The sequence below is a fragment of the Panicum virgatum genome, chromosome 5N (genome assembly GCF_016808335.1).
Source record: "Panicum virgatum strain AP13 chromosome 5N, P.virgatum_v5, whole genome shotgun sequence".
Classification (NCBI taxonomy): domain Eukaryota; kingdom Viridiplantae; phylum Streptophyta; class Magnoliopsida; order Poales; family Poaceae; genus Panicum; species Panicum virgatum.
The window spans coordinates 48503832-48575920 of record NC_053149.1 but is presented as its reverse complement, the minus strand read 5'-3'; the positions used below and the strand labels follow the sequence as shown (position 1 = coordinate 48575920).

General features: G+C 44.4%; 2 protein-coding genes and 1 pseudogene across 2 annotated transcripts; 1 reads left to right on the top strand and 2 right to left on the bottom strand.

Moving 5' to 3' along the window:
- The first annotated feature begins 24462 nt into the window (after positions 1-24462).
- Positions 24463-27245, top strand: LOC120673870 (single-stranded DNA-binding protein, mitochondrial-like). Its single transcript, XM_039954912.1, has 4 exons — positions 24463-24808; positions 24914-25140; positions 25636-25736; positions 26786-27245. The coding sequence occupies exons 1-4, from the start codon at positions 24545-24547 to the stop codon at positions 26857-26859; spliced, it is 666 nt and encodes a 221-aa protein (XP_039810846.1). The 5' UTR covers positions 24463-24544; the 3' UTR covers positions 26860-27245.
- A 528-nt stretch (positions 27246-27773) lies between these two features.
- LOC120673869 lies at positions 27774-32430 on the bottom strand (annotated as a pseudogene).
- Positions 32431-33097: 667 nt separating this feature from the next.
- Positions 33098-54444, bottom strand: LOC120676213 (G-type lectin S-receptor-like serine/threonine-protein kinase At2g19130). Its single transcript, XM_039957447.1, has 2 exons — positions 54229-54444; positions 33098-35552 (listed from the first exon to the last, which is right to left on the bottom strand). The coding sequence occupies exons 1-2, from the start codon at positions 54413-54415 to the stop codon at positions 33340-33342; spliced, it is 2400 nt and encodes a 799-aa protein (XP_039813381.1). The 5' UTR covers positions 54416-54444; the 3' UTR covers positions 33098-33339.
- Between the last annotated feature and the right edge of the window lie 17645 nt (positions 54445-72089).

Genomic DNA, 72089 nt, shown 5'->3' with positions numbered 1-72089 from the left:
TGTCGGTGTTTACCGCCAAGCCTGCTCAGGGATACCCTTAGCAGTAGGGTTTGTAGGTAGGGATCGACTACTCTAGAACTCGATGGTACAAGGAACACAAAGATTTAGAAAAGTTCGGGCCGTGAGTTTGCGTAATATCCTACGTCCTGTGTGGTTTGTATTGCATTAGGTGTTGATGATTATTGTTTGGTGGGGGTCCCTGCCCGCCCTTATATATCTAGGGGGACAAGGTTACATGAAAAGTCCTAGCTGAGTACAGTTGGAATCCTATTATAACACAATCGGGTAGTTTCCTTTGTACTACAGCTAGTTCTACGCCTATTCGAGTAGTTACAGAAGAGGTAAGGTACATCCATGAGCTATCCCTTACTCTAGAACATTCTATGCCTATGAGCAGTACCGCTGTCCTGGGTCTGACAAGTGCAGTGGTGCCTCCTTTTACCTATATCTTTCTTTGTCAGTGATGTGGCCGCATGGCAAGCGCAGAACCCTAATCCTGTCACGACTGACTATCTCCTCTATCTTAGCTACTACCATTCGATGTAGTAGTAGTAGTAACATGTTTCTTATCTGCTAGCCATTGCAGTAATGCTACCCACTGCTCAGTTCAACTGCATGTTTCTTTACTTTATGATCCTTTTGGTCGTCTGTTTCTACTATGTTTAATTCTGTCGTCTATTTGCATGGCGCCATGCCTCCATGGCCTAGTTTCTGTTGAGGAATAATCGATCCAAGTTTCTTGCTTTCAGGAAGCCAACAAATCTCTATAGTGCAGAGCACAAGATTCCATTCAGAATTTCAGCAACCTATGTTCATGTTCAAGCCTGATAAGCTTATTATACTAATCATGGCCTGACCGATATTGTCCTGGTTCCTGATCTACTTGTGGTGTTAATTGTGAGGTGCGGTAGTCTTGTAGCAATGTCAGCAACAAATCTTTGGAGTAATGTCAAGGACCCTCCCTCGGCAAGGATATAGAGATAAGAGGATTGCGAAAAGGGTTAGGTTGGACGTGCAGTGCCCTTGTGCTTGATTGAGCCTACGGACATGCACGTTTAGACATCACCAGTAGGTAGTAGGTGATGGACAGTCTCCGGACTCCACGGAGGATGAAGAAACTTGCGGTGCGGCGCTTACTCTTGCTCTTACCCTCCAACTCTGGGATCCACATCGCTGGCCCAACTTTGGCCACCCTCTCATCATGATCACTGTAGTCCAGGTTGTAGTCTAATATAGTGCAAAGCCTACAATTATCTTGTTTATTTTGATTAATAATAATATAATCGTGAAGGTGCATTTGGGATTTTGGTAATATAATAAGATATATGTGTGGTAAAACATGTTAATTGCTTGTGTAGCTGTTATCCTATAGGTATGCACGATATGTAGTTTGATATGCAAAACAATGGATAAATTTACATTTATAAATAGAAATATATTTTAATGGCACTGGTAGGTAATTTCAAATGATTAATGTGGGGAATTTCAACATGTATATGGGTATTTTAGTCTAATATTTTCGTAATGGCAGTGGTGGATAATTTTAATTTTTTTCGATTAACGTGAGAATTTCTATATCTTGAGAGTGAACGTGGAGGCTCAGTTTGTTGGCCAAATAATAAGATAAAGATTTTTTTAACAATATCGTTATGTTGTTGCCATTGGTCTCAAATGCTTTGTGCTTTTGTCTAAAATCCGGTCAAACTTTTCAAACTTTGTCCGCCAATGGTTTCAAAATGACTTTGGGAATATATAATCGCATGGACAATTTTTTCTCCAAAAAATCATTTGAAGCATCGTACTTATTAATTTTTATAACTCTATTTTAATTAAAAAAACAGAGATAAAAGTGAAGTTGAAGACCACAAAATCCAACAGCGTCTATCCCTCCAGCTAGGAAAACTTGTTTCTGTACAAACAAACAGGCAGCTGCTTGGATGACAATGACGGTGCATGCTCCGTTCCCATAACCTTGAAGCGGACCAAAAATGGAGAATGAAGAAACAATATACATTTGGCGTGCGCTGTCTCCAGGTCTTTTAGTCAATTTCTTACGTACTGCTGCGAAACGTTTAGCTGACGATGATCCAATGGCTGTGTTTAGTTCTCCTCAACTCCTCCAAACTTTTCAAATTTTCCATCACATCGAAATATTAAATATAGGAAATGATCCATACATGGAGTACTAAATATAGGTAAATAAAAAAACTAATTGCATAGTTTTGATGTACGTTGCGAGACGAATCTTTTGAGCCTAGTTAGCCTATAATAATATAATGTTTACCACATATAAATAAAAAGTGTTACGGTGCTTTTCACAAACACTTTTTTGCATCTTTTTGCAACTACACACAGTCACAGTCAACGTGGGAAAGCAGTATGGGTGTCACATTCAGGTTTCATCGTCACCCCTGTCACTCTGTCAGTCCAGCTGATAGCTCAGTCGAAGTTGCACGCAGAGTCGCAGAGTTATCGATCAGAGTGTCCAGCCGCCCTGCATTCTGATGTTTATCAAAATGTCAAATTTTTTGTCATTTTTTTATTATGGATAAATAAGATATAAAATTTACTATATAAATTCATAGTCTTATATTTAATATTGATTTTATAAAAATTCATAAAAACTAATCTTAAATTTATCATATATATTCTCAAATAATAGATATAAAAATTTGAATACGGATCCGATACGAATTCGAATATTTTTTCATCTTTTTTATTGTAGGGAGCAAATAATACATAAGAAATCTATACAAAATTTTATTCTTATGTGTAATAATATGTTTGATAATATAAAAAAAGATTATCATAAAATTTTAAATATATCTATTTTAAAATATTAAATTTGTTCTAAGAATTCGGATGTCTAGATCCATCCTTACCTGTGCTACGACCACAATTTGCATTAAGGCCCTGTTTAGTCCCACCCCGTAAACGCAAAAACACACAAACATAAAATTTGGCGAAAGAATCTTGCTGATTTGAAGTACTGAATGAAGTCTATTTACAAAACTTTTTGCATGGATGTGCTGTAAATCGCGAGACGAATCTAATGAGCCTACTTAATCCATGATTTGCAACAATGATGCTACAGTACCATCCGCTAATTTTTAATTAATCCTGGATTAATTAGCATCATTAGATTCGTCTCGCGATTTACAACTCATCTGTGCAAAAAATTTTGTAAATAGACTTCATTTAGTACTTCAAATTGGTAAGATTCTTTTGTAAAATTTTTTTGCAAAAAGAACTAAACACGGCCTAGCCTAACCATGATAGTTACTGGAGCAGACCAGCGCACGACCGTGACACTGGTGGCTCGCGAAGTCGCGATGGGTTACCAGACAACCAGTTGCACTTGTAATGTATCAGCTCTCACTGAATGCATGGCCCGGAGACATGCCAGTGAGGCAGCGACCTCCAGTTCTCGCGCCGTCACGTCCACATCCAGGGCGATTCAGATTGACACTCTGCTTACTGGCAACCCAGTCCGGCATGTCATCAGTCTCTGAAGTCTGAATAAGCTCTCGGGTTCGGCGTTCTCCGCTTCACAATCTTCTCGCTCACTGATCCCTGCTCTCAAGTGATCAGTCGAGTGAAGTGATCAAGAGGAAGAACCGTGCAGGTTGGTAGCCAAGCCAGGTATGGGCGCATGACAGAAGGCCGGGGCTGGTTGGCCGGCGGCGGGGGACCAAAATCCACCGCATGACAGGAGCCCCGGGCGCGCCCGTGCATGCGCGGCGTGGTCCGTCCGGCCGGCCGGCGAGGCCGCGGGCGTGGATCGTGAGCGGGGAAACAAGCAGAAAAAGGTGCGGGTGATTTGTCGCCCGAGGATCTCCCGGTCACATGGCGTGCTGCGCTGTGCCCTCCGTCGTCTCCGATCGCCCTAGCGAGTCCCACGCGGGCGCAGGCCCACCCGATCTGGCGGGGCGCGCCCGCCGTGGCGTCGTGACGCTCTCCTGTGGTCTCCCCTCGGCTCTCGCTCGCTGATCGATCTGATCTTCCTCTCTTCGGAGCAGGAGCGCAGCAGCAGTAGGGCCATGCATGGACGACCATGAACGGCATCTGGGCCTCTGGCTTGGCAATGCGCGATCCATCATGCAGACAGTGTCGCCTGCGGCCGGCTTAGTTGAAATGTGCTCAAGCTCAACAGAGAAGCTAGATTCATGTGGTGTCCCTGGACCATGCGCGACATCATAGTGTCGCCCGGATGCACCGCACCGTCGGCGTCGCCCCAGCTTCTACATACCAAGAAGCGTTGCATGCATGTACTTGAAACATGGCATCCGTGCCCCACCGGGCCACTAGACCCAGACCGTATCCACACAAGTACGGCCTACTACGTACTGCATCAGCCGCAGCTGCCGTCGCCGCCCGTTGTACGTCCCGAGTCCCGCCGCCGGCGGCGGCGGCGGCGGTGGAGGACGTGCGCGAGACAATGGCACGAGAGGCGGTTGGCGAGGCAGATGTTCCCGGATCATTGATGGACGCAACGTTAACGAGCGTACATAGGAGGTGCATGTATTGTTAGTGCGCCAATAATCAGGGTTGCAAATGCAAAGCAAGCGTACAATGCAACACCCCATGCGCCATATGTTTTCCATAAGGAATTTCATCAAGACAAATTCGTCCGTGTTAGTGGCGAACTGCTGCAATGCAGAACAGTCCACAACGTCCTGCGACGCCTACCATAATGTTCTCGAAGTACCATGCGGTAGGGTGTTGTAACAGCCAAAAATTCACTAAACTAAAACACGCGCTAAAAATAATTCTCAAAATTTTTCATCGTTGAGCTCAGACTTTTCCCGCCCGACCTCCCGATCGCCCGAAAAACAGGTCCCGACATCCGAATCCATCGCCGTCCCGTTTCCCTGTCCTCATTGGCGGAGCCACCACTAGGGCGAGCCAGGGCGGCCGTCCTAGGTCCCTCTAAGTGAAGTCTAGAGTATATTTGTTAACAGTAGAGGTAGCAGAAAAAGAAAAGAAGGATGGATCTGAAAAACATAGGAAGAACATAAGAAAACAGGAAATTGGCTTCCGCAGAATAGATTACTTGAGAAAGGAGTAAGAGTTCAAACAAGTTGTTCGATACCATTCCTCCTCACACGCACTCAGTATTTAACTAGCGACTCTCTTGCGTTTACATGGGTTTGGCCTGATACGTGCGCGCAGGCACATCTAGCGAACCCATTCGCGCCAAGACAGACACTAGGCTTCCTGGTGCGGCGGCCCATAGTAGGAGATGCTTTCTCTGGTTCGTGGGTGCTGACAATATCCCCGTTCTCAACTCCAGCAGGGGCTCATGGCGGTGCGGCGGCGCCCCCCGAACGCGAGGTCGAGTGGGCTGCGGCCTCTTAAGTGGTTCAACCTAGCGCCCCAGCCCAGCACTGCATCTTGCCACCAGATGCCGCTGCCAATTTCGGCAGTTCACCATCTACCCCCCCCTGCAGTCCCGCTCAGGCGCTCACGCTGGCATGTCGATGCCGTTGCGCGACGACACTCCATGCCCGTCCGTTCAGCAGCCCCATCTCGGCGCCCGTCGGTGGCGACAGCAGATCCCGTGCGCCGCCGGCGCAGGCGCCTGCAGTCGGGCAGCAAGTCTCGGCGTCTCGCTCTGGTCGTGCAAAAATTTTATCGTAAAAGTCCGCCCTAGGTCATTTTCTGGGCTGGCTTCGCCACTGCCTGTCCTCCTCGTCCCACGCGTCACGCCCGACCGGCGCGCGTGCGCGTCCAGTCGCGGTCGCCGCCGTAATTCCCGCCGCCTCTCTCTCTTTTCCTTTTCTTTTCCCCATTTTTCTTTTTCATTTTCCTTTTTTCTTTTCCGTCCCTCTCTCTCTTTCCTCCCCCTCCTCTACCGCGCTACGCTGCAGAGCAGCTCGGTCGCCGCGCCATCCCTCCCCCACGCGCGCACACCCCCTGGCCCCTGCTCCCAACCGCTCCCACGCGCTACGCGTGCCGCGACACGCACGCACACGCACCACCGCTACCTCCCTCTGCTCGCGCCGCGCAAGACACTGCTGCACACGCACGCGCTTGCCGCACCCCGGCGCACCGAGCCGCGCACGCCGCCACGCCACGGCTGCCTGCCCACGCACCGCCCACGCATTCCACGCGGCCGCGTCACTCGCCGTGCCGCCTGGTGCACCGCCACCGCCTTCCTGTGCCGCCTCGCCTCTCGCGTCATCGCACTGCAGCGCACAGCGCCCTGCCTCGCCGCTCGAGCCGCGCAACCCGACGCCGAGCCGAGCAGCCGGCCCCTCCACATGCTCGTCCTCCTCGGCATGCCGCTCGCCGGTGCCTGAGCCATCCCGTCACCTGTACCGCCACCGCGAATCGCGCCGCCGCTCCACGACGCCGCGACGACTCCAAGCGCCATTAATGGCCGTCCTCGGAGCTCGCTAGCCGGCCACCTGCCCCGCCCTCTCCACCGCCTCTCCCGGCCTATAAGTAGCACCTTCGCGCAGCTCTCGGCCACCACCACCGCCTCCGCCACCGCGTGCCTTACTTCCCAGCCCACAGCGCCGCCGCGGTCGCCTCTGCTGCACGCCACCCGCAGCCGTGGGCCGACCTCCTCGCTACATCCCAGCCCAAGGTGAGGAGGGCAGCAGGGTGCCCTCGCTCCCCTCGCCATTTCCCCTAGCCCTAGCCAGCGCCGCCGCCGCACCGGCCAGGGCCGGCCGCCGCCCGCCGCCGTGACGCCGCCTCTACGGGCTGCCACCCCTCAAATCGAGGAGGGGAATTAATCCCCCACGCCGCCCTGGCCCTTTCCCCCTCCTACCCGGCCGCCGCCGAGCCCCCAGGGCCGCCGCCGCCCCTCACTCGCCCTCCCCTGTTTCCTGGTCGGGAGGAAGAAGAGAAAGGCAAATATGCCCATACCCCCCTGCACTCTCTCATTTTTAATAAAGAGCCCTTCCACCCTTTTGCCTTTTTGCATAAGAATCCCTACCATTTATTATATTCACAAATAAACCCTCCACTGTATAAATATAATTTTTATTATGCCCCTGCCCTTTTCAGAGTAACCCGATACTTTCTGAAAATTACAATCAAGCCCTTGCCCTCTCATAAATAATTACAAATAGACCCTTGATCCCGGTTTGACTCCTAAAACCTCTATGTAACCTATCATTTCATACGCTAAACGATCTCCGAGTGATCTGAAACTTTACCACGCCATTCCTAACATAGTTTTGGCCATGTCATTAGGAAACCGCCCAAAAATATTACTCCTATCCTCATATCTTACTTGTTTCCGAATCGAGCTCAGCGATAAAACTTTTATTTCTTTTTCTTGATTGTGTGCTTGTTTGTGTGCGTCGTAGATCATGGTGTGAACGAGGGAGGACCCGTCGATGAGCAGTACTGCGAGCAAGTGAACGAGGACCAGTTCCGCGACCCCGAACCCAAAGGACAGTACCTCAATCAGGACTTCCCAGAAGGCTTTGAAGACGGCAAGTTCAATCCCCCCTTTGATGCATGTTTTGTCCTAGTTTTTATAAACACAACCTATTGGCCTGTTTTATAAAATTGCATATGTTTTGCCTACTGAAAACATGGTTGGATAGCCACCCCTTGATTTGTTATAACCATTCCTTGACCACCTAGATTAATGTCTGAATGTGATTGGTTTGGGTGTTAATCGCTGCTAGAACGCTTAGGACCTTAAACACGATACAACTTGTTTTATAAAAGGAAAATGTGTGAGCGTGTGGGAAGGGAAAAATGTGGAATTTTCGAAAGATGAGTTTAGATGGGATGGATGGCACTTCTGTGTGATTTGCCGAATGGTGTGCTCGAACCTGTGTGGTTGAGCAAGGAGGGGAGATATCCATCTTGTCACAATTAAGGACCGAGTTGGTGTGTCATCTTGCCTAACTCCACTATCGTGCAAACCACTCGACCGTTGTATGGGCAACGGCTTAGCATAAACCCCACTAGTTAGTCTGATAGCCATCAGGAGAGTTGAGAGCAACGGGTGACCAAGGAGAAGGGATAAGCTCAGTGTGACTGATGCCCCGATTAAACCTCGGTGATAGGTCGATGACCTCTTGGTGGATCCCATGGTGGCTAGTCAGGTCTAGCTAAGGTGGGTAATGGCTTTGTTGGGATCTGCACCGACACTAAGGTGATCGTGCTGTGGTACCCCGCTTGTGGGTAAAGTTGCACACCTATTTAGAGTTAAAATTTATTCGAATAGCCGTGCCCACGGTACTGGGCGAGTTACGGTTTGGTCACACAACTAGTGTTTCTTCTGGGAATGGATGGGTTGGCGTGAGTTGTTTTGTGAAAGTGTCCGACAGCTGTGCCGTGTGCTACGGTGGATAAGGAGTCCGGTAGCAACTTAAAATTGGGATCCTGTGCGGATCAACCCTATGTGTTACTCAGTGCAAGATAATGGCTTTTGAAAACTCCTTTCTTTCAAATAAACCCTAGCATAAAAATTAGCTTTCCGCAAATTAAACCCTAGCCCTATCCTTGGTTTATCCTGTGCATTATATTCTGTTTATACCCCCCTTCGTGGGTGTGGTTGGACTTGCTGAGTATGTTTGTACTCACCCCATTCTTAATTTTTATAGAGGAAGATCTAGACTTTGTTCCCGATGACGTTGAGTAGAGGTTCCGTCCTGCACCCAATATTGCCTGTGGATAGGGTCACCCGCAGGAAGTTTCGTATGGCGCAAGACTCTGATGACCCCCTCTTCGTAGTTAATATCGTTGTGTGGGTGTTAGTTATTATCCTCGCGATAGTGGCGCTTCACTGCCCACTTCCGCATAGAGTTGTATGGTGATGTACCATCTGATGTAATAAAAGTGTTATCAGCCTCTTGGGACTAATATTGTATCACTTTTAAGTCTTCTCTTATGAGGGACGCTTCAGGTGTACACCGTACCTGTAGGCCATGGCGAAGGTTCACTGAAATAGGGAGGCAGCGGGGAGGAGGGAAGAGGAGAACCAAGACCATCGAGACTGTTGCGTTTTGTCTGCACGTACGCCTACATAATTCTCGCCACTGTTGGGCGAGGAGCGAGCCATGCATTCTATGTTCAGCTGTCCTCTCCAACAGAGCAGAAAGGTATAGGCGGCACATGGAGCCAACATGCAGGTCACTCTGGTGGTGGTTTGGGCTGAGCCCGATTTTAGTGGGCTAATTTTGCTATTTGGGCTCAATTTGTTTGGTGTCTAGTGGGTCGACACGTCTAGTGGGCTGATTTGGTTTGGTTTTTCCTTTTTACTAATTTGATGCCGCCGTGCGTTTCTGTCGAAGCCTAATCATCTAATCGGCCACTCTCATCGCTGTGGCCGGAGGGCTCGTGTGCCGCCGGGGCTGCCGCTTCCCCACCGTTGGGGCCGCCCCTTCTGGCGCTACAGCCGGAGGGCTTGTGCGCCCGCATCGATCTCTTGGGGTTAGGGCGCAATATTCTTTAGGAAAAAAATTGCGTGAAAATCAACCATAGCTATGGGAGCCTCTTTTTCGATTTCATTTTCATTACAAGAAAGTCCTTGTATTCCCCTAAAAAAAGTCATTGTAACTCAATCATAGCTTATTTTGCTTTTTTTTTGCGATAAAGAGATAGCTTTATTGATTACTCAGACACAAAGTTACAATCATGAGCAACTAATTGCTCAACACAGGTCGAAGCACGGTTGTGCCATACCGCACTATGAAACAACCGTTTAGCGAGCTGTGCAAGCTCATGTGCTACTACATTCTGCTCTCTCTTTACATGAAGGAGGCGGAGCAAAGGGATACCCCGTGCCAAATTGCAGATCTCTTTTATTAGAAACATCGATGGAGATCGCTGCTCTCATGGCTTTCTTAGCAGTTGTATTGTAGATAAACAATCTGACTCCAAGATGGCAGGCATAGGAGTCCATTCCGCCGCCAATGCGATCCCTTCCCGACAAGCCATCAACTCTACCTCTTCAGCACTCGCAGCGTGGGAGAGTACTCGCCAGGCTGAAAGCAGGACAATTCCTTCTGAATTCCTGATCACCACACCAAGGCTGGCATCACCATTATTCATGAAAGCGCCATCTACATTTATTTTGATCAGGCCATCTTCTAGTGGTATCCACCGAAGGCTCTTTTTTCTCTTTTACAGGCTTCATCTTGTTATGTTGGTTTCCAATCACCTGCTTCCCCTTTCTATCAGGCACTTCTTCTTGTCGGATATTGCATAGAGTTTCCCAGTAGCCGGAACCCTATTGGAATGTGTTAGTTCATTACGAACAAACCAACTTCTCCAGAGGATTAGGATAAGGTGCCACATTATCTCAGCCTCATTGTTATCAATCAGTTGTAATAGCCACTCAAAACCTGCATAAGACAACTTGTCCTCCGATGGTAGTTTCCAGAACTTCCTCATTGCCGAACGCAAAGTTCTTGCATGCAGACACATAAGCACAGCATGGTGTCCATCCTCTACTCCCCCACATATCACACATGTGCTTTGATTCACCATTCTACGATTTGATTGTGTAGCTAAACTATTATGTGCAAGCTTCCAGGCAAAGACCTTCACCTTTGGTGGCAGCTGCAGAGCCCACAGCTTCTTCCAAACCATTCGCTCTCCATTGGTATTAGAGCTCGAGGTTGCTATCATTCTGTTCTTTTTCCAATCCATGCCTAACCTGTAAGCACTTTTGACTGAGAAGCAGCCTGTCTTCTCATAGTGCCATGCAACCTCGTCTTCATTATGTCCTCTCTGTATTTTAATTTTAAGGATTTCATCAATATCATTCTTATGGAAGAACTTCTCCAATATCTTTTCGTTCCATTCCTTGGATCCATCACGGATCAATTGTGAAACCCACTTAAGTCGACATGGTCTTTTGCTGCCAATTGGACTCAATGACCAAGCTCTTGGTATCCAATGATGCCTCCTAATCTTGATTCTTGTTCCATCTGCTACTCACCATATCACACCTTTTTTTCAGCAGTTCTAAACCATGCATAATTGCCTTCCATGTTGGAGAAGTTTGGGAGGGAAAAGCTGTATATAGTAGATCACCATTCGGGAAATATTTTGCTTTCATCAGTTTTGCACAAAGGCTATCGGGGAACTCGATAAGCCTCCATGCTTGTTTGGCCAGTAAAGCTTGATTAAACACCTGAAAATCACAGAAACCCAATCCACCTCTACCTTTGCACCGGGTAAACTTTTCCCATGCAATCCAATGGGTTCTTCGGCTGTCAGTGTCATCTCCCCACCAATACCTCCGCACACCACGAGCGAGTTCTTCACAGAAGCTTGCTGACAGGTGGAAAATACTCATCGTATATGTCAGAATAGCCTGCGCCACAGCTTTATAAGCACCTCTTTTGCAGCAGCTGATAGGTGTTTTTCTGACCACAGTGCCATGCATTTCCCTATGCGTTCCTGCAGTGGTTGGAATCGATCTCTCTTCTATCTGCCCTCTGGGGTTGGCGGCCCCAAGTATTTTGCTTCAAACTCGAGCTTTTCAACTCCCAGAATAGCACGAATGTCTTCTTTTCGCCCAACATCCAATGAATTCCGAGCTAACAGTGAGCATTTTGCTGGGCTCAGCTTCTGGCCCGTGCACCTTTCAAATATTGATATGAGGTTTCTAACTCTGCTTGCTTGCTTAGCATTAGCTCTGAAAAAAGTAGAGCACCATCTGCAAATAGGAGGTGTGAAATACCAGGTGCATGCCTCGAGATTTTGAGCTCTTCAATAACATTGTCCTGCACATCTTTTTGTAGAATAGAGGAGAGGGCATCAGCAACAAAAAGGAATAGATATGGCGAGAGAGGATCACCTTGGCATAATCCACGGGATGGTTGGAAGGATTCCATCGAAACCCCGTTGAGGCACACCAAGTAGCGAATAGTGGTAACACAAGACATCACCACTGCACCCATGTACTCTGAAAGCCTAGCCTCAACAAAACTTTTTCTAAGAAATCCCAATCAACCCGATCATACGCTCTTGAGAGATCCAATTTATACGCACAAAAGTTATTTCTTTTAGTCACCCCCTGCTGGATTGCATGCAAGCATTCAAAAGCTATAATGGCATTATCTGTAATCAAGCGCCCCAGGATAAAGGCACTTTGGTGTGGAGAAATCAGCTCATTTAGTAGAGGTTGTAATCTGTTTACCAAACACTTGGAGACAATCTTATAAATCACGTTGCACAAACTTATTGGACGGAATTCAGACAAGTATTCTGGATGTGCTACTTAGGAATCAAAACAATGGTTGTATCATTGACTTGGCATAACTCCGGATAGGAAGAATTGCTAGGCAGCGAGCATCACCTCCCTTCGCAATGTATTCCAATTCCTTTGGAAAAAACGTGCCAGAAAACCGTCCGGTCCCGATGCCTTTAACGGGCCAATCTAGAACAGTGTGTCTCCTATCTCCTCCTCCGTGAACTCCTTGCACAAAAGATCATTCATGTCCTGTGTAACACGCTTCTCACAAAGGAGCATCAGTAAATCATAATCAACTTCTTTATCTTTGGTAAAGAGATTCTGGAAGAAATCCCTTGTCAGAGTGTCGATGTGCCGATCTACTATATATATCGTCCATAGCCCATGTATGATGCATGATGCATTGCAGCTAATACCTACGCCTATAATATATATGTAACTTAAGACGTGATAGTGTGCATGAAACAATCCTTTTGTTTTGATGAACTTGTCACCAGGACTGGCACTATTGTTAGAAACAGGACAACAAACGAATGGATCGAGTTTTTGAGTTAAATGCTTCGATTATTTTATCATCAATATGCTTCAGTTATTTTATTGCCTTGTTGTCCAGATTCTATTATATCCATATTATTTTGTTTAGTGCCTGTCATTACTATTTATGCAGGTAAATATGTCGTCCAATGCTTTTGGAAGTTCAAGTCATGATTCCATAGAGGTATTTACTGGCCAAACACCGCATCGTACAAAGTCTAATGTTTGGGAACACTTTGAGCCAAATCTTGTGAAAGTGGATGGTGAACTAAAGGCTATGTTCAAGTACTGTGGAATACATTTAAGCATAAAATTAGGCACAAGCAGTTTATGATGTCACATTGCAAATGCTTGCCCAGTAATCCCTTCTCCTATCAGACAAAAATTTCAGGCCACGCTCAGCAAGCAACCATCATCTGAGCTTCCTTTTGTATTTGACCCACAACTTTGCCGTAAAGAGATGATTAAGTATATCATCCATGTTGAGATTCCATTCCTGAAGTTTGAAGACCCTTACCTCCAACATGGCTAAGGACCTTGCAACCAACATTTAAAGTTAGGGGTCGTCAAATTATTCGTGACAACTGCTTGAAGAAGTATGTAGAGATGAAAAGGGAGCTTCAAGCTGAACTTTGGAGTTTGGATTCTCGTGTTTGCTTGACATCTGATATTTGGACATCGTCATAGGACTTAGGATACATGGTAGTCACTGCACACTACATTGATGCAGAGTTCAAGATCAAGAAAAAGATTATTTGGTTCAAAGAGCTAGAGTATCCTCACTCAGGCCATGCAATTGACAAAGAACTGCTAAGATGTCTAACTGATTAAGAAATAAGAGAGAAGATCTTTACCTTGACACTAGACAATGCTTGCAACAACGCGACTGCATGTGAGTTGCTAGTAATAGATTATGTTGACACTATTTTTTGGAAACGTGCTAAGAAAATAACCAATGATTAGGAGCTGGGGAAATAGAGCAAGTGTGTGGGCCGAGGGATCGAAAAGGTCATCGTGGCCCATGGATCGGAATTGGGTCGACAAGCTACGCTGGCAAGTTATCTTTGATTTAATTTGTTTTGGTAAGTTTTATTTCTTGGTAGTCAAGTTGTAATCTTGTTGTATTGGCAACAGGGTCTAGGTATAATAGTAGACCTCCATCATTTACAAACTTTGATTAACCACATCCAACAAAAAACATTTACATTCATCGCATCTACTTTTCACGCAGGCGGCTTCGCCATAGTTGCGGTAGTTTTTTTTCTTTTTACGAGTTTTTCTCAGCGGGCACGTTCATTGTTTGCTGGTAAAGTTCTGAGTCGAGTTGTGTGGATAGGCCTAGGTTGACGATGCATCGCTTCTTTCTCTGTCTATAGCACTCAAGTTATCGAGCAAGTTAGATCTGTTCGACAGGGTTTGGCTTTTCACCAATTTATCGATAAAAGTTATCAATTTGTTAGTTTAATTGATCTGTGAATCTAGCTTGTTGTTGCTTTTATCACCAGTTATCGGTACTGTCTTAGATCTAACTAGGTTAATTCGTTTAATCTATTCTTTTAGTTTTTACCTCAAATTATCGACATCTGCTTAGGTCGTGCTAGGTTAATCCATTTAATCTATTTTTTTATTTTTTGTTACAATTTATCCAACTTAGATATATTTTGATCGGCTACTTCTCGTGATCTGATCACGCAGACCGATTTGGATCTAGATCTGAGTATTGTCAGCGAGCTACGTTGCTTTAAGCGTAGCTTTCATATCCCTGATCGGCTGAACGATAGCCGATTGCTGGCATCATCAATATCGGCTGGCTAGCCGATAGCCCGGAATTTAACGTTTATCCTCCTTGTCAATCATAGGTCAAATTGACGGGCACACCTAGCGCACAATACGCGCGCCTATTGGGTTCGGTGCTCCGGAGCAAAGTAGATCTCCCCGGCCCTAGCATACATGGAGCGCGGGAATATGTCCGGCGGGATTTCCACGTCAATTGATTGCAAGCATGGTCTGATGTTTGTCGGAGAACATCTACATGTTAGATGTTGTGCCCACATACTTAACATCTTGGTTCATGATGGGATGAGGATAATACATTCATCGATCAAAACGATACGTGAGCTATTAAAGCACATTGACTCATCGCCATCAAGACTCCAAGCGTTCAATTCAATTGCAAATGGAAAGGGGGTAGCCTCAAAAGCTGGAGTTTATCTTGTTGTTCCGACGAGATGGAACTCAACCTACAAAATGATTAGAGAAGCATCAGATTACAAGGTTGTTCTAAATGCCTATGATTCAAAATATTTGGAAGTTTGTCCTAGTGAAGAAGAATGGATGAAAGCAGAAGCAATTTGTGAGTTTCTCAAAGCTTTTAAGATCTCACTCTTGCTGTTTTAGCCGACAGGTTACCAACGACACACATGTTTCTGCCCTTAGTTCTTTGCATCCAGCATGCACTAAAGGTGAACCCAACCTTGTAGTCAACTGACTTGCTGAAGGAGTTGACATCATCCATGTGTTCTAAGTTTGAGAAGTACTGGGAGCCAGGTGAAGCTAACCCTCGAAGTAAAGATCATAACCCCCGTAGAAAGAATAAGGAAATTCCATTTAACCTTGCACTAGTCATTGCCACTTTATTAGATCCAAGAAAGAACAAAACTCTATTTGGATTTCTTTTCAAGATGGTGTGCGAAAATGTAGATCAGATTGGTACTCGTGTGGAAATTTTCCTTGACGTGGATAAGAAAGTATTTCATATTGTATGAGCAACATAATACAAGGATAAGTTGTACATATGCAAGAACTTCACATAGTATGAGTAGCAACAATATCATGGGCTCACCAGCTCTAGGGAAAAGAAAAATTGATGCCAAGTTTGCTCAATACAAGTCTGAAGTGATAACTTCACAGTCGCAAAAATCCAAGATTGATGTCTACTTGGAAGAAGAGTCTGAAAATAACATGGAAGATTTTAATGTTCTATCTTGGTGGAGAAGCAAAGCAGCAAAGTTTCCAGTTCTTTCAGCTATAGCTCGGAACTTCCTTGCAATTCCTCTAGCACTGTGTCATCTGAATCTACTTTCTGTTTAGGGGGAAGGATTCTTGGAGACCATAGAAGCTGACTAGCTCAGAAAATGCTTGAGGCCCTTGTCTGCGGGAAAGATTGGCTATATAAGACCAAAGATCCTGAACTCTGTTCTAATGGTGAAGGTATAACATCGCTGCATCTGCTTTTATAATTCCCTGTTGTTACTATTGTTCATAGTTGTAGGTTACCTGCTTGGTTTTTTTGCCTGATCAATGTTTATTCTTTTACTATTTGCAGGTTCTGAGCAAGAGTGAAAGTATCACCTCAATGAAGACGTGAGCAGCCAACAAGCTTGAGGGTGTCTGGTGTGGGTTCTTAGCAAGAGTAAAAGCATTCTGTGATCTTTTGATGTGGAATGGGTGGGTGGGGGGTGTTGTATGCATGGGTGTGCTGTCTTTCTGAATTTGTGTTGATTTTTACTGTTTTTCGAATCCCAACTGAATCGTGTAATGATGATATTGATGTCCATAAGATCGATAGCTTTGTCTGTTGCATGGGGTGAAACCATGCTTGTTGCATGGTTATTTTTAGGAATTACAGCAGGTGCTCTGCCTTTGTATTAATAGTGGAAGAGGGAAGTCAAATATTTACAGAGAGAAGTAAAAAAGGTAAGCCACATGAGGGAAAAAATTACCGCACAAAGTGTGCAACTTGCGAGAACCGGGTAGTACCTACTAGTCAACTAAAATGTATGTGCTTGGTGGTAGGCAGCGACGTCATGTTGAATGAGCATGTCAAAAACACGTCTAGCTGAAATGATGTTGCAATCCAGTTTAGATTGATTCTGGAAGTGATTTGAAGTGTGAAACATACTCCCTCCGTCCCAATTTAAGTACACCTGGGAGATTCAAAAAAAAATCTCAAATTAAACAGATGATATAAGTGCACAGCAACTATCAAATGGATCCATCACTGATACTGCACAGTACACGTGGGTACATAGTCAGTCCTACCTAATACTATAGACCAAAGTTAGAAGGTATCATAGTTCTGGTAGGCATCAACAACGAATGCCAAAGCTATCTTATGACTCTGAACAAGACTTAGTAGACTGATGTAACTAAAAGAAGAAATTACCTTCATTTGGTTGTTGCAGGTCAGAAGGGTCAACATTGAGATTAGGTAAGGGATGTACATGCATAGCAACCTCTTCATCTTCCTGGAAAAGGTGGGACTGAGCTTCTTGGAGCCAATGGACTTCATCATCCACCAGGACATGGACCTCATCTTTTTGGAGATGATTGGTTTCATCCTCTTGCTTATCTGGTGGTTCTTCATTTAGATTAGGTATGGGATCTACATCTCCTTCTGGTAATGTGTTTAGATCAATTGCCATGGCTTATGATGAAGGAAAATGCAAGATGGAGTGGATGGCTCATCTGATGCCTGGAGCTCATGCTACCTTTCTTACAAGGGGAAGGCAGGTTGGAGCTCATGATGTGTTTATATAGTGGGGGTACTGCTGCAATGGCGGTTCAGTTAAAATTTTGAATCTCTATGTAATGGCACCATCTTGTTCTTTAATTTTTTATCATATGGTACCTTCCAGATATTACACGTGGAGGCACGGTAACCTCAAGTGTAATGTGTCAGCTACTGCATATCAGTTCTATAAAAAAATGTTAGTACTTGTCAGAGTTGCTAGAATGATCTTAAAATATTTCTGGTTACATTTACATAGGGGTATAAATGTCATTTTACATCCATACTAAGATTGCACTTCAAATTCTTGGATTGCACTTAAACTGGGACGGAAGGAGTATATTATTAAACGGTTTGGTTCAGTTTTGGGCAAGTTCCAACTGCCAGATCGAGAGACATGGATCCCTCCCGGGGAGTGGGGCGGAGGTTCCCCGATTGCTACGACGCTACCCAACACAACGGGCGTGGTAAAAAAACAAAGAGGGCCAGGCCGCAGATGAAATTGGAGCACAGCTGGCCCAAGAAGCAACATGCTTTTGAGAGCGGTTTTTTCTTTTTTATATTTAAAAAAATTAAAATTTCAAAAATATATGTCCGTTTTGAAATATTTCAAAAATATACCCCGGTCGCCCTCCCATAGGGCGACAGGCCCAAAGTGTAATTTTTTTTCTTCAAATTTGCAATGAAGTCCCTGGAGGAAAAAAAAAAGCCTTGTTGCCCCCCCCCAACGGGCGACAGGGGCCTGTCGCCCGTTGGGGGGGGGGCGACAGGGCCTTTTTTTTCTCCAGGGAACTATTTTGAGCTATTCGAGCGTATATTCGTCATCATCGTCGGCAAGATCTCGGCCGCTAACTCCTACCGCACGTAACTTGTCCTTCATTAAATCACGGGAAAAAATCGCAAGAACTTCCCTTATTTCACGAGCATTATGGAACCCACAAACATAATAAGTTCACATCAATAATATCTATAGAAACAAATGACAAGTAACCTACCACAATCATAAACATCGGATACAAATAAGTGGTCCACAGCTATCTCATTACAAATAAACATCAGATACATCTAACCACCCCTAGGGCGTCGGACCCTCTTAGCCCTCTGCTGGGCACGGACATGTCCCTCGGAGTAGGTGAGAACATCCGGAGACCTCACCTGTCGCTCAGGACGCGCAAGGGGCTGCGGTGTCTGCTGCTGAGAGATCCCAAGTGGTGCTCCTCCTAGCTGTGAATACCCCAAGACATCGGGGTCACCTTGCGCGGCAGGCTCTTCTGGACTCAAGCTGTCGAAGTCGTCTAAGGTGAAGGTCTCATTATCTGGTCGAAAGGAGGAAGAAGAAGGTCCGGCGCTCGCATGGGGGTAGAATCCTACGCAAAAAATGTGGATGTTAGCGTCCGCTCGTATATTTTGTCATGCCATGTAGAAACCGAAATACGAAACATAAACTAACCTGTGTAGGCCGGTATCTGTGGCACCGGTACCATCCCTGGATACGGTCCGCCAACTGGTGCTGTCCCTCTAAACATTCCAGTATGGCCAAACGCAGTAGCTGGATCGTATTCTGTATGTGATATTAGTAAATATGTAGGAACACTTGATGTAATTTTAAAGAGATATGTACGTTACCTGCACTTGGGAAGAACTGCGACGTCGGCCCGTGCATGGTCGACGGACATGGGAACGACGACGAGGCCTGAGACGACCCGTGGCTGTCTTCGTACTGCACACGGCTTCCGAAGTTGTGCACTACCTGACGCAACTGATCACGCTGCCTCGACCATGCCTCTGTCTGCTCAAACTGGGTCATTGGGGATCCAGCACGTACCCTCGTCAAGTAAGTCGAGCAGTCCGTCTCCATCATGTTGCAAAGGCGAAGCTGCATCAATTCAGTAAAGGTACAGTTACAAACACATGAATTATCTTATGAATATATATATATATATATATATATATATATATATATATATATATATATATATATATATATATATGCAAATATGATCAAGAGACTCACCGCGCCAGCTAGTGCCTCCACGTGGTGCCGGGCATAGCCATCCTGAGGCCTTGCCTGGTGTGGCTGCGGGTGAGTGTCAACAAAAACCAGATGAGCCCGAGTCCGTGGTAAGTACCAAGTGAGGTAAGCCCTAAAGGAGCTGTCTGTGTGTGGTCCTGTTGGAGGGACCAAGAGCTCGTCTGCCTGTTCCCATTGGTCCACCCACGGCTGGATCTTGGAGAGCCAATCATCAGAGCACGGCAAGCCACTCCTTGACAACCTACAAAGTGGACCACGAAGAATCGTTAGATTCGACACGAATGTATGAGCCAAGTTCATTCATAATTACCTGTGATCCTGGCGGCTGACACGCTCCAACGCGGTGGGCGCCGGAAACTCCTGGCGCTGCCCAAACTGTCTCCTGACTCTCCAGGGGCAATATGCCTCAACCGCGATGTCATAAACCAGGACGACGGAAGTAAGCCACAGGCTCGCATTCGCGGAGCAGTGCGAAGACAGGCCTGCTGGTGCACGGGTAGCCACAGCCTCAACCGCGATGTCATAAACCAGGACGGCGGAAGTAAGGCTCGTGGCTGACAAAGGGCCGACCAACGGCTAGCCTCTCGTACGACCAAAGCTGTAGCAGTAGTGGGCACCCTGACAGGATAGCGTTCCCTTGTGTCTTCATGCAGCCGTCACAGAGTCCACGATAAGTGGCTGCAAGTACCGCCTCACCCCAGCTGTAGGGCGGTACGTCCTCGTCCCCATCCGCAATCTCCCGTGCATACGGAAGGAGAATCCTATCGACCGAGTTGCCATGAGTGTTGTTGAACATGATGTAACCAAACAACCAAAGTAGGTACGCCTCCAGCGATCTGGTCACACTATACTCGTCGGCATCCGCAGCCAACAGGGCAGGCTGCATAAACAATTAAGATTAATGGTTTCAACTATCAATGGAATATGTGAATTGTAACAATTAAATTTATAAATGGAATGAATACGTACTGTAAACTGTAGGAACCAGGTCTTCGAAGGACCTGCTGCTCGCGGGTGCGGGTTGATCGGACCTGCTTCTTCCACGCGGTCAACCAGGGCAAAACGGGCCTCCAGCTCATCCTTCCATGAGGCCGCCACCACACGCGGACCTACAGCCTCCCCGACGATAGGGAGGCCGAGGAGGTAGGCCACGTCCTGCAGCGTAGGAGTCATCTCCCCACATGGGAGGTGGAACGTGTGTGTCTCCGGCCTCCATCTGTCAACGAGCGCCGTCAGGAGGGATCGGTCGAGCTCAATAGGCCCAACCTCGACAAGACGGCTCAGAGTCAGTAGGCCGGCCTCACGTAACCTGCAAAAAAACAAAAAATGTCGAAACAAAGGAATACCGGCGAATACATAAGTGATAAATAATAATATTTCATTACATACCGGTCACACCAATCGTGGTGTATAGAGATCGCCTCGCCGGGTGGACGAGGACGTAGCACCTCTAGGGCTCGGTGCTCAACAGCTGCAAAGTAAGACCTGTGGCTCGAGTCGATCACTGGGTCTAGCAAGGAGTCCATCTCCATACCTGCATTCAAAAATATATGAGAACACATAGGTAAATATATATTTCATACAAACTGGACACATAAATACAATAATACTTCATTACATACCTGCCATATTTCATTACTACATATTACAAATAATGAAATACAATTGTGGATTATGACACCGAATGCCTTCCACGAGCAATTCTCGCCGATGCTCGTCTGAACGTAGGAGGTGCTCCATCTCTGGGATTTCCGGAAGGACCGACGTCAGCAGCATCGTGAAGTGCATTCTGAGGACACTTCTTGTAGTTGTGACTCAATGATCCATATTGGCTGCAACGCTTTTGTGCCTTGCTTGCTTCCGACTTGTCCATACCATTCCGAATACGACGTGTCTGACAGCGGCCTTTGCCTTTCTTAGTGGCTGGATCAGGAATAAACATCTTATTCTCATTATCCTGAGTGAAAGGCCCCACAATTCCAATCCCGTATACCTCATGTCCCCATGTGGATACAGCTGCTTCCTTGCTGAAGTACGGTGAAACAAATAGTCCTGACTGTAACGCAGACTCTGCACATGCCGCAATGAGATGGGAGCATGTCATATGCAATAACTTAGGTTTCATGCAGGAGCAGAATGCTTTGCCATCAACTGTAATCAAACTCTCCTGTACCACTCTATCTCTACGGATACCACGACCACTTCCATCCTTGCATAGAACCTCAAATCTATGCTCCATTGTACCTGTGGATATGACGCGATGCAGTTTGGCCTTTTCAATCTTCTCTTGCATATATTGTGTCACTCTTTTGCAAAACTGAATTTGGGGGTTGCTGATGTTTATGCTTGCAGCCGTGTAACGCTCTCTGAAATACTTCATGCACCCATACATGATGAACTCAACAATTCCCACAAGTGGAAAGGCACGACAAGAACGCATAACCATATTGAAACACTCTGCATGGTTCGTTGTCTGAATACCATACCGTATTCCGTTGGTATCATAAAGGAATGACCATTTCTCCTTAGGTGCACCTCGAATCCAGTGTGAAAATGGCTTCTCAATTGAATCCCTAGCCTCTGCAGCCTGACTCGTGCCTGCTCCTGATGCCCTTACCTTCACTAGCTCTGCAGTCAACTGATCAAGCATCTGCCATAATGCATTGAATTTTCTCTGTTGATTTTGGGTGCACAACCTCTTAAACAGGTTCTTAAGATCCTTGTTCTTGAAGTGTTCATAAAAGTTTGCACCCATATGCCTAATGCACCACATGTTTTGGACATCAGGCCATAATGGAGGCGTTGTTGCAGTTCCATGTTGCAATTTCAGTATTGATTGCAGGATACCTGCATGCCTATCACTAATAAGGCACACATCTGGACGTGCAGCAACAACATGATTCTTCACTCGTTCAAGGAACCAATACCAACTGTCTATGTTCTCATTTTCAACAAATGCAAATGCGAGCGGAACAATTTGGTTGTTGCAATCTACACCGATTGCGGTGAGTATCTGACCTTTATACCTTCCAGTCAAAAATGTGCCATCAATGCAGATCACCGGAAGACAAAACTGAAATGCTCTAACAGAAGCACCTATGCAAAAGAAGGCTCGTTGCATAATTCTTTGTCCCCTGGCTGGTACAAGGTATGTGTCATAAAAGCTTCCAGGATTTCTAGCAGCAACCTGGGATAACATACGAGGTAGATTATCGTATGATGCCTCGTATGTGCCGAACCACATCTCGAACACCCTTTGTTTAGCCCGCCATGCCTTCAAATAACTGATGGTGTACTGGTAAGTCTGCTCAATGTGTCGAACAATCATTTTTGGCTCATAATTTAGGTTGTCCATAATAAACCCATACATTTGCTTTGCAACAAAGTCGCATGATATAATGCGATGCGAGGGAAGAACTTCTGACAGCAAACAAGTGTGCTCTGTGACAATGGAACATTTCCAGTTTGACTTCCATTTTCCCTTGAATGCATGTACTCGCCATGGACATCCAGCATTCACACACTTCACCTCATATTCTTTACTGCCAGACTTTACGACTCTGAATTCTCGTTTCAATGAGATTGCCCATAGTCTCACAGCATCTTTTACGGCTTCAATGTTTGGATATGTTGCACCTTGCACTACCTCATTCCCTCTGTACTCCCACTCCTGATTTCGTACATCTTCTACGACATGACTGTCAAAACCATGCTCTTTCCACTCTTTTGGCAATGAGTACTGCTCGTCATTAGATGAGTCCTCATATTCTTCCATCTCTATTGCGGTTTGGTCTTCTGCCTCCATCTCGTCCACAATGTTATGTATCCTCTCTCCCTCATCAGCAAGGCCCTGTGGTCCCATGTTTTGGTTCTCTGTCTCTTCTGACTCATCTTGCGCAACATAATTGGTCTCTCTTCGAATACTCGGAGTTCCTTGATCCGCACAATGTTGGATTTCATTTTGTGTCTTCTCCCAGATTTGAACAAGAATGGCCAGAGGCCACCCACGCTCTAGAGCTGCTTGCATGTACTTCTGCCAGTCATCAGTGCTGTGTATCATCATTAATTCCCATAATTCACTTTCTACCTCCCAATTAACAAGAGACTGGACAGTGATCACATGTGTCAACGGATCAACATGGAACCCACGCTGCAGCCACTTACATATGGAACCAAAACTCCTTTCCAGAGGTTTATCTATGCCGCTAGATGTGCGCTTAAAGGCAGAAAGATCTACTCCATTTGGCCTATACATAATATTGTATTCACCATAAAATACTTGAAACTGCATCTTGCTCGATATATCTGTATATCACATAATACTTATCGAGTTATACTCTTTACTTCACTACCTTATTCAATAATCCGTAGAAACTAATTATGAAATTCGACTAAAACGTATAAGTATTCATAACAACGTGATGACACTCAAATTCTATACTGCATATGCCAAATTCTATTCTAAATCATAAATAATTTATAAACACGTCTCTAATAGTACTGCAATTGTAATAATAAATGCGTAGTACTAATTTTCTAAACTAATTTACTACTACGTAACTACAAACTAAAGTATCATTGAACTTCTACTTAAATGGTTCTACTATAGCACTAATTAAATTAAATTACTCATATTAAAATACGTAGTACTTAAATATAACAATATTTAAACTAAATGTACTAACCTGCAGATCACAAGTGCTGAATCCGGTAGGGCTTCGCCGCTTTCCTTCTCCTCACTCCTCTCTTTTTTTCTGAATTTTTGGTGGAATTTTCGGGCTCAAATGAGGAGGGAAGGGGAGGGCTGGACCTTTTATAGGGGGGCATCCCCGGTCGCCCGCGGGGGGGGGGGGGGGGGGACAGGCCCCCCTGTCGCCCGTGGGGGGGGCGACAGCCCCCTGCCGCGCCCATGGGCTGGGCCCAGAGGCGGTCGCCCCCCCCCAACGGGCGACTGGGCCTTTTTTTTTTCCTCCAGGGACTTCGTTGCAAATTTGAAGAAAAAAATTACACTTTGGGCCTGTCGCCCTATGGGAGGGCGACCGGGGTATATTTTTGAAATATTTCAAAACGGACATATATTTTAAAAATTTTAATTTTTTTAAATATAAAAAAGAAAAAACCGCCTTTTGAGAGAGGGGGGGGGGTGGGGGTGGCAGAACATGTAGCGGGCCAGCCCACCTGACCCATGAACTAATTAGGGCTTTGCCGCTTTGCAGAGAGAGGGTTTAGCAGCGCCGCCGACTCCCCCCATCCGCTCCACTCTGCACACCTCTCCTCGCGGCGAGCACCCATGGCGGCTTCCTCCGCCTCCCTCCTCGCCCGCCGCCTCCTCCTCTCCCGCCGCCTCCTCTCCTCCCCACTCCGCCCCTTCTCAGCCACTACGACACCCTCCTCCCCCTCCCCCTCGCTTAACGGGTCCGACGCGGAGTCCGACCCCGAGCTCGAGCACGACCAGCCCCCCGGGGATCAGGACCGCCAGCAGGCGCGCAACCGCCCGCGCCCGCCCAACACCACCCGCCCCCTCGAGAACGGCCTCGACCCCGGCATCTATAAGGTTTGATTGGAACTCTTGATGTTGATTCTCTTCACCCTTTCGGGTTTGATTTCGCACGAAATGACGCGATGCTTTTTCCCCCTGCGGGGGATGGGGGATGCGAAGGCGATAATGGTGGGGAAGGTCGGGCAGGAGCCGATACAGAAGCGGCTGCGGAACGGGAGGACCGTCGTGCTCTTCTCGCTTGGCACCGGTGGCATCCGCAACAACCGCCGCCCGCTGGACCGCGAGGAGCCGCACCAGTACGCCGACCGCTGCTCCGTCCAGTGGCACCGCGTCTCCGTCTACCCGGAGCGCCTCGGCACCCTCGCTCTAAACCACGTCAAGACCGGGTGAGCTCCGCCTTGCCTCCTTGTAGTCGTAAGAAGTTAGAACTTACGTTCTAGACATATGTAGAACGAACGGAATGGTTGGGAAGTGATAAGAGCTCAGCTCTGTTTACTCCCTTCATCTTCATGGTTAATGTGCCGTCCTTTCAAAATTGATGCAAAAAGGGTGGAGGAACACCTAAGTTCATTAGCATCCATTTCCACCTGCAACTTACATTAGTTGATTCTGCCCCATGAGTGTTGGGTTTTCTTGTAGATAATTGCATATTGCCATTTGTCTTCGCTTCACTGTTTAGGTTTCCATTGACACAATTTAGTAGATACTTGTTTATGTTTTAGATGGATTTCGTGTCTGTTTGGTGAAGTGCAACATTGTTCAGTTTTGTTTATTGCTTTATACAATATATGCTCCTTTTGAGATTTCGATTAATTGGTTGATTGTTTTTACCCTTCGGAAATACTGATACATCCAAATCTGCATCAATTGCAACATTTCAGCACTGTTCTGTATTTGGAAGGAAATCTTGAGACCAAAGTGTTCTGTGATCCAATTACTGGGCTGGTTAGACGCATAAGAGAAATAGCTGTGCGTGCAAATGGTATGCTTCTTACACTACTGATTTACATTGATAACTTGCATACCATTTACCAGGTCATGAGTGTACTTTCAACCTATTTATTTCCATCCATTCCTCTGTTTTAACTAGTTCCCTCTCTCGGTTCGTGTGCTTCGCATACTATAGATTTACATTGATAGCTTATATTAACAGATCGTGAGTTCATTTTCAGCTTATTCATTGCCCACCAGTTCCCTATTGAATAGAAGGGGCACAATTTAGAAGCCCCCAATGAACGTAGTAAAATTGAGGATTTTAAAGGCTATGTGCAATCCACCACTTTCTGCTTTCACAGGTTCATCTCCATCATGGTTTATGCCAGCTGCAAGCAAAGCATAAGCATTTTCTTTTATGCTAAGTTAGCTTCCAGCAATAATATAGCAATGTTGAGCTTTTGGTGGTATCTCCTGTCACAAATGTTTAAATAACCAAGACTTGGTGAATACTATACTGCTAGGAATTGTATGTTTAATTAATGGTGTGGCATGCCTCAATATGTGTCCCCAATGTGGTGGTGTAAGATCTTAGACCAATGAATCTTCGTAATAGTGCTCCAGACATAAAAAAAAAGGCGTACCCAGTGCGAGTGCTCCCACGTTATGTGGGGTCTGGGGAAGGGCCACGGGTGGCTCCAGACATAAATCTTTTGGAAATATTTCCCTCTTTCAGTTAGTTTAGATGGCACTCCTGAAGACTCCCATAGAAACACGGAATTTGAGTCCTGATGAACTTTATTTACCTCTTTCACGTGGAACAACTCTTAATACCATAGTCGATGTGAACTTATACCATAGCACCGTAGACATGTTCCATATCCGAGTTAACATTATCCTGCATTTTTTAATTATTCATAACCAAAACCACTTGTGTAGGCATTTCCATAGCATTCAGAACTTAGGTTTATTTCATTCTATTTTCATGTGTTTTTGGTTTCTCCATGCAAAGTAATGTTGGCTGTCATGTAGATAGATTATGTTGAGCATTTGAACTGGTGTTTTATGTCTACTGATTATGACTTGGTTGTGTAACAGGTCGCCTCTTATTTCTGGGTAATGATGCCAATGCTCCCAAGTTAGGTGAAGTCAAGGGTGTGGGCTACTTCTGATACTGATTTATGTTTAACTGATGATACCAGTTGCCTATGTCAACTGGGATGCATGTATCACAATGGTGCGGCACTTGCTCTGTCATTGAAATCTGAGTGAACCAACAAATATTGGCAGCGATTTCAAGTCTTTTGCTGCATTGAATTTTATCAGATTCCTGTTTTCGTCAAGCTCTCAACACCATGTACATGCCTTATAATTGTTGAGCGGCAGCATATAGGGTGTGTAACTTAACCTCAGACATGTTTTACGGAGTGTGTTCTTTCTACCTTCCATTATTTTTAGTCTCTTTTTTTAGGGATAATTTGCTGTAATAAAATCATAGTGTTCTCCAGGGATGGTGATCTATTCCAAGTTCACTCCCACGACAGGTCTTGGAGTTTCACACATGCATTTGAGCGGACAGATCTATCTCCTGGAACATGAAGGTACCTTTGAACAGATGGCAAGTATGTGTTAACTATTCAGTTGTGCTTTCTACTTTCCTTATCCTAATGCATATGATCTCGAGAAGCTATATAAGCCTATAATGCATAATGCCGTAGAGCAACACCATGCAGAAACTCCGTATATCAAGTCCAGCCGGCCAGCGACGCTAACAAACTCCGTCGCACTGGCCTGACTACACGTACGTGAGTATATCAAGTCCAGTCACGATTGTACACACACTTAACAACAATAGAAAATAAACTAGTGTGACCCGTCTGGAATAGAACAACAGTCTGACTACACGTACGTGAGTATATCAAGTCCAGCATGGGGTATTGAACAGAGCCACCCGTCTCCTTCACGATCCGCCTCGGGGTGCTGGTGAACCGACACACGACGGCGAGTGATCGGCACCGACACACGACGGCGAGTGATCGGCACCGACACACGACGGCGACGGCGAGTGATCGGCACCGACACACGACGGCGAGTGATCGGCACGGTGAGTGTTTGGCATTCGCCGAACACAGGTGCCGTCGCAGCGGAGTGAGCGGACATGACCTCCCTATAACGAACTCGCACTGATACCAATTGTGGGAATTAACTGGCATTGCTTCGCCGCCGGCGAACTCAGAATGCGCACTCAAAAACAGAGATGGCCTCGATGTTTGGTGCTGTCAAAAATTGAGCAGCGTTTTCTCGTTTATTCATTGCTTATATTGAAGAAACAAAATAGGCTCTCAGCCTTCCCTTGACCCGCGCCATGATCCGAGAATCTCGTGCGCGCCATCCCGCATGAAAAAGCATGCCGCGGGTGCTGAGCGCGCCACAAGCCAGAGCCGGCCAGCGACGCTAACTAACTCCGTTGCACTGGCCTGACTACACACACTTAACTACAACAGAAAATAAACTAGTTTGACACGTCTGGAGTAGAGCAACAGTCGGCAAGATCTTGCAAGTAGCTGGGAACAGGTGGTAAGTTGATATCTAATAATCCTTCCAGGATCTGAACAATTTCTCCCATCGTTGGCCTTATGTTCTCATCATGCTGGATGCACCAGCAGGCGATCTTGCATGCCTTCTCCACCTCTTGCAAGTTAGCATCTCGCATTATTTAAGAATCGAACAAGTCCTTGATGCCGCCGTCTTGTAGTCTTGTTGCTACCAGCACAGGGAAGAACGTCTCCGTTCCTTGCTGGCACCGAGCTGAATTCCTTTTCCCTGACATGATCTCGAAAAGCATCATACCGTAGCTAAAAACATCGGCTTTTGGGGTGATAGCCGTGCCACTTATCCATTCAGGAGCAAGATAGCCTATGGTACCCCGCATGGTCGTCAACACCCTGCTGAAATCCCTGCCAAAAAGCTTGGCAAGCCCAAAATCTGCTATTTTTGGCACGAAAGAGTCGTCGAGGAGCACATTCTCTGGCTTTATATCACAGTGTACAATGCAGCTCCTACATTCCTCGTGCAGATAAGATAAATCCTTTGCGACCCCCAGAGCAATTTGGAACCTAATATTCCAGCTAAGTTTCTCTCGAGTGCTTCCAAAAATGTTCCGATCCAAGGAACCATTTGGCATATACTCGTACACCAGCACCTTCATTGACTGCTCGGAGCAGAAACCAAGCAATCGGATTAAATTCACATGCTGAATGGTGCCTATTGTACTGACTTAAGCTCGGAATTGTTTCTCCCCCTGTGAAAGACCATCAAGCTTCTTCACAGCAACTAGCGTCCCGTCTGGTAACATTCCCTTGTACACTGAACCAAAAGATCCTTTGCCCAGCCTCTCCGTGAAGTTTTTGGTCACAGATCGTAGGTACCTAAATCTGAATACAACCAAAGAACCCTCAATTTTGCTCGTCTTACTGCAGAACCACTTTGTGAGAATCAAAAGTGCGCCTAATATCACAAGGACAGTGACAAGGATAGTTCCACTAGTTAAAGCCCAGATAGTCGATGCCTTGCCTTTCTTTGTTGAGACTGACAAGAACTCCGATGCAGCAAGCCTGATATAGATAGTATATCCGGTTGAACCATCAGTAGGGGCCACCAGGTTGATTAAATCTCCATACCATAGAGAACAGCTATCACCATAGAAGTAAGCAGCACAAGAACAATTGCTCAGACAAGCCTGCTTACATCCATCAGCAGTAGCAGCTACGGCACTCCTGGCCTTATCAGGCAGCTTAGCAACAGCAAGAGCATAAAAATCATCAACTTCTGCATTCCTGGAAGTATTCGCAACACATTCCAGTCTAGCATTTCTCCTACACCCACCTCTGGGATTACCGTACAGCCAGTTTCCCTCATACTGCTTGTTGAAGCCCCGGATACAGCTGCAGAAAGTGAATGCATTTTCAGTACATATGGCAAAGGAACCACAAACAAAATACACGCTGCACTGTGCTTTTGGCATTGCCAAGAATGGTACCCAATCTTGCACACTCTCTATCCATGCTACAGTCTTGACCTGACCTGAGACCTCCATCTGAAACATGGCTGTAGTCGTGGTTACATTAGTATGGTACAGGAAGTAGCTCTCCTGATTATTAACCACAAATTCATAGGTTACTGCAGCTTTAGGGTATGACGCCATCTCAGGAACTCCAGTAAACATAGTGCCAGTCCACTTGCCCGTTGCCCAATAAACCTAGAGTTGTTCCACCGGTGGACAAACTGGTTGCTGCCGTCTGGGTCCATCTCAAGTGTATAATACCCTGGCGATGGATTAATGGCACTCTCCCATGATATGATGCGTGTGGTGTGACCAGTGACCTTGTTCCATCCAAGCTTTGCCCCTGGAAGCCACACATTGGTTGGTTCATCAAAGCTTTGCCAGAGAAAATAGGTGGTGTTGGATGCAGGTGCTAGCACAAAATTGCCTGTGTCAAGGATGACACCGACCGTAGAGTTGGAGATATTCCTGGTGATGTTGGTGGCCCACATAGGGGATTCGAGGCGGTCCAGCAAAACCATGTTGCCATCTTCTGATATTGTTAGCTTTGATGAGTTTGGATCAGAGATAGGCCTTCCACGATTAGCTATCCAGACAGGTGTGTGCTTTGAGATCTTGTTGTACCAGATGGCAAGGTACCATCTGTCAGGTGCGGTGACATCTGAGAGAAAAGAACAGGTCAAATTATCCACCACCCACACCCAGATATTAGTAGGGTTCAAATTCAAAGCATGTAATCTGTGTGCCAAGTGCCAATATCCTCGGAGTGCAATACGGAATCTTCCACGGTGGCATCGCATGAATATATTTGCTAGTGTCTAAGAAGGTGTTTGAATGTGCTAAAACATAGATGCTAAAGTTTAGCTCTAGATGTGCTAATGGGACTAAACATGAGCTAATGAAAGCTAATCAAGGCTAATGGATTCTAATGACTAATTAGCCATCATCTGTGATTAGATAAACAATTAGCTCATATTTGGTAGAAAAAACTCCCTCTATGACCCTAGAAATAATACCACTTCCTTCTATGGCCATCAAAAGTTAAATCTTAGTTTATTTGGCCCCATTTTTAACTTATATCCCTTCTTTGGCCCTATCGTAACTATATCAGCTAACTTACGTGGACAGTAACTAAGAGTTTTTGACCCATCTTTTCTTGACTAAAACTATCTCCAAATTACCTCCATTATTCATAAAAAAATTTACAGTGATACAATTGATAATACATAAAAATATGCTTCTCTATCATCATTTTGCAAAGAAAAAACATATGTATCATTTACGATCTTAAAATTAAAATTCACCATATTAGGCCTCTTTTTAAGACTATCTAATTTTTTTATGGCACAAAAATATTGTCCAAAACTTAATAAAAATATTTAATATTTCTAAGGTAAGATGTATTAATTTATTAAAAAATTGTATTATATGTTACATACAGAGTTTTGAAGTTCTGATAAATTTTTAACAGAACTTCAAAATTCTCTAAGTCACATATGATACAAAATTTTTATAAATTAATACATATCATCTTAGAAATATTAGTCATTTTTTCTCAATTTATGAATACTACTTTTGTGCCATAAAAAATTAGATAGTCTTAAAAAGTAGCCCGATTTGGTGAATTTTAATTTTAAGATCATAAACACTACATATGTTTTTTTTTGCAAAAAAATGTATTCATCCCTATCAGTTGTATCATTGTAAAATAGTTATATAAATTTTGGAGGTGTTTTGGAGGTCATTCTAATCAAGAAAAGAGGGGTGGAAAACCACAAGTTATTGTTCATGCGAGTTAATTGACAGAGTTGACATGAAAAGATTTGGCAAGCAACAGACGATTTGAACATCAAGTTTCTAAATAGATGAGAGATATGATGGATTAGTGCTGCATGAAGACATTGCAAGGTTGAAGCGGGAACGAAGAAAAAGATTGGAGCTTAGTTTTTTAATTTTCTTTCTTTATTTTATAGTTTTCTTTTTTATTTTTATAAAATCTCCTCGTTTGAGTTTCAGAGTCTAAAACTCTTAACATTTCGTTGTATATATCCACAAGATGGTTATATAGGCCGATTTGATCCCTTATTAAAAAAAATCAAGGGGTCGAGCAAGGACGATGGCCAACCGCAAAACTAACAAACACAAGCAACCTCAACGGAAAAACCTTCCAAAACTTTGTAGGAGTAAATAATTTTGCGTCACGCGGAGCCTAACAAATCATCTTCGTGTTAGACACCTGAAACTGCAGAATTCGAAGGTTTGGACCTAAATAAAAGCCATTCAAACTCCCAGACAGATTGAAAATATAGCCAAATCCTAATCTAGTAACCGGATTGGACGTGCAGCTCATATATAAAGACGTACCCGGCTGAAAGAAGCCAAGGGCGAACCTGCCGCCCTGAGACACCATCCGCTGTCCGCCGGAGAGCGGCTGATCCCGGGAAACGGTGTCGGACGCCCGCGACGGCGGCCCGTGCATGCAGAGCGCTAGCAGAAGGCATAGGGTGAGCACGCCGGGCGGACGAGGTCTCGTTGGCTCCATGGACGATTGATACCAAATTCCCGGACGGGCTGGCCGCTGTTGTCCTGTTGATTCTAACTGTTAGCTAGAGGAACATAGCAGCTATATTTCCGGAGCATATATATTATTATTAATATATCGGTGTCTCTGACTGGGGTAGGTACGAAACTCATGTGACGCGCTTAATATCCGCGCAATCGACAGAATGCCACTGTCGCGTGGCCGACCAAATCGCACAGAGTTTACCCGACTCGCGTTTGCCTGGACTCTTTGGTGTGGTGTGGCGTCACCGCTTGACTATTCTAGATTTTTTTTTCGAGCAAACTTCTAGATTTCGTGTGATAGGGCTTGGCTGCCGTAGATAACGACTTAGTAGACTTGATCCTGTTTTCCATTTAACGGTGGACGCATGAGCACGGCGAAGATTTTTTTCTCTTTTCTCGAGACAGTGGTGCGCAATAATTGGGCAGCAAGACGGCGCCATCGTTTATTTTTTTATTTGGTTTTAGTTGGGGTCAATAATTGGGCCAAGCAAGTGACTGTCAGTATTCACGGATATCCCCAGTTTTCGCCAACGATGGTTCCCAGTCAGCACTGCACAATGCTCCTTTTCTGGACTTCGGATGGCTTCTTCTATTCTTGTCAGGGATAATCATGGCGACTGTTGAAGAACTCATTATATTTTAACCCCCTTGGAGTCTTGACAGATCACTTATCAAACCTCTTAATTCTCATCCAGAGCCTCCCCGTACAAAATTTCATTAAAAAAAGTCCAATTAAAACTTTGTCGACGATCTAGCACCAAACAAATTGACAAGGCCCTAGATTAAAATAATCAAGAAAATATTTAACAAATAACCGGTTTGCTTTAACCTTTGTACAAATACAAATTTCCATGGGAAGGACCATAGGAGCGAAACTGTTTTCAACAAGTTGTCAAAATAGTCATAAGTTTTTGTGACATGCGCTCTAGATCGAACTTGTAGTTTTTACAACATATGTCAAAATTCTTATAGGGTTCTTAAATCTACTCACAGTCACAGTACATAGCTATCATCTGAGATTGATCTAATATGATGCCTGGTTTGAAGAGAACTTGGAGCGCTCGGCAAGAACTTGCAAGTAGGAGGGAATAGGCGGCAAGTTGATGTCTAGTAATCCTTCCAGGATCTGAACAATTTCTCCCATCGTTGGCCTTGTATTCTCATCATCCTGTATGCACCAACAAGCGACCTTGCATGCCCTCTCCAATTCTTGCAAGTTAGCATCTTGCATCAGATCAGAATCGAACAAGGCCTCGCTGCCACCTTCATGAAGTCTTGTTGCCACCAATACAGGGAAGAACGTGTCCACGCCTTGCTGGTACCAAGCTGAGTTCCTTTTCCCTGATATGATCTCAAAAAGCATCATACCATAGCTAAAAACATCTGCCTTTGAAGTGATAGCTGTGCCGCTTATCCATTCAGGAGCAAGATAGCCTACAGTACCCCTCATGGTCGTCAACACCCGGCTGAAATCCCTCCCAACAAGCTTGGCAAGCCCAAAATCTGCTATTTTTGGCATGAAAGAGGCGTCTAGGAGCACATTTTCTGGCTTTATATCACAGTGTATGATGCGGCTCCTACATTCCTCGTGCAAATAAGATAGCCCCTTCGCAATGCCGAGAGCAATTTGGAACCTAACATTCCAGCTCAATTCCACTGGAGTGCTTGCAAAAATGCGTTCCAAGGACCCATTTGGCATATACTCATACACTAGCATCTTCATTGACTTCTCCGAGCAAAAGCCGAGCAACCGAATTAGATTCACATGCTGAATGGTGCCTATTGTACTAACTTCAGCTCGGAATTGCTTCTCTCCCTGAGAAAGGCCATCAAGCTTCTTCACAGCAACTAGTGTCCCATCAGGTAATATTCCTTTATACACTGAACCAAAAGACCCTTTGCCCAATCTCTCTGAGAAGTTTTTTGTCACGGTCCGTAGGTGCCTAAAACTGAATACAACCAAAGAACCCTTGATTTTATTCCTCTTATTATAGATCTTCATGGGAACCAGATATAGACCTACAATCACAATGATGACAATAAGGATAGCTCCACCAATTAAAGCCCACACAACCCATGCCTTTCCTGTCTTTGTTGAGGCTGAAAAGAACTCTGATGCAGCAAGCTTGACATGGATAATGTGTCCCGTTGAACCATCAGGAGACACCAGGTTTATTAAGTCTCCATACCATAAAGAACAGTTATCACCATAGAAATAAGCAACACAAGAACAATTGTCCAGACAAGCCTGCTTACATCCATCAGCGCTAACATCTACAACACTCCAAGCCTTGTCAGGTAGGTTAGCAATAGCAAGTGTATAGAATTTGTCGGTTTCTGCATTCTTTGAGCTATTGGCACCACACTGTAGCCTAGCATTTCTCGTGCACCCACCACTGGGATTGCCATAAAGCCAGTTCCCTTCAAGCTGCTTATTGAAGCCCCTGAGACAGCTACAGAAAGTGAATGCATTCTCAGTACACATGGCAAAAGAACCACAAACGTAATACACACTGCACTGTGCTTTTGGCACTGCAAAGAATGGCACCCAATCTTGCACACTCTCCAGCCATGCTACACCCTTGACCTGACCTGAGACCTCCATCAGAAACATGGCTGTAAGCATGGTTTCATTAATATGGTATATGAAGTAGCTCTCCTGATCATTATCTACAAATTCGTAGGCTAGTAATTCTTTAGGGTACGACGCCATCTCAGGCATTCCAGTAAACATACTGCCAGTCCATTTCCCGGTTGCCCAATAGATATCAGAGTTGTTCCATTTGTGGATAAATTGGTTGGTGCCATCTGGGTCAATCTCAAGGGTATAATACCCTAGGGATGGATCAACGGAGCTGTCCCACGAGATGATGTGTGTGTCGTGACCAATGACTTTGTTCCGTCCAAACTTTGCACCTGGAAGCCACACATGGGTTGGTTCATTGAAACTTTGCCATAGGAAATCGGTGGTGTTGGATGAAGGTGCCAGCACAAAGTTGCCTGTGTCGAGGATGACACCGACCGTGGAGTTGGGTATATTACTGGTGATCTTAGTGGACCAGATAGGAGGCTGGAGCCGGTTAGGCAATAATACCATGTTGCCATCTTTTGATATTGTCAACTCAGAGGACTCTGGATTGGAGATTGGCCTTGCACGATTTGCTACCCACACAGGTGTGTGCTTCGAGATCTTATTGTACCATATAGCAAGGTACCATCTGTCAGGTGCTGTATTATCTGACAGGGAAAAAAGGTTCAGTTATCCTTCAAGTGCAAAGATACAACTGTCAAGAAAATCTAGTCAAGCGCAAAATAAATTGATGCACACAAAGCTAAAGATATAGAGTATAACTACTTATCGTTTTTATCACAATCTTACCATTTTGGTTTCAAAGAATTGCATAAATGGAATGATGAAAGAAATGATACAAGTGTAAATGTGTAATATCCCTCGTGAGGCCTAGCCTTGTACGTAAACATTCAGGAAACACCCAGCTGGCATATGCGTGAATCGTCTGGAATCATATTTGTTTATTTGGAAAAAATGGTTGCATTTCAGCTTTTGCATCATCCAGTGCATGCAGCCTGGGTTCTTAGAGCATCTCCAAGAGTGTCTAAAAAATAAAATCCCAAAATTCTAGTTTTAGTACCTTGCCAAAAATTATTGGGAGTAAAAAAGACCTCCTCCTCCTCCTCCTACAGTTCCTAAAAATTTACATTTAGAAAATATTAAATGCTGCCACATCATCAACAGTAGGCCCTACGTCTTGATTTTTTCACGGGAACAATAACGCCGCCTGGCCAAATTGATCATCGGTGGACGATGGCAGGCGGTAGCAGCATCTCGTCACCCCTCGCGGAGAGGTCGCCAGGCAGAAGGACTGCAGCCGCCTGCAGAAACATGGATGCAGCCGCCGATGCCGCCTACGGCGAGCAAAGAGCCGGAGAGGTCGGAGGGCCGAGGTTCGGCAGGGCGCATGCCTTGTCCATGTACGGAAGGACGACGAATGGGGTGCCGGCGTCAGGAAGACCGGAGCAAAGAGGTCGCCGGGCTTCGGTAAACAGAGCACAAGGGACGCGAACAAGCCGGAGGAAGAAAAGAATTGGTGGGCATCGGCCCACTTCCGCATATTGGGAGCGGGAGCAGTTGGCGTAAATCTGGCTCGGAGCGACGCCAGGATTGGGCGTGCGAATAAATTGGGCATCGGTTTAGCCCTCTGTTGGAGCCGATCTTTTTATTGTTTCTGCCCAAAACTAGTTTTTAGCACTACATTTTGGGCACTCTTGGAGATGCTCTTATCTCATCAAACTGAATTATGCTGTAACTGCATTTTCGTTAAGAAAAGGGAAAGTGCCTTTAAAATCTTTTGTTTACCAAAAAATAGAAAAAGAAGGGGAAACCAGCCTACTAATAGTTTAACAATTTACAGTCTTCTTGTTGTTTGTCTCCAAATAATTCTTTATCAATATATTTATGTTGCGCGGTGGATTGCATGAAACATGATTTTAGTGTTGTGGTGGGAATTTTCCATCCACGAATCGGATATCAGAGTCATTTGTAAACATATTTTTCTGAAGTTTCAAGCATTGATTTTTGATATTGCAACTATTATTTATCAATGTTCATTATATAATAGTAAAATATATATTAGAAAGGCTAAAAAATATATAATTTAAAATAAATGGAATATTTATTAGCTTATCTTGTAAAAGAAAATTTCCTATGAAAATATGTCTCATGTCTATGCACCCTGCCGCTACGTTAGCCCCGGGCCAAATATACCTATGGTTTATTATTTAGATATAAATGGATGTGCTTGCATTGACATTTATTTACATGTAATATAGTTAAGTTCCTATAATCCTTACATTTTCGACATTATTTAATACAGAAATGCTAAGATACAGATGTCCAATGGGGAAGAAAAAAATCAGACTCTTCAACATATATTTCAACAGTTGATCTTCGATCTTGCAACTGTTATACATGATATACATGTTGTGGTGGGAATTTTCGTATCTGAGAGTAAATGACTGAAGTGCATCTAGGCCGATAGATGCTAATGGTAAGTTTCGGTGATTAATGACAAACCGTATGCGACTAACGTGTATTTTGAAGAAAAAATTAATGATTAATTTAGTCTCATATGAAATGTTGCACACTCACTCAAAAACAGCCCAAGATGGTCAAAAGAAATCAACAAAAATACTTGGAAGAAGAAACAATCAAAGTCACATTCGAATCCAAGTCAATTCAGCTGAAAACAAGAAAAACAGCAGCACCGGTTGAACCGGTGCCCTAGCATCGGAGCATCCGATTCTTGGCAGAAGGACCGATGCCCTGTCGATCTATCTTCTCTGGTGCAGGCAGGAATCAAGTCAAAAACTCTATAGCACCGGTTGAACCGATGGTCCCAAGAAAAGCACCGGTGCATTAGATGTACTTTGTTCCAGAGAACATGTTTTGGTGGACTTCAACTTCTCTTTAGCACCGGTTGAACCGACGCTTCAGAATCAAAGCACCGGTGCATTGGATGTACCTTATTCCAGAACGCTTGTTTGAGTTGATCAGTGAACCTCTTCAGCACCGGTTGAACCGATGCCCCTACGGAGCATGCACCGGTGCAATGACGCAAGCGTAGATACTGTGTCAGAACTCCAACGGCTACTAATTGGACACAGAGAGACCGGTTGAACCGATGCTTATACTTTCTATCCCGTCGGTTCTTCCGGTGGTCACGGTTTTTCTGCAGTGAACTTCCAATGGCTATGTGACCTCCTCCACTCTATATAAGGGCACCCCATGGCTCATTTCAGTTGCCTTTGACACCCTGAATACTTGAGGCCACCCTTGAGAAGAAGAGAAAGTGCTTTGAGCAAAAGAGAAAAGATCTAGTACATTGTTTGTGCTTCAACCTTGAAGAATTCATCCTTTGCAAGTGTAGCAAGTGTGCTTGAGCTAGGGCCAACTGAGTGTAGGTCAAGTGAAGGCTTTGGAGCTTGTTACTCTTGGTGTTTGACGTCACCTAGCCGGTCTTGGTGATCGGGAGGTTCTTGGTGAGCTCTTGGAGTTTGTGGGAGCCCCAAGACAAGAAGATTGTACACGGTGTGAAGCTCGCCGTTCCGGAGATGGAGAAGGAGTATTCTTAGTGATCACTTGCTTCTTGGTGAAGCAAGGGAGCTATACCCTTGTGTGGGTGCTCCAACGTGGATTAGGGGGAGCGTCAACTCCTCGATACCACGGGAAAAAATCCGGTTGTCTCGTGTCTCTTACTTTTATTTCAAGCAATTGAATCCTTAGTTGTTATTCTTGCTTTTGATTGCTTGTAGATTGACTAGGACAACTTGCATGGTAGTGTGATCTTTTGTTTAGGTTTGATCTTGCTAGTGTGAAACATTTTAGACAAAATGATCATGATAGTGTGTTTACCTACCTAAGAACCTTTTGCTAGCATGCTCTAGTTATTAGGTTTCAAATTACTAGATTGGGCAATACTAGTCTAGGTCAAGGACTAGATAGAAATTTGAAAAAGTCCCAATTCAACCCCCCCTTCTTGGACCACGATCCTTTCAATTGGTATCAGAGCAAGGGCTCTCTTTTTAGGCTTAAAATCCTAGAGAATGGCCGGGAGAAGTGGTGGTCTACCCAAGCTCGATGGGAGAAACTATACTTATTGGAAAGCTCGCATGACGGGTTACCTTGAGGCTATTAATCCCATCGCTTGGGCGGTCACGGAAAAACCTATTGTTGGTCCTTGGAATGAAGATCAAGTCAAATATGGTGCTAGAGCAAAGAATGCTTTATTTGATGCTCTTAGTGAGGAGATCTTTGCTCGTGTTCATAGCAAAAAGATCTCTCATGAAATTTGGGAAGCACTTGAAGCTATCTATGTTGGTTCCAAAAAGCTTCGTGAAGAAAAATATCAAGTGCTTAAGGAAAAACTTAATGAATTCAAAATACTTCCAAATGAGTTGGTTGAACAAATATATGCTCGATTAAATGTGCTTATTGAGAACATTAACGCTCTTGAAATTTCTCCTTTGACTAATAGTGACATCATCCGGAAGATTCTTCATTGTCTACACAAGCCCAAGTACAACATCGTCACCTCATTGCTCTATGAGAAGGATCTTGAAACACTTGAAGTGAGTGATGTTGTTGGGAAGATTCGGTCTCATGAGATGTTCCTCTTGGGAGAAGTTGATCCACCACAAGACAAGAGAGATCTTGCACTCAAAGTTAAGAGTGATCATAAGTCCAAGAAAAAGAACAAGTGCAAAGTTCCATCACCAAGCTCAAGCGAATATGAAGCTAACGATGATTCAAGTGATGAAGATGGTGATGTAGAGCTAGCACTTTTCATGAGGAAGACCTCCAAGATGATGTCAAGGTTGAACAAGAGAGGGTACAACTATGACCCCAAGAAAAACAAGTTTCGTACCCGGAAGAGCAAGGACAATGTCAAGAAAGTTTGTTACAATTGTGGCAAATATAGTCACCTCTCATATGATTGTCCGGAACCTTCAAAGCTCAACAAGAAATAAGAAGATAATGACAATCCACACAAGTCATCAAAGAAAAGTCATGAGAAGAAGGACCAAAAGAAGAAAGGGTCTTTCACAAGAAAAGAGAAGGTCAAGGCTTTCCTTAGAGAATGGATCATGGATGGTGAATCCTCAAATGATGACTCAAGTGATGAAGAATCAAATAAAAAGATTGTGGGGATTGCCATGCATGATGATGAAGATGATGATGATGAGGCACCTCTACCTCCACCACCCATGTGCTTCATGGCAAGAGGTAAATCCAAGGCGAGTGATGATGAAGACTCCTCTAGTGATGAAAGTGAACATTGCCTATCTCCTAATGAAGTGCAAAACATCCTAGATGAGTACCAACAAGTGATCAAGAAGTACAAATCAAAATGTAAAGTTCTTGAAATTGAATATGTCAAGCTTAAGGCTTCAAATAATGAGTTGATTGTTAGGCATAATGAGGTAGTATAAACTCATGATACAAGCATTGTTCCTAGCAAGCAACTTAAAGAGGAGCATGACAAGCTACTTGTTAAGCATGATGAATTGAATGTTAAATATGAGGAAGTAGTTGTGCTTAACAAGTCACTTACTTCATGTAACAAGAAGCTCAAGCTTGATTATGCTAACCTAAATATGAAGTACCAAGAACTTGACCTTGCCTTTGATGCTTTGGATGAAGAACTAAAAGAAACTCAAAAGAAAGTCATCAAAGTCAATATAGCTACTTCTTGTGATGATCTTGTGGAGTTGCCTCACCCTACTACTTGTCATCATGCTTCTCCTTCTTGTTCAAAGACTAACCATGATAGGGAGAAACAACTTGAGGAGGAACTTGAAAGCATGACCAAATGCATGTTCAATGTGACAAGGGGAGAATACTTGCATAAGGAGATTCTCTTCCACAATGCAGGGCACTATGGGACAAATGGACTTGGATCATTTCCCAACCCTCCGGAAAATTGTCCCAAGTCGCCGGAGCTCAATGCATGCTTCACCAAGGAAGTTGGCTCATATTGTCAACATTGTCAAATCACCGGGCATCACACAAGGGAGTGTCCAATTCCTACTCGTTCACCTCCTACCTTGCCTCCTAACTACAAGTCTCAATTCAATGAAAATCATTTCTTGTTAAGCAAGCTTAAATGTGGCAAGGTTAAGGCAAAGTTTATTGGCACTCACATGAAGGGAAAGCTACAACGCCAACTATGGGTTCCTAAAGCTCTAATAACTCATGTCAAAGGACCCAAATTTGCTTGGGTTCCCAAACCTCAAAAGTGATTCATTTGTGTGTAGGTGAACTACAAAGCCGGTGGCAAGCATTGAGTGCTTGATAGCGGATGTACACAACACATGACCGGCTATGTAAAGATGTTCACCTCACTAGATGAAGATGTGGGCGATTATGAACATGTCACCTTTGGTGATAACTCAAAAGGAAAAGTGGTAGGTTTGGGTAAGGTAGCCATTACCAAGGATCTTTCTATCTCTAATGTGTTGCTTGTTGAGTCGGTTAGTTTCAATTTGTTATCTATTGCTCAACTTTGTGATTTAGGACTAATATGCACATTTAGTGATAGTGAGGTTGTAGTGACAAGCAAGGAGGACAAGAGCTTAATATTCAAAGGATTTCGACATTGTAACATTTACCTTGTTGATTTCTCATCTAATGATGCAAGCTTGGCGGCATTTCTCTTCTCCAAGAACTCCATGGGTTGGCTTTGGCATCGCCGCATTGCTCATATTGGCATGAGCCAACTCAAGAAGGCCTTCAAACGAGGTATGGTGGTTGGTGTCAAAGATGTTACTTTTAAAAAAAAATTGTGTAGTGCTTGTCAAGCCGGGAAGCAATTTGCATCATCACATCCCATGAAGGCTTATTTGTCAACATCAAGAAGTTTGGAGCTACTACACATGGATCTCTTTGGACCAACCACCTACAAAAGTCTTGGCGGTAATCTCTATTGTCTTGTAATTGTTGATGATTACTCTAGATATACTTGGACTTTCTTTTTAGAGGACAAGAGCAAGACTTTGGGAATCTTCAAGATCTTTATCAAGCAAGCTCAAAATGAATTTGAGTCAAGTGTTGTGAAGGTCCGGAGTGACAATGGCACGGAGTTTAGGAACACTCAAGTAGAAGAGCTTTGCAACGACATGGGGATCAAGCATGAGTTTTCATCAACATACACACCCCAACAAAATGGAGTAGTGGAGAGGAAGAACAAGACATTGATCACTCTTGCAAGAGCAATGTTGGATGACTATGGCATCTCATAAAGATTTTGGGCGGAAGCCATCAACACCGCATGCCATGCATACAACCGAATTTATCTTCACCGCTTCTTGGGAAAGACACCCTATGAGCTTCTCATTGGAAGGAAGCCCAACATCTCCTACTTCCGGGTGTTTGGTTGCAAATGCTACATATTCAAGAAAAGTAAGCACCTAGACAAGTTTGAAAGTAGATGTGATGTTGGTTTTCTTGTTGGTTATTCATCAAACTCCAAAGCATATCGAGTATTCAATAGTGCTACTAGCAAGATTGAAGAAACTTGTGATGTGGAGTTTGATGAGACTAATGGCTCCCAAGGGGAAGTTTTCTCTTGTGATGATGTAGGTGATGAACCACTTCGAAAAGTCATGAAGAACATCACTATTGGGCAAGTCAAGCCAAAGGAGGAGGTAGAAGAGCTACAAGCCTCATCCACTCAAGTTGAAGTCACTTCCAAGGATGACTCAAAGGATGAAGACAAGTCTACACCATCACATCAGCATGATGAGTCATCCGATGAAGAAGATGATGCCTCACCTTCTTTCCATGATGTCCAAGATGAACAAGTGGTTGAAGAACAACTTCCATTTGATGACACGCACATCACAAGTGAACAAGCCTAAGCTCAAGATCAAGATGACGAATCACTAGAAGAATCAACGTCTCAAGCACAAGAGAGGCTTACAGGAACTTCAAGAAATCATCCCATTGACTTGGTCATGGGTAACCCCTCCGGTGGAATGAAGCTCTTGAGGACCCGGATTGGGTGATAGCCATGCAAGAAGTGCTCAACAACTTCACCCGCAATGAAGTTTGGGTTCTTGAAGATCGTCCTCAAGACAAGAATATCATTGGTACTAAGTGGGTCTTCCGCAACAAACAAGATGAGCATGGTGTAGTGATTCGCAACAAGGCAAGACTTGTGGCAAAGGGATTTGCACAAGTTGAAGGGTTGGACTTTGGTGAAACATTTGCCCCCATTGCAAGACTTGAAGCCATCCGTATCCTTTTAGCGTATGCTTCACATCATAACATGAAACTCTTTCAAATGGATGTGAAGAGTGCGTTCTTAAATGGCTTTATTAATGAGTTGGTGTTTGTTGAACAAACTCCCGGGTTTGAGGACCCTAGATATCCTAACCATGTTTATAGGTTACACAAGGCGCTCTACGGGCTCAAGCAAGCGCCAAGGGCTTGGTATGAACGCCTTCGTGACTTCCTTCTCAACAAGGGCTTCAAGATCGGGAGGGTGGATACAACTCTATTCATAAGAATCATCAATGAAGAGCTATTCGTATGTCAAATTTATGTTGATGATATCATTTTTGGTTCAACTAACCCCACTCTTTGCAAAGAATTTGGAGAAATGATGGCTAGGGAATTCGAGATGTCCATGATCGGTGAGCTCAATTTCTTCCTTGGGTTTCAAATCAAGCAATTGAAGGAAGGGACTTTCATCCATCAAGAAAAGTATACAAAGGATATTCTCAAGAAATTCAAGATGGATGATTGCAAGCCGATCAAGACTCCAATGCCAACTAATGGACATCTTGACTTGGATGAGGGAGGTAAATCGGTTGACCAAACTCTCTATCGTTCCATGATTGGGTCACTTCTTTACCTAACCGCATCTAGGCCCGATATCATGTTTAGCGTATGCATGTGTGCCCGCTTTCAAGCTAATCCTAAGGAATCACACATTAGTGCCGTTAAGAGGATCCTTAGATATCTCAGGCATACGCCTAGCATAGGATTGTGGTACCCCAAAGGCGCTAGTTTTACTCTCTTGGGTTACTCGGATTCATACTTTGCCGGATGTCGTGTGGATCGCAAGAGTACATCGGGTGGGTGCCACTTGCTAGGGCGTTCCTTGGTTTCTTGGTCGTCAAAGAAACAAAATTCCGTGGCCTTGTCAACCGCGGAGGCGGAATATATTGCCGCCGGGGCTTGTTGTGCTCGAATCCTCTACATGAAGCAAAGCCTCTTGGACTATGGTGTAGTATTAGATAGGATCCCGCTCCTTTGTGATAACGAGAGTGCCGTTAAAATTGCTAATAACCCGGTTCAACACTCTCGCACCAAGCACATAGATATTCGCCATCACTTTCTAAGAGATCATGTGGCAAGGAATGATATACTACTTTGTGGTGTTCATTCCGAAGATCAATTGGCGGATATCTTCACCAAACCTTTAGATGAGAGCACCTTTTGTAGGTTGCGAAGTGAGCTTAACATTCTAGATGCTTCTAACATCATATAATTGCCTTGTCATATAGATGCATCTCATATGTACAAATGCTTGAGGCTTGTCTAACCTTGTCAAGATAGTGATGAACATGGGTCTTGCATGAGCCGGTGGTCTTCGTTTCGCTCATGGCATGAAGAATGGTTCATCATGAGGAAGCTTGCCAAGGGTTCAAACTTGACAAGATAGATTTAAATTTTTGCAATGCATGTGCTTGTCATATAGAATGCATCCATGTTTAATTTCTAGCTTTGCATTGGCATTGCATCACATTAGTAGTATCACAAGGGAGCAAATCACACTTCGAGAAATATATTCATGTTAAATATGATATGTCATCTCTACAAGAGTGATAAGATCAATGTTGCGCTTTCATGCCTATTGAGTCACGTCCTATCGAACTTAAAGTTTCAATCTCTGAGTTCATAGGCAAAGTGGCTCATACATTTGGTTTGTGTGTTTAAAATCTCGCTTGGATCTTAATTTGCCTATGTTTATGTAAAATCTTGTGAGCACTTAGTAATGAGTGTTTGAGGGGTGAGGCTGTCTCTTGAAAATGGTCCAAATTGGGTGTTTATGGCTTTGATTTTTGTGAATTTGGATCAGAAGTAGAGTTTGTAGTTCAGCAGAAAATTTCCTTAACCACCGGTTAAACCGACGCCTGGTTTTTCACTGCATTGGTTCAACCGGTGCTTAAGTCTTCGTGGCTCGGTTTCTGCATCGCCTCTAGAACAACCTCCGACCGTTACACTGATGGCCACCGGTGCATCCGATGGTTGGCGGATGAACCGACGCCTCAGCATCGGTTCAACCGGTGCTACTGTGTGGAGTTTTGGCCCGTGCAGCGTCTCTGGACCTTACTCCTGCCGATGCACCGACGCCCGTCGGATGTTCCGATGCCTCAGTGGCGGTTCTTCTGGTGCCCCTCTGTTGACTCATTCAATCTCGTTCAAATCCGGTCAATGATGCTCCGATGGATACACCGACGCTATATACTCTGCACCATCGGTTCTTCCGATGCCTTAGGGTTTGCGGGCCCGCTTGACCTGTTTCACTTATCCCGCCCGCGGGCCCCGTGTGTCAGCCTCCTTTCTTCCTCTTCTCCACGCGAACCGCCGTGCTCGGTCTCCCGCTCCGCCGCCGCCGCCGCCGCGCCAGTGCTCGCCACTCCTAGCCGCCGCCACTGCTAGTCCCCTGCTGTTGGCGCTCCTTAAGTACCCGTTTTATCCCTTGTTTATCCTTGATAATGGCATGAATTTAATATCAAAATCACTAACCGTCCTAACCCCGGCCTAATTATTGGTCATTTTCACATATGCACATATATTTTGGAGGAACTTCGTTTTTGCAGGTTTTTGGCCTATTTTGGAGCATGAAATGATGAGGCCCGTGATCGAGCGCTAACACGGAGAAAGACGAAGGCCAAAGCCCAAAGGGAGGACCAAAGCCCATGTTGATTCGAAGCCCATTCATGCACATCCATCCTCCAAGAGAGCCCAAAGGACCGAGCCCACGAAGATGAGATCAAGATACTTCGGGATTAAGCAAAGCAAATGAAGATTTAAGGAAGGATTCCCTATCCTATCCTTTCCTCGAAGATATCTCCAAGATAACGATGTCAAAAGGGGTGCAATCGTGAAGGACATAAACTCTAGAAGATGCGAGGAGTCTGCACGCGAAAAATGAGACCAAGGCGAGCCCGAAATAGGGTAGGCCGGCCCAGCCCGTTTTCGAGGCGGTTTGGCCTCCTCTTCGACCGGTGGCTTCCTCGGCTTATAAATAGCTCGCACCTTATTCAACTCGAGGCATCCATCCACCCAAAACTCGACGAAAACCTAGGGCCAAGACCAGAGGGAGACGACGGCCGCCGCAAGTCTTTGAAGTTGTCTAGGAGATGGCTTAGGCCACCCCTAGCCGCCATGGCCTCCCTGCGAAGTTGTGCCATGGTGGAGTTCATGAGCTAGTTGGAGTCGTTAATGGTATGTACTCGGTGGTGACGATCCAAATGAATCTATTATGTGAGTAATGATAGTCATGTCTTCCGAATCTATTAGCGATCATGTTCTCTCTTTCGATTTCGTTCTTTTCTTTGGGTTTGCTTCATCTTAGATCTATTATCGATATAGATCGCTTAGCATGATCTTGTAGTCATGGTGGCTAGAGGTTCATGGCGGAACTACCAAAGGGGGTTCACTTGCTTCAGGGTATTTCGTTCAAAAGGGGGGCGTCGTGACAGGCCGTGTCCACAGAGTAGGCGGAGTATCGAGGGATCAGATTGGAGATTTTGAGTTTAAAGATGCTTTTGATTGAGATGCATGATTTATTTGCTCGTTAGCTTGAACTACAACTAGATGACGATAGGCCTAGTCATGTCTTTGGTTTTGCTATGATTAAGCCTATGTTCATGGATGAGATCAATCTTTACACATCACTCATATCTGTCAAAGGTTTACCCTTTATATGCAATCAATGCTTCATGTTAGGATAGATCCGTTACATTAGATGGAAAACCTTAGGTAGTTCTTTGTCGATCCACGGATTGATAAACCTTGGGGGAATACTCTAAGGGAAAAGCTACACGAACCGTGCGCTTGCGGTATACAAATCGGGGCGCTAAGGAGCGTCAACACCTGCGCCGCCGCCTGCGCACCGCTCCGCCGCCTCACACGCGCCGCCGCCGCGCCACGCCCGCTCCCGCGCCATGCCAGCGCCTGTGCTCGCGCCACGACTGCTCCGCGCCTGCGCCGCCCGCAAGCCAGCACCGCCGCTTGCCTGCACTGCTGCCCCTCCTCTCCACCTGTGCGCTGCTCCACTCCTTCCCCACGCACGAGCATTCGAGATCGTTTTTGAGTCCTCTCCACCCTTGATTCGAGTGCACACAAGGTGTTCGAGGAATTGCCTCTTAGGTTTTTCTTCGATTTTCTTCCCTGATTTGCAAGGGTATGGCCTACACACTTTTTGGCATGTGAAATTCCTTTGATACATCATCCTTTGCACACATGCACATATACACACACACCCTTTCTTGATCCTGCAAATCCTTTTTTTTGGTGTGGTGTTTCGACGGATATCCACTAGATTTCGTGTTTTAGGCTCATATCATTCCATGTTATGCTTCTATGTCAGATGGCTGGTGACAAGAAGGGCAAGGGTAAGATGGTTGTGCAGAAGAAGAAGAAGCGCACCCGTGAGGACCGCGAGCGAGAGCAAGCAGAGGCAGTTGCAGATGCTGCAGACAGGGAGGGATCACTTCGGATCAGGGGTCCTCAGACTCAGGGGGAGCCACAGCAGCAGTTACGTCGTTCGGGACGTACGCGTCAGTCAGAGACAGCACAGACCACACCTGAGTCCCGTTCTCGTCCACAGACTCGAGGTGGTGGTACTCAGAGGGGAGCAAGTCATGCACAGCAGCTGCACACTGGCAGTGGCACTGAGACAGGAGGTCAGGACAGTGGTGAGGAGCTGCCCGAGGTAGAGTTATTGGATCTCAGGGGCATTCCAGGACCTAGGGTCAAGAGATTGAGATATGTGACCCCGGAGCAGTGGTTTCCCGAGCAGAGGGACATTGGAGTTGACCGTCGCTTTCACACTCTGTTCCAGGAGTCTTTCTACCATGCTTATACCCAGATGGATATCAAGATCAGGGAGCACAAAATGCTCCACTGGGTGGCTATGCGCGTGGCAGCAGGAGGCATTCCTATCCTCCCTTTGTTTGAGAGATATGAGGGTTTACCAGCTCTGCTGAATGAGAGGTCTCGGTACATCAGAGAGTGGGTTCGCGTTTTCTACGCCACCCTATTTGTTGAGGAGGACCGGCAGTTCATCGACTTTATGTTCCAGCAGAGGCATTACAGATTGACTCGAGCACGTTTAGCTACCCTGCTTGGAGTTCAGATTGCCGAGGAGCCACACTTTGTGCACTATCAGGCTTATGGCAACACGGTGCCTCCTCGTCGTCCTCATGAGTCTCACGTCCCGTCTGACGAGGAGATCAGCGTTCTCTTTCAGCAGCCTTTCCTGCCTGGCACACCGAGGATCCCGGACAGACTAACTCACGTAGCTCATTCGGTACATCTAGCTTTGAGGAAGAGTCTGTTGTTCCGGATTGGATACAATGAGGGGATCACAGCTCTGCAGCAGTGGCTTCTACTATATATCATGATAGGATGAGACTTTGACCTCGTCGACTTCTTTATCTGCGAGCTAGAGGACATGATTATGGATGGGATGACAGTTCATCATCGCCATCCTTTTGCTCATTGGATCTGCTGGATACTTGCTCAGCTCAGTCAGAATGAGCATATGGATGAGCTGGAGCAGTCGAGGACGCACTTCAGTGTTTACTCACCTGCTACTCCTCGAGATGGTCGTCGTGGCTCGAGAGGCCAGTGCAGGGCACAGCGGATTCTAGATGAACGTGTTTTGGCTGAGGGTAGAGTTGTGGATGATCCCACTGCAGCTGAGGACGCTTCACTAGCAGTAGCAGAAGCCCAGCTCCCACACTACCTGATCACAGACTCAGAGGACTCGGAGGATGACGAGGATTTCATACCTACTGTTACCGTCCCTCGAGGAGCTCATGACGATGAGGCAGGATCCTCTGGTGCAGCATGCACCCCTGCTCCTCCGGTTACCACTGCTCAGGTCACTCAGCCCGATGCACTCGCTACTATTCTTCAGAGGCTATCTGACCAGCAGGACCGATTTGCAGCAGCTCAGCTGAGTATGCAAGCCGAACAGGCTCACCAGCAGGAGGCCCAGACTCTAGTGCTTGAGGGGATTCGGCAGCAGCAGGAGGCCATGAGGCTACAGCTACAGCAGCAGTCCCAGATTCAGCAGCAGATGTTCATATTCTTCTCGGGATGCTTCAGTCAGCTATACCGTCACACTGGACTGTCTGAGCCTCAGCTCCCTACACCCCAGCAGCTCCAGTTCGACCCCACAGCTCCTGCTCCACTTGTTGGCGGTTTCGTGCAGACACCCCTGGCATCCTTCCCGATGTCACCTTTTCTTCCGACCGGGTTGTTTGCCAGCCCTGCTGCTACTTCCACTTCTGCTCCGGCTCCTGCTCCACAGCCTTGTGTTTGGACTGCCGAGCAGCGTGCAGAGTTCCTTAGGCAACAGCGGATCCTACACCAGCTCCAGCACCCGTCAGCTCAGTCCCTCACGTTCGAGTCTCCTTCACTGCCTGAAGTGCTCCGTCCGTCTGTTGTGCGCCCCACTCAGTCAGACCTGACTCCCGTCACGCCTGCTCCTCCGACGGACTCCACGGTCATCACCGAGCCAGTTACTACCGCTAATCCAGCTACTTCTGCTGCTCCAACGACTCCGGTCGAGCAGAAGTCCTCTTCGGTCGACGACGACTGGACAGACGACGACGCCGACGACTCCGCCGCTCAGTTCTCCACCGGACCCAGCCTGAAGACCCCGCCTTCTCCAGCTCAGGACTAGATCGCCTTCCTTTTTGGTGCTTTGTTGCGAAAGGAGGACATAGATAGGGGGAGTAGAGATAGGGGGAGCTTGGTGGTTTGTGGCGTGATTGGATCTTCATGGATTTTGTGTATGGACATGTTATTTGGATATTGTGTATGCTCTGTGTTGACATGTCCCTACATGTGCTTTATTTCGAGTAATGCATGCTTGTTTATCGCTTTCAATTTCATATCTTGTGTATCTCTACTTTGTGTTATCATCAATCACCAAAAAGGGGGAGATTGAAGTGCATCTAGGCCGATAGATGCTAATGGTAAGTTTCGGTGATTAATGACAAACCGTATGCGACTAACATGTGTTTTGAAGGAAAAATTAATGATTAATTTAGTCTCATATGAAATGTGAAAAGAGACCCCTCAATTCGGAACAACCATGTGTGCCAAGGACTCAATTTCAAAGATTAAGGACATTTCTAGTCTCAAGTGTCACAAAGGAGATGAAGGACACTTGATTTAGCTAGGGTTTATAGTTTTTAGTTCTTGACCGTTCTATTAAGAGGGGTTAATGAGTTAGTAGCTTGACCACGATTGAGTTGGCCTTATAAATCTTGCACACTCACTCAAAAACAGCCCAAGATGGTCAATAGAAATAAAAAAAATACTTGGAAGAAGAAATAATCAAAGTCACATTCGAATCCAAGTCAATTCAGCTGAAAACAAGAAAAACAGCAGCACTGGTTGAACCGGCGCCCTAGCATCGGAGCATCCGATGCTTGGCAGAAGGACCGATGCCCTGTCGGTCTATCTTCTCTAGTGCAGGCAGGAATCAAGTCAAAAACTCTATAGCACCGGTTGAACCGATGGTCCCAAGAAAAGCACTGGTGCTTTAGATGTACTTTGTTCCAGAGAGCATGTTTTGGTGGACTTCAACTTCTCTTCAGCACCAGTTGAACCGACGCTTCAGAATCAAAGCACCGGTGCATTGGATGTACCTTGTTCCAGAACGCTTGTTTGAGTTGATCAGTGAACCTCTTCAGCACCGGTTGAACCGATGCCCATACGGAGCATGCACCGGTGCAATGACGCAAGCGTAGATACTGTGTCAGAACTCCAACGGCTACTAATTGGACACAGAGAGACCGGTTGAACCGATGCTTATACTTTCTATTCCGTCGGTTCTTCCGGTGGTCACGGTTTTTCTGCAGTGAACTTCCAACGGCTATGTGACCTCCTCCACTCTATATAAAGGCACCCTATGGCTCATTTCAGTTGCCTTTGACACCCTGAATACTTGAGGCCACCCTTGAGAAGAAGAGAAAGTGCTTTGAGTAAAAGAGAAAAGATCTAGTACATTGTTTGTGCTTCAACCTTGAAGAATTCATCCTTTGCAAGTGTAGCAAGTGTGCTTGAGCTAGGGTCAACTGAGTGTAGGTTAAGTGAAGGCTTAGGAGGTTGTTACTCTTAGTGTTTGACGGCACCTAGCCGGTCTTGGTGATCGGGAGGTTCTTGGTGAGCTCTTGGAGTTTGTGGGAGCCCCAAGACAAGAAGATTGTACACGGTGTGAAGCTCGCCGTTCCGGAGATGGAGAAGGAGCATTCTTAGTGATCACTTGCTTCTTGGTGAAGCAAGGGAGCTATACCCTTGTGTGGGTACTCCAACGTGGATTAGAGGGGAGCGTCAACTCCTCGATAACACGGGAAAAAAATTCGGTTGTCTCGTGTCTCTTACTTTTATTTCAAGCAATTAAATCCTTAGTTGTTATTCTTGCTTTTGATTGCTTGTAGATTGACTAGGACAACTTGCATGGTAGTGTGATCTTTTGCTTAGGTTTGATCTTGCTAGTGTGAAACCTTTTAGACAAAATGATCACGATAGTGTGTTTACCTACCTAAGGGCCTTTTGCTAGCATGCTCTAGTTATTAGGTTTCAAATTTGTAGATTGGGCAATACTAGTTTAGGTCAAGGACTAGATAGAAATTTGAAAAAGTTTCAATTCAACCCCCTTCTTAGGCCACGATCCTTTCAACGACTTCATTAAATTTTTCATATATTTTTTGATGTTGCACCTATATATTCTTAATGTTGCGGATGTCTTATTTTAATATTGCAATGGAACTTTGGATGGGAAGCTCCCATCGGATGTCCGGGCGCACTAGCAAGCCCGTATATAATATTGTGCCCTTTTTAGTTTGGTCAAAAAATTCGTCCTACAAAGGTGTGTGGGAGGGAGGGAGGGAGGAGAGAGAGACACCTAAATTTAATATTTAGTGAAAAGTATATAGAACAGTGGTATTTTAGCTTAATGTTTCTATACTGAAAATATAGTTAATTTAGAAATAATTTAGGTCCAGTTGTAATTTGTGAATTATTACTGAGTCTACCAAATCAATCGGATGATTCGAATTTACGGAATTCACCTTAGCTTTTAGTGTGGGGAATAACGTCGAGATTCAATAGTAGCTCTAATTAGTAAAGTAAGATTAGTAGTGTTTCTAATGATGATTGAGTCTAGCAAGTCAGTAGCCTAGGCTGTGTTTAGTTCGCGAAAAAGTTTGGATATTGGTACTGTAGCACATTTCGTTGTTATTTGACAAATAATGTCTAATCATGGACTAATTAAGTTTAAAAGATTCATCTCGTATTAAATAATTAAACTACATAATTAGTTATTTTATTCAACTGCATTTAATATTCTATGCATGTGTTCGAACATTCGATTGATACTGTAGGAAATTTTTTGGGAACTAAACATGAACTCAATTTATACCTTATTATTCTTTCAATGATACTCGACTGCTAGTCGATAGCAAAGTGCCTATAATGGGTTTGTCAATCTCAAGAGATGCTGTTTAATTCGTCATATGCATTCTTAGGAATATGCTATGAGTACTTACATGTTGATGAATGTTTGCGTACGTATTGTGTTCTAAAAAAAATTGACGCTGGCATTTATTTTATTTTTTTTAAGAATGTTTCTAGGATCTCTCCATTCGTGAGGTTCAGCGTGATTCTAATTAGTGATAGTGTAATTGTATTTGATAGAAATATTGCCATTGGTTTTTCTACAACGATTCTTCTTAAATTTAACGCCCATATCTCCTACAAGATTTGTTTGGATTACTACAACACCCACCCTCCCAATTGAGGCCTGATTCCGCCGCCGTGTCTTTCCCACGCGAGCAGTACTTGAGACCCTGTCGCGAGACGCGACAGCTCCGTTCACCCGCCGTACATCTCGATCTTTGCTAGATAATTAACAAATGAACAAGAGCTTGTGTTAGATTAGTTTGGTATTGGGATCGTTGGGTTTCTGCTTGGGTTGCCATGTAGCTGTAGCCAAAGCTTTTAGCTAGTGGTTGTAGTGCTGCTGAGTGCTGAAGTGGTGCTGCCTGCTATGGCTTAGATAGGCACTTCGGAAATGTTTGGCGGAGTCCAATTTTGCCGCCTTCAGAAATGCATCTATGACCATTTACTCTGACGGTGCATTTGAAGATGATGAATTTATTTGAATGTGACCATATTTTTATTGAACAGTTAAAATTGTTTGCTAGAACCTATAATTGTCAAAAGGGCCAATATACATACAATAAAGGACTAAAGAAGAGTTATGCAAAATTGACAGTTTTTATATGGAAAATGGTAAAATGAGATTGGACACCCTAGACTTCAAAAGCATCTCCCAATTGATTTACCTAAAAAATGAGTTCTCACTTAAATCCATTGCAACATTTTTCTCTTCCCTCTTTTGAGTTAGAATAAAAGTAAACAAAAAGCAATTTTGCATCTTTGGTGTACCTGTATTTTTACTAAATGGATCATAACAAGATAGGTTACCTATCTAGGAAAGATTCACTTGGCTGAATTCCTCCTATCTAGGGAGGGTATTAAGTATATTATTATTGTGCCATGTTTGGTGCTTTCGTTAGTGCCGATTCTGCATCTATAGAACTCCCTCCATCCTAGAATAAGTGTTCATTTAGAAAATTTCAGACACATTATTATTAGTAAAAAATGATCATATTATCTCTAATTAATTATACCAGTTGTGATAAAAACCACGTTGTTTATAATTTATTTGGTTCTCTAGACCCTCAATAAATGCAAATGCATTGGAATCAGAAAAAGTAATACCTACTTAAGCGTTTGATTAGCTATATGCCCTTCTCTATATGATATTTTTCTTGGTATTTGATATTACTTTAATTAGATGAATTTTACTGCAATCTAAAAGAACACTGATTGTGGGGAACAACATTTAAAAGCTAAAAAAAATACTTAGGTTGGGACGCAGGGAGTATGTCTTAAGAGAAATGAGGTAATATAATCTCAAAGTTAAATTCTCAATACCTCACACTCACAGTACCAAACTAGTAGCATTAGGTTTTGGAAATGGATAACAATTAACAGATCTGTTACTAAGCATACCCGGCTGAAAGAACCCCACTGCGAATTTGCCGCCCCGCGAAACCAGCCTGCGGCCGCCGGAGAGCGGCCGGTCTCGTGACACGATGTCGGGCGCGCGCGCCGCCCGCGACAGCGGCGGACGGAAGCAGATCATCACCAGCAGGAAGCACGGCAGGAACACGCGCGGGGAGAGCTCCGCCGTGGCCATGGTCGATCGTCGGTGGTGCGCGCGGTGACCACGGCGCCCCGTCCCCGGCCGCCGATATATACCGCGCTGGTGCGAGCGGCCGGTCTCGATTATGACTGCCATTTACCGCGCATGCACGTTGTTGCCATGATGTGACCAGCAACATTCGTGTCCTTTTGCAGTTAGTGCGCGCCGGGTTTTTCCCCATCGGCGCGGCCACGCTCGTCAGCTAGCGAGTAGTCGTCGTGTGTTAGGCATGCCGCTCTGCCTTTGAATAGCAAATGAACTCGCGATGCGTTGTTATTCCTCCAGGAAGCCAGTGGCAATGAGGTTGTGACTTGTGAGCTCCAAGAAGGCAAGAAGCAAGTAAAGCCGTGATGTGATCGCTTTCCCGGAGACTATCCATGTCGATGCCGGTTGCTACAGTGTAACGAATATGACCCCATTTAGGTCATTTCGAGTGATTTTGGTGATCGATTGACAACATAATCATTGGGACAAATGTGTTTGACAAGTGTATCTCATCAAGTCCCAAGAATGAAGTAAAAAGTCCTAGCAAAGCAAAACACGAAGAAAAAACTCAAAGAAACGCTGAATTGGATGAGTTCTGTAAAACTCAGTAGGGTCGGATTATCCGAATCAGCCAGGTCGGATAAACACACCAAAGAAGCCGGATGATCCGACGCCATAAAAGAAGGGTCGGACAAACCCTCGGATGATGTACTAGAGAGCATGTCAAGGCGCATCAAAAAAAGTCTTGAGGGTCGGATGATCCGACGCGTGGTGATTAGAGCGTCGGAGTAATTGTCGGATAAATGATCAGAGAAGGTGTTTTGAATTCTGGATTTGCCCGGATGATCCGACGCCTGGTTACAAGAAGGTCGGACGAAGAAGTCGGACAAATAACGTCAGCAGTTGGTTTGAAAGATAACGGCTACCAGGAGAGTCGCAGTGGGGTCGGATGATCCGACGCCCTTGTCAGAGCACTGTCGGATTATCCGACGCCTGTGCAGAAAAAAGTAACGGCTACTCAACTGCTAATTTGAGTTGATGGCCTATATAAGCGACTCTTCCTGGTCATTTGACGCTTGCTGGAGTTCAGAGAGACCCTAGACTCATTGAAGAACATCTCCAAGCCAACCAAAGAGAGAATTGATCACATCTTTAGGTTTAGTTCTAGATTAGCTCTTGAGTGAGTGAGTGGGCAAGGTTGTGTACCTTGTGAGCTAGTTCTTGAGTGAACAAATGTGTATCTCGGTGAGCCGGCCATCCTTGGAGTCTTGGTGACTCGTCGGCACGTCTTCGACCCTCCGGCTTGGTGTGGAGCTGCGACGACAAGATTTGTGCGGGGGACGTGGAGACCCTCTTCCTTGGTGGAGAAGCTCCTTAGTGGAACCCGGGGTCAAGGTGACCGTGAGTGTTCACGGAAGAGATTTGGTGGCCGAGAAGCAATACGCATTGTGAGTGCTTCAACAACGTGGATGTAGGTATGCCTTTGTGGCTAACCGAACTACGGGATAAATTCTCGTGTCACAAGAGTTTGCATTCTCTCATCCCTCTTTAAGCTTCCGCATTTACTTATTGCAATTTTTGTATGTATTTACTTTTTAGAGTAGAATCTTGATAGGATTGGCTATAGGTGGCATAACTCTTTTGGGATGAGGGTTTTTACACTAGAAGAACACTAGTTGCACATCTGGATAGTATATCTTAGTTTAATTTATGTGCAAATAGTTGGAGCTTGAGGTTAAGGTTTTTAGTTTGTCTAATTCACCCCCTCCCCCTCTTAGGCTACGAGCACCCGATTCCTTTCAATTGGTATCAGAGCCGGAACTCACATCTCTAACAAAGAAAGCCAATTTTATTGACAATTTGTGTTACCGGCTTATAGGATCGGTATTAGGCTTCACCGCCTAGTGAGTTAGCTCATCGGGGGAGGGAGGGATTTTTTAGAACCTCCTCCACAGTTCGATGGCACGGGCTTCCAACGATGGAAGATTTTAACACAATCCCATCTCCAAGCTATGGGCCTAAACGTTTGGAGAGTAACTAGTGAGGGCATGAAAAACAAAGGTCAACAAGAGAAATAATTTGATGCTATTGAAAAATGTGCTATTTTAAGCTCTCTTGGTGACACCGTGTTTAACCGTGTGTTCTCTTGTGAAAATGCTAAGGACCTTTAGAAAACTATTAGTGAGAACCATAAGGGCACAAAAGATGTTGCAAATGAAAGATATCATGTTCTGATTGATAAACTTAATAGCTTCAAGCAACTTGATGATGAGAATGCCGAATCTATGTACTCACGGTTGAATGTTCTTGTGAATGAGATTAACTCCTTAGGTGTGAAAAAATTTGATGACATAGAGCTCATTCGCAAGATCCTTCACTCTCTCCGAAGGCCGGAATATGATTTGGTGACAACCATTCTCTATGAGAAAGAGCTCTCAACAATGACACCAAATAAAGTTCTCAACAAGGTGACTGCCCATGAGCTTCCCAACGACATCAAGCCAAGAGCTCCACCTTCTTCATCAACTCATAGCGCTCTCACAAGCAAACAAGAAAGATTGTTGAAGAAGATGGCAATCAAGAGAAGCTCAAGTGAAGAGGAAGAAAACCAACACTCCTAAAGTGATGAAGATGTCATGTTCTCCAAGCTCTACAGCAAGTGAAGATCTTGAACAAAAGCTTGAAAAAAATCAACTTGATGGGTACATGGTTTTCCTCAAAGATAGGCCTTACCACCAACATATAAAGGTTGAGAGGAGATTCAAGAAGAAGAAGGAGAAGAAGCCCAAGAAAGAAGCCATTGTCGTTCTCGGTGAATGGACAAGTGGTGGTGAAGAATCAAGCACAAGCTCAAGTGATGAGTCAAATAAGACTTTCACCACCCGCTTCAACATGAGCGTGGCCTCATCATCCAACATATGCCTTATAGTTAAAGGTATGGAAAGCGATGTAAGTGGTGATGACTCCGACTCTTCTTTCTATGAAGAGTTTCTTGACTTAGTTCATGAGCACCAAAAAGCAATTAAGAAACAATCTAAAAAATGTGATGCTCTTAATGATCTTAATGCTACCCTTACTACAAATTATGACAATTTGTTATGCAAATTCTAAATACTTAGCAAGGAGCGTGAAGAGCTCAAATTAAAAATTAAGAGCATCACTAAAGAAACTAATGACTCATTGGAAATGGAGCAATCTATCTCTTGTAAAATTCCAATTTCTAAGGTAGAATCTTGCTCTAACCCTTGCAATGAGGAATGCTATGAGAATATTGTTGTAGAATCATGTGATGATCTCATTGCCAAGGAGAATGATGAGCTCAAGTAAGAAATGGAAAGGCTCATGAAGGACTTGGCAAGATTGAAGGGCAAGAGCATTGTCCAACCTTCTCAAGATAACCGTGAAGACATGGTGAAGAAGCTTGAGAAGAGGTCCACCGTGACATGCTTCAAGTGCCATCAAGAAGGCCACAAGTCCAACAAGTGCTCTCAACAAAAGAAGAAGCTTCTGGATTAGAAGAATAAGAAGAAGATCTCAATCAAGAGTTCTCTCATCTACACCATGTCTAACCGGAAAAACAAGAGCAAAAGCACCACCTATATGATCAAGAAGAAGAGCAATGGCAAGGTGGTTGCTCACAAAGTTGAGAAGAAGGATTGGAGTTGGAACCGCTCCATTTGGATGCCCAAAGAAGTCATCACCAACATGAAGGGGCCTCAAATGGTGTGGGTTCCAAAAGATATTTGAAGCCCATGGATCGGCTTTGGGGGATTTGGAGGCTTAGCTTATAAGATGATGAGAATATTCAAGTTAAAGAAGATAAGCTCACAACTTGGATATTTGGTGCTCAAATCCTCCATAAAGTAATGTAGCTATATTTTAATTCAAGCATCATGTAGCTCCATTACTTTTGCTATGATGTTTGCATGCATTATACTTCCTAGTGTTATATATGGTGGGTTGCTTATGTCTTGCTCTAATCCATGAGCAACCTACATGGTTTGATAAGTGTGTAGAAAGCTACACAAAATCACTCTTCATGGTACATAAACTTCATGAGGTATGTATTTCATTTTGTACCATGAGCACAAGCTATAGGGTAAACTTCCCATTGTTATCATAAACAATGTGCATACATTTACTTGGTGATTCAAACACTAAATGCACATATTTAGAGAGAGTTCATGCTACGATTTGTGATTTTGGAGACTAACGTGTTTGCTAGTTTATTTTTTGTAGTATCTTTCTGGAGTTAACACTCTAAGAGAATGTTGTTCACGCTCAATATGAATTAACAACTCTATAAGAGTGATTAAATAAAAAAGTGTGATTTCATGCATATTGAGCCATGCTCTATTGAACTTAAATTTCCATATCTAAGTTCATAGGTTATGTGCTCATACATTTGTCCACCCTGGAGTACCAAAGTGCCTCTCACTCATCTTCTTTCAAGTGGTACAACCAAGGTAACTAAATCACCCCCGGAGGTATGCAAGGTTCTAAATCTCATTCAATTGGTATTATTGTCATTTTTTTAATTTTTTAGAGCTAACTACGTGCATAATATGGTCTAAGCTTTCTTGTTTAAACATCTAGTTGTGCACTTAATTTTCACATTATCATTTTGTGCACATACTTGCGGAAAGCTTATCTCATATAGTGAAAGTCTCATGTTTTGTGACCCATCTTAGTAATCATTCAAGTGGTATCTTCATCGATATCTTACTCTTGGATCATGATTTATGGAACTAACTCCCTAGGATACTAATCTTTTCCTTTGAGTTATATTATTTTGCAATGACTTTTTAGGTGATTTGACTCCAAAGGGGGAGAAATGTGACTCAAAGCAAGTATCTCCCAAAGGGGGAGGAATGTCTTCCAAATGGGGGAAAAATATGGGGAGAAGTAAAAAGGGAAAAATCATGGATTTATGGGGAGGCCAAGCCGACATTGGATGGTGGTAAGCATCCGAGCAAGTGTAAGTTGTTCAATTTGTCCATTTTTGCAAATTTATGCTTCCTTTGATTGTGTTGTCATCAATCACCAAAAAGGGGGAGATTGTAACGAACATGGCACTATTTAGGACATTTCGAGTGGCCCCATTAAAGCCATTTTGAGTGATTTTGGTGATCGAGTGACAACGCAATTATTGGGACTAATGTGTTTGTCAAGTGTATCTCATCAGGTCCCAAGAATGAAGTAAAAAGCCCTAGCAAAGCAAAACACAAAGAAAGAACTCAAAAAAACATTGAATTGGACGAGTTCTGCAAAACTCAGTAGCGTCGGATTATCCGAATTAGCCAGGTCGGATAAACACACCCAAAAAAACCGGATGATCCGACGCCATAAAAGAAGGGTCGGACAAACCCTCGAATGATGTACTAGAGAGCATGTCAAGGCGCATCAAAAAAAGTCTTGAGGGTCGGATGATCCAACGCGTGGTGATTAGAGCGTCGGAGTAATTGTCGGATAAATGATCAGAGAAGGTGTTTTGAATTCTGGATTTGCCCTGTTGCACCGGATGATCCGACGCCAGGTTACAAGAAGGTCGGACGAAGAAGTCGGACAAATAACGTCAGCAGTTGGTTTGAAAGATAACGGCTACCAGGAGAGTCGCAGTGGGGTCGGATGATCCGACGCCCTTGTCAGAGCACTGTCGGATTATCCGACGCCTGTGCAGAAAAAAGTAACGGCTACTCAACTGCTAATTTGAGTTGATGGCCTATATAAGCGACTCTTCCTGGTCATTTGACGCTTGCTGGAGTTCAGAGAGACCCTAGACTCATTGAAGAACATCTCCAAGCCAACCAAAGAGAGAATTGATCACATCTTTAGGTTTAGTTCTAGATTAGCTCTTGAGTGAGTGAGTGGGCAAGGTTGTGTACCTTGTGAGCTAGTTCTTGAGTGAACAAATGTGTATCTCGGTGAGCCGGCCATCCTTGGAGTCTTGGTGACTCGTCGGCACGTCTTCGACCCTCCGGCTTGGTGTGGAGCTGCGACGACAAGATTTGTGCGGGGGACGTGGAGACCCTCTTCCTTGGTGGAGAAGCTCCTTAGTGGAACCCGGGGTCAAGGTGACCGTGAGTGTTCACGGAAGAGATTTGGTGGCCGAGAAGCAATACGCATTGTGAGTGCTTCAACAACGTGGATGTAGGTATGCCTTTGTGGCTAACCGAACTACGGGATAAATTCTCGTGTCACAAGAGTTTGCATTCTCTCATCCCTCTTTAAGCTTCCGCATTTACTTATTGCAATTTTTGTATGTATTTACTTTTTAGAGTAGAATCTTGATAGGATTGGCTATAGGTGGCATAACTCTTTTGGGATGAGGGTTTTTACACTAGAAGAACACTAGTTGCACATCTGGATAGTATATCTTAGTTTAATTTATGTGCAAATAGTTGGAGCTTGAGGTTAAGGTTTTTAGTTTGTCTAATTCACCCCCTCCCCCTCTTAGGCTACGAGCACCCGATTCCTTTCAATTGGTATCAGAGCCGGAACTCACATCTCTAACAAAGAAAGCCAATTTTATTGACAATTTGTGTTACCGGCTTATAGGATCGGTATTAGGCTTCACCGCCTAGTGAGTTAGCTCATCGGGGGAGGGAGGGATTTTTTAGAACCTCCTCCACAGTTCGATGGCACGGGCTTCCAACGATGGAAGATTTTAACACAATCCCATCTCCAAGCTATGGGCCTAAACGTTTGGAGAGTAACTAGTGAGGGCATGAAAAACAAAGGTCAACAAGAGAAATAATTTGATGCTATTGAAAAATGTGCTATTTTAAGCTCTCTTGGTGACACCGTGTTTAACCGTGTGTTCTCTTGTGAAAATGCTAAGGACCTTTAGAAAACTATTAGTGAGAACCATAAGGGCACAAAAGATGTTGCAAATGAAAGATATCATGTTCTGATTGATAAACTTAATAGCTTCAAGCAACTTGATGATGAAAATGCCGAATCTATGTACTCACGGTTGAATGTTCTTGTGAATGAGATTAACTCCTTAGGTGTGAAAAAATTTGATGACATAGAGCTCATTCGCAAGATCCTTCACTCTCTCCGAAGGCCGGAATATGATTTGGTGACAACCATTCTCTATGAGAAAGAGCTCTCAACAATGACACCAAATAAAGTTCTCAACAAGGTGACTGCCCATGAGCTTCCCAACGACATCAAGCCAAGAGCTCCACCTTCTTCATCAACTCATAGCGCTCTCACAAGCAAACAAGAAAGATTGTTGAAGAAGATGGCAATCAAGAGAAGCTCAAGTGAAGAGGAAGAAAACCAACACTCCTAAAGTGATGAAGATGTCATGTTCTCCAAGCTCTACAGCAAGTGAAGATCTTGAACAAAAGCTTGAAAAAAATCAACTTGATGGGTACATGGTTTTCCTCAAAGATAGGCCTTACCACCAACATATAAAGGTTGAGAGGAGATTCAAGAAGAAGAAGGAGAAGAAGCCCAAGAAAGAAGCCATCGTCGTTCTCGGTGAATGGACAAGTGGTGGTGAAGAATCAAGCACAAGCTCAAGTGATGAGTCAAATAAGACTTTCACCACCCGCTTCAACATGAGCGTGGCCTCATCATCCAACATATGCCTTATAGTTAAAGGTATGGAAAGCGATGTAAGTGGTGATGACTCCGACTCTTCTTTCTATGAAGAGTTTCTTGACTTAGTTCATGAGCACCAAAAAGCAATTAAGAAACAATCTAAAAAATGTGATGCTCTTAATGATCTTAATGCTACCCTTACTACAAATTATGACAATTTGTTATGCAAATTCTAAATACTTAGCAAGGAGCGTGAAGAGCTCAAATTAAAAATTAAGAGCATCACTAAACAAACTAATGACTCATTGGAAATGGAGCAATCTATCTCTTGTAAAATTCCAATTTCTAAGGTAGAATCTTGCTCTAACCCTTGCAATGAGGAATGCTATGAGAATATTGTTGTAGAATCATGTGATGATCTCATTGCCAAGGAGAATGATGAGCTCAAGTAAGAAATGGAAAGGCTCATGAAGGACTTGGCAAGATTGAAGGGCAAGAGCATTGTCCAACCTTCTCAAGATAACCGTGAAGACATGGTGAAGAAGCTTGAGAAGAGGTCCACCGTGACATGCTTCAAGTGCCATCAAGAAGGCCACAAGTCCAACAAGTGCTCTCAACAAAAGAAGAAGCTTCTGGATTAGAAGAATAAGAAGAAGATCTCAATCAAGAGTTCTCTCATCTACACCATGTCTAACCGGAAAAACAAGAGCAAAAGCACCACCTATATGATCAAGAAGAAGAGCAATGGCAAGGTGGTTGCTCACAAAGTTGAGAAGAAGGATTGGAGTTGGAACCGCTCCATTTGGATGCCCAAAGAAGTCATCACCAACATGAAGGGGCCTCAAATGGTGTGGGTTCCAAAAGATATTTGAAGCCCATGGATCGGCTTCGGGGGATTTGGAGGCTTAGCTTATAAGATGATGAGAATATTCAAGTTAAAGAAGATAAGCTCACAACTTGGATATTTGGTGCTCAAATCCTCCATAAAGTAATGTAGCTATATTTTAATTCAAGCATCATGTAGCTCCATTACTTTTGCTATGATGTTTGCATGCATTATACTTCCTAGTGTTATATATGGTGGGTTGCTTATGTCTTGCTCTAATCCATGAGCAACCTACATGGTTTGATAAGTGTGTAGAAAGCTACACAAAATCACTCTTCATGGTACATAAACTTCATGAGGTATGTATTTCATTTTGTACCATGAGCACAAGCTATAGGGTAAACTTCCCATTGTTATCATAAACAATGTGCATACATTTACTTGGTGATTCAAACACTAAATGCACATATTTAGAGAGAGTTCATGCTACGATTTGTGATTTTGGAGACTAACGTGTTTGCTAGTTTATTTTTTGTAGTATCTTTCTGGAGTTAACACTCTAAGAGAATGTTGTTCACGCTCAATATGAATTAACAACTCTATAAGAGTGATTAAATAAAAAAGTGTGATTTCATGCATATTGAGCCATGCTCTATTGAACTTAAATTTCCATATCTAAGTTCATAGGTTATGTGCTCATACATTTGTCCACCCTGGAGTACCAAAGTGCCTCTCACTCATCTTCTTTCAAGTGGTACAACCAAGGTAACTAAATCACCCCCGGAGGTATGCAAGGTTCTAAATCTCATTCAATTGGTATTATTGTCATTTTTTTAATTTTTTAGAGCTAACTACGTGCATAATATGGTCTAAGCTTTCTTGTTTAAACATCTAGTTGTGCACTTAATTTTCACATTATCATTTTGTGCACATACTTGCGGAAAGCTTATCTCATATAGTGAAAGTCTCATGTTTTGTGACCCATCTTAGTAATCATTCAAGTGGTATCTTCATCGATATCTTACTCTTGGATCATGATTTATGGAACTAACTCCCTAGGATACTAATCTTTTCCTTTGAGTTATATTATTTTGCAATGACTTTTTAGGTGATTTGACTCCAAAGGGGGAGAAATGTGACTCAAAGCAAGTATCTCCCAAAGGGGGAGGAATGTCTTCCAAATGGGGGAAAAATATGGGGAGAAGTAAAAAGGGAAAAATCATGGATTTATGGGGAGGCCAAGCCGACATTGGATGGTGGTAAGCATCCGAGCAAGTGTAAGTTGTTCAATTTGTCCATTTTTGCAAATTTATGCTTCCTTTGATTGTGTTGTCATCAATCACCAAAAAGGGGGAGATTGTAACGAACATGGCACTATTTAGGACATTTCGAGTGGCCCCATTAAAGCCATTTTGAGTGATTTTGGTGATCGAGTGACAACGCAATTATTGGGACTAATGTGTTTGTCAAGTGTATCTCATCAGGTCCCAAGAATGAAGTAAAAAGCCCTAGCAAAGCAAAACACAAAGAAAGAACTCAAAAAAACATTGAATTGGACGAGTTCTGCAAAACTCAGTAGCGTCGGATTATCCGAATTAGCCAGGTCGGATAAACACACCCAAAAAAACCGGATGATCCGACGCCATAAAAGAAGGGTCGGACAAACCCTCGAATGATGTACTAGAGAGCATGTCAAGGCGCATCAAAAAAAGTCTTGAGGGTCGGATGATCCAACGCGTGGTGATTAGAGCGTCGGAGTAATTGTCGGATAAATGATCAGAGAAGGTGTTTTGAATTCTGGATTTGCCCTGTTGCACCGGATGATCCGACGCCAGGTTACAAGAAGGTCGGACGAAGAAGTCGGACAAATAACGTCAGCAGTTGGTTTGAAAGATAACGGCTACCAGGAGAGTCGCAGTGGGGTCGGATGATCCGACGCCCTTGTCAGAGCACTGTCGGATTATCCGACGCCTATGCAGAAAAAAGTAACGGCTACTCAACGGCTAATTTGAGTTGATGGCCTATATAAGCGACTCTTCCTGGTCATTTGACGCTTGCTGGAGTTCAGAGAGACCCTAGACTCATTGAAGAACATCTCCAAGCCAACCAAAGAGAGAATTGATCACATCTTTAGGTTTAGTTCTAGATTAGCTCTTGAGTGAGTGAGTGGGCAAGGTTGTGTACCTTGTGAGCTGGTTCTTGAGTGAACAAATGTGTATCTCGGTGAGCCGGCCATCCTTGGAGTCTTGGTGACTCGTCGGCACGTCTTCGACCCTCCGGCTTGGTGTGGAGCTGCGACGACAAGATTTGTGCGGGGGACGTGGAGACCCTCTTCCTTGGTGGAGAAGCTCCTTAGTGGAACCCGGGGTCAAGGTGACCGTGAGTGTTCACGGAAGAGATTTGGTGGCCGAGAAGCAATACGCATTGTGAGTGCTTCAACAACGTGGATGTAGGTATGCCTTTGTGGCTAACCGAACTACGGGATAAATTCTCGTGTCACAAGAGTTTGCATTCTCTCATCCCTCTTTAAGCTTCCGCATTTACTTATTGCAATTTTTGTATGTATTTACTTTTTAGAGTAGAATCTTGATAGGATTGGCTATAGGTGGCATAACTCTTTTGGGATGAGGGTTTTTACACTAGAAGAACACTAGTTGCACATCTGGATAGTATATCTTAGTTTAATTTATGTGCAAATAGTTGGAGCTTGAGGTTAAGGTTTTTAGTTTGTCTAATTCACCCCCTCCCCCTCTTAGGCTACGAGCAGCTGATTCCTTTCACACAGGGCACATCCTCCTCGGACACCAAAGTGTATTTTTATTCTCTCATCAGTTTTAGGCATTTTTCAGTTTAAATTGGCTGGTGTACGTAGAGTTCAAGTACTACTAACTAGCACAATCTCCCACTACTAAAAAGAAGTAGCGACCGGTTGTTCCTATGACCATCGCCCCTCCCTCACCATTGTTTCGCCGCAATCCATTTTCAGCCGCTTCATTACTAAGCATCACCGCACGCTCAACTCTTTCATGATGCGCTCATGCTGCTGTCGCCGCCTCCCTCTCTTTCCTGATCTGCCTACTGCCTCGAGCCCAAGCCTCTCGACAGTTTTGTCTTCCATCGCCATCCCCCTCCTCTTTGACTGCCCCGAGCCGCGGCCCCTCGGCACCCCCTCCTCCACCGAGCAGCCTGGCGTGAGCCACGGGTGGCCTATGTCGCCCTCTTCCCGTGGCACCCCATTCACCGCCAGCAGGTTGTACCACGAAAAAGGCTGCTGCCTACTCCTTGCCAGGTAAATTCCGGCCACAATAGTGCCTCTCCTCGACAGGTAAGGTGTAAAAACGGAACATCCTTGATGTCCTCTCTCTATTCCCCTCTCTCCCCCATCTCACACTCCGCTGTCGTTGAGGCCCTGTGCTTGACCCCAGCTCCACCGCCTCCCCTCTGTTCTGTCCTGGCGAGAAGATAAGCTCGAGCTCAGCTCTGTTCTATCCTATTGTTTTTCTTTCTTTTCAGCTGAACCCGAGTTTTGTATTTCCTATTTCTCCAAATTCTACGTGTCAACTTCGAAATCTTCCAACCGAAAAGTTGTAGAAGACACTTTCCTCTACAATTTTATTTACATACACTTTTTCTAATTTAGCATGTATCATACTCAAATATTGTGCTAAACCAGGATGTAAACCTCCAACATAAAAGTTGTAGAAGACATTTTCCTCTATATTTTTTTGTTACTTACACTTTTTCTAATTCAGAATGTATAATACTCAAATATTATTCTAAATCAGGTTGTATACCTCAGTTTCAGTCTGAATCTTTCTGAAACCAAACTTTGCAGTCCATTTATCTCCATACTTTACTACTGAACTTTGAAATCTGTTAAAAGATAAATTGTAGCCCCAACATTCCTCTACAATTTTTGTTTCACGTACATCCTCATATTTAGGCCATTATCGTGGTCAAAATTTGCTATGAATATGTCGGGTTCTGCCTGGAATTGAGACTTTTAAGTTCACCTACGTAAACTTGCCAACTTACATTTAATTATCTCCAAAATTCATTACTAAACTACAAAATACATAAACACCATAATTGTAGAAGGAATATTGCTTCACACTTTTCATGTTGGGAACTTTCTCTAATTCTTTCTCTATATTATTCTCAAAAATATCTCTGAACATTAGGATTTTGACTGACATTAAATGTTTCAGCCGTCTGTTCAAACCTGCTACATATGAATCCAATTATCTCCAAATTTTATTACTGAGCATCACAATTGGCCAAAAGAAAACTTGTATATATGACATTGCTCTACAATTCTTTTATTATATACTTCCTCAAATTCAGCCTCTAACCTAGTCAAAAACAGCGCTAACCCTTGCTGTCTGAACCATTTCATAACATTTAGACATTCACTCGATCTGCTTAAACCAGCAAATTTTAAATTTCAATTTAAAGGCTTCAACATTTGTTTTCAATTAGAAGGGTTTAAAGAGTATGTCTTTGTTGTTGTATGTAATTTACAAATATTTTATATGATGAAAAATGATGCTCATTTTCGATTGAAGAAGTGAATGGGTATCAACCTATTTTCTTAGAAAATAAATATATGATTACACTTAAATGGGTTTCCACAAGACTTATCAAGTTTGGTCTGAATGTAATTACATTTGCAAGATTATATTTAGCAAGTAGTTTTATCCGTAGCTACGCATGGTTATGATCCTAGTTTAACAAAAGAATTGTTTCCTGCTCCTATTCAACTAGGCGTATAGCCCGCGCATTTGCGCGGCTAGTATTGAAAATTTCAAAACATGTCGTTGTATCCTTACTTAAAGATTATACTTTTTTACCATACATCATCATGTTCATTATCGTAAATTATGTCTTATTGTTGGTTAAAACAATTCAGATATGATCTACCTATAATAACAATTTGATTTATTGAGCTTTAATAATATTATGCATATAATTATTTTCTTATTTTGGTTTTATTTTGATTGATTGTTGTTAGGTTTTGATTTTATTAATAGTATATGTTTGTAACTGATACATAGTTAAATTGTATTACATATTTAATTTTTCATAATGGTTTTAATTAGGCACAGGGATATTATAGGCTAAATTTTTTATAATGGCAGTGGTGGGTAATTTTTATTTTTATATTTTTCTCCGATTAACGTGGGATTTTCTAGGTCTTGAGAGCGAACGTGGAGCCTCCATTAGTTGGTCAAATAATAAGATAATAGATGTCAACTTCTAATGCCTTTACCTATGTACTTCGTAGGACAATAGGAGCAGCTCAGGGTTTTGTAACGATCAAACATTTGGATGAAATTTCAAAACAAATTTTATTTTAACCTTTGTCGAAGCCTTTGTGTTTTCATGGACTTTATAGAATTTGATAGTGCTATTTAATGGATTTTCTTGATTTCTCTCCCAGCTAGAAAGTTTTAGAAAACTTATAAATATCTGTACCTTTCTAGAATGCTCTAGTCCCACAGATTCACAATGCATCGGAGTTCGCTTTTCACAAGCAGAGTGGCCACTAGGTTGTGTGTGACTTACGAGCTCCAGGAAGGCAAGAAGCAAACAAGACCGTGAATCTGTGATGTGATCCCGTCCAGGGAGACCATCCATCGTTGCCGGTTGTCACAGGGCACAGCCTGTCCTACGACTCCTAAGGGTCCGTTTTGATGTAGATATTGATGCCCTGGAATTGTATTGAGTACCAATACCAAATCTGACCAGCATTGGAAATGGACGAAATACCAAATCTATTGTTTGGATGTACAAGAATTCGCAATATGGAATCGAGGAACACCTCAAATACTAGTTCATGTTTGGATGTGCACATCTGGAATTTACTCGTCTTCTTCCCCCACCCCACTCACGATTTACCGAGATGCGCAGGTGGAGACGGCACCGGCCATGGCGTGCTCGGGCGCGGTCCTGGCCCTTGCCCCGGGCGCGGCCCGGCCCCAGCAGCGACTGGCTCGGGAGCGAAGCGGCCGCGGCCTCGGGCACAGAGAGGTTCTCGCCGGCGGCCTCGAGGAAGAGAAGGGGCGGTCGCCGCCGGCAGCAGGGAAGAAGAGAAGGGTGCGCACCGCTGGCCGCGGGGAAGAAGAAGAAGGGGCTCTCGTCGCCAGCCGCGGGGAAGGAGAGGAGGGGGTGCTCGCGGCCGGCCGCGAGGAAGAAGAAGAAGGGGCGCTCGTCGCCGGCCGAGGGGAAGGAGAGGAGGGGTGCTCGCCGCCGGCCGCGAGAAAGAAGAAGAAGGGGTGCTCGTCGCCGGCCACGGGGAAGGAGAGGAGGGGGTGCTCGCCACCGGCCGCGAGGAAGAGAAGGGGCGGTCGCCGCCGGCTGCGGCGAAGGAGAGGAGGGGGTGCTCGCCGCCAGCCACACGGAGAAGAGAAGGGGTGCTCGTCGCCGGCCGCGGGGAGGAAAAGGGAGGGTCTGTGCTCACGATTCTAACGAATACGGAGGTGTGGAGCTCGGTATCAAAGGTGGGCAAATTTAGTTATGGCCCAATACCGTGGAAATGAGCTTCAATTCCATCTCTCAATGCCAAAGATATCCAAACACTGGAATTGGAAAAATTGGGTTCCAAAGTCTTGGTCTCATTATCTACATCCAAACACAGTGTAAGTGTTTTTTTTTCTAATCAGTTTAGGAATTTCAGATAAATTTTATTGGCTAGTGCAAGTATTGTTCAAGTACTCAATAGCACAATTTAACAAAAGAATTGTTACCCGCCCCTATTCAATGCCAAAATTCTGAGGCATTTACTTTCCAACTAGATAGGATAATAGGAGCAGCTTAGAGTTTTAATGATCGAACTTTTGGAGGGAATTTCAGAAAAAAACATTTTAGTTCCGAACTTTGTCTTTTCAAAACCTTCAGGTGTTTTCATGGATTTATAGAATTTTATTGTACTATTATTGAATTTTCTTGATTTATGTTCCAGCTAGAAAGTCTTAATAAATTATAAATGTGTGTATCTTTTTTTTTTTTGAGGGGGGTGTGTGTATCTTTCTTGAATGCTCGTATCTTAGAATGGGCTTTGGCTCATTTATTCATCCAGATCGCACGGCCTTTGCTCAGAATTATTGGGCCGTTGCTTATCCCACTAGGCCTTAGGACTGAGCCTGATGGACCAGTGTTTTTCGTTGTCCGCGCTTTGAGCCTGCAAAATATCAAAACCATCGCGCTCGCCTGCTTCCCGCTAAATATTAGGAGTTACACATATAACTAATAGTCCACAAAAAGTCTAATAATTATTTTTGTTGCTCGAACAATAACAATTGTTCCAAAAAGAAAAAGATTATTCTAGCAAGAAAAGAATTTATTCCAGCAACAAAAACATGATTAGGCTGGTTTGTTGGACCAATTTTAGATCCAAAATAAAAAATCATGGACAAGTGGTTGTCCACTCGGGGTCCCCGAGCAGCACCCTGCTTCCCTGGGCTTAAAGGCCGCTGCGTCGCTTCATCAACTGGCCCATTTCCTTTCCAATCCGTTGCAAATTTGCAGTTCGCCAAGAGATGAAAACGAGCTCAGAAATGCTATAGACATAATTCTACTTCTCTTTCCAAAACATAGATTTTTGTTGTTCAAAACATGTACACAGGAGAAATACTCACTTTCACGCACGTACCCTCACATCTATAAATAAATGCACTCATATATCATACTCTAATCCTATAATCACTTATGAGAGGCTATACCACCGAATATTGAAATATTTAAATTTACAACATGCATCACTTACCATTGAAAGAGAAAATTGGCACTGTAAAAAGAACACCGAGCTCCTCTCACACACAAAAACAGGAGAAGGGTGGTATCACCCAGTCGGAGCAGTACACTTGGTCGTGCTACAGTAAAGGCAGCAGACCATATTCGGAGCGGGACTGGGAACAGAGCAACGCGGCGAGGGCGCCCAGTCCGCCGCCCGTCGGAGTGCCATGCTCGTCGCGCTGCCGCTGCAATCCGCTCCCTCTTCTACAGGTCACGGACACGGGCTCACGGCGCTCGGCGCCCGCCGCCCGTCCGGCAGTCAACCTTTTGCTTTGTCTGACCCCTCGTCGGCGGCCGGCGGGTACGCCCCAATCCCGAGGGTTGAAGAAAACAGCGGCCTTTGTCTGTCCTCCTGCTCGCCTAGCCTAACTTCCATCTTATCGGCGGCCTTGTTTAACTCGTTTCTTTCGGTTACCATCTAGTAGGTGCATACTACTGTTTGGCGGTAAATTTGTTATCAGTTACCACCATAACAGAAGAAAGATGCTTTACAATAGGGCGTGAGAACACTAATAGAAAACAAGGTCTTTGGTCCAGTCTAAAAGTACCAGCTGCAATTGCAGTCGGTACATCAATACCGGCTGCAATGGCAGGCGGTACTTTTAGGCTGGACCGATGGCTTAAGGTGTCTAGAGAAAACTTTTGGTACCGGGTCGTAGCGAAATCCAGTACCAATAATTAAGAATCAGCACCGGACGGTACCACTACCCGGGACCAATGAAGAAAAGATGATTTAGTACCGGGTGATAACATGCACCGGTACTAAAAGCATGGCCTTTAGCACCGGTTGAAATATCCAGCCTGCACCAAAAAAGTAGCCACCCACTCTGCCTCCTCGATATTTTAAGTCCCTGGCCATTCATCTCTCACATCCTTCATTCTCTCATCTCTCTCATTTCTCATTATCTACCTCTCATCTCTCCCACCTTATCTCCCACGGCCTTATCTCTGGGAGCGGAGGGGCGCACGAGCGCCGGCCGCCGTCGCCGTGGGTGCGCGGGCCGCCATGGCTGCGGGAGCCGGCCGCCCGCCGCCACCGTGGGAGCGCGGGCCACCATGGCTGCGGGAGCCGGCCGCCGCCGCCGCTGCACGGGTCTGCCCCAGCCGTGGGTGATTTTTTCTTTTTTTCTTACTTTTTTAAATAGAGATGCATGTGGGATTATAGATTGTATCTATTTTATGGGATTAATGGATTGTATCTATCTTGTGAACGATTTTTTGAATGATTTGTCGGATCTATGAGTATTTTGTTTGGATCGATTCAATATTTTGTTGTTGATTCTTTTGAATGAATCTCTACTGCTAGTGGAGGATGGGATGCTAGTGGAGGATGGGAGGGGAATGGGAGAGAGTGCAAGGAACGGAACGGGAGATGATGATAGGGAACAAGCGTAGCTGCCTTTGGTACCGGTTGGAATTCCAACCGCTACCAAAGGTGATTTTAGGTACCGGGTTATTTACCCGGTGTCAAAGCCAGACCCCATTGGTCTCACTTTGCTAGCACCGGTT

Excerpts from the sequence above, each read along its gene's own strand:
- LOC120673870 (XM_039954912.1), top strand. The coding sequence starts at position 24,545 with ATGGCGGCTTCCTCCGCCTCCCTCCTCGCCCGCCGCCTCCTCCTCTCC. Across the intron at positions 24,809-24,913 it reads TCGACCCCGGCATCTATAAG|GCGATAATGGTGGGGAAGGT; the intron begins GTTTGATTGGAA and ends GGGGATGCGAAG. Across the intron at positions 25,141-25,635 it reads CTAAACCACGTCAAGACCGG|CACTGTTCTGTATTTGGAAG; the intron begins GTGAGCTCCGCC and ends GCAACATTTCAG.
- LOC120676213 (XM_039957447.1), bottom strand. The coding sequence starts at position 54,415 with ATGGCCACGGCGGAGCTCTCCCCGCGCGTGTTCCTGCCGTGCTTCCTG. Across the intron at positions 35,553-54,228 it reads AGTGGGGTTCTTTCAGCCGG|ATAATACAGCACCTGACAGA; the intron begins GTATGCTTAGTA and ends TTTCCCTGTCAG.